The 72,089-nt window shown below is 47.0% G+C and overlaps 1 protein-coding gene across 1 annotated transcript; it reads right to left on the bottom strand.

Annotated features, from left to right (window-relative positions):
• Positions 1 to 10,603: 10,603 nt before the first annotated feature.
• Positions 10,604 to 43,223, bottom strand: LOC147710588 (lysophosphatidic acid receptor 6-like). The gene is made up of 2 exons (XM_086921267.1): positions 43,145 to 43,223; positions 10,604 to 11,982 (listed from the first exon to the last, which is right to left on the bottom strand). The coding sequence occupies exon 2, from the start codon at positions 11,926 to 11,928 to the stop codon at positions 10,813 to 10,815; it is 1,116 nt and encodes a 371-aa protein (XP_086777393.1). The 5' UTR covers positions 11,929 to 11,982; positions 43,145 to 43,223; the 3' UTR covers positions 10,604 to 10,812.
• Between the last annotated feature and the right edge of the window lie 28,866 nt (positions 43,224 to 72,089).

Raw genomic sequence — 72,089 nt, forward strand, 5'->3', positions numbered from 1 at the left:
CTCTTGTAGGCAGGGAGCACAGGTTTACTTCTGCCCGAATGATGCTGAGAAAAGCTGCTCCTGCCAGGCCCGAGCAAACAGAAGGAGCCAGCTTTCATTGCACTGGAAAGGGTGCAGGCTGAGGGGAAGTGGGGGCCCTGTGGCTCCACACACTGCCTCATGGTCCAGAATTGCTGTGGGTCTCCCAGGTGGGCACTGGTGCATCCATGGTATTTATAGTGTTGCAGCCCCAGGGGATGGGGTCATCGGTGTCTGTTAATGGCTAGAGCGGGAGGGAAGTGTGCCTCCTCCCCTAATAATGAATTTGGCTTTTGAGGATGGGGTCCTCGGGCCTCTAAAAGCTAGGAGAGGGAGGCTGCACTCTACTGTCCCCTCAAAATGAATGCGATCCCAGGGGATGGGGTCCCCAGGGCCTCTTCAAGGCTTGGGGAGGGGTTGCACATGCCACTCCTCTAAAGATGAACATGGCCCACCCAGGGCGTTTTCTTTTTAAAAAAGGAGCTGGAGCTCCTTTTTAAAAAATTCTTTTTTTACCATGAATCTGCGGACCTGGCATGAATTTGCAGTCATGTATTTTTTTTAAATAGGTTTTTAGCCTGGAAGGTGGAGGTCTTTTTTGGTCCCTACGCCACACCTAAGGGGGCCGAGTACCCTGCCCTCCTATGTTTCTTACATTTATTTTCCGCACAAAAGACTGAGTCCTCGGTTCCTAAATGGCTGTCGCCACATCTTTGTTGATGTGGTGGCACGCAATCAGATCTTATGTCTAGATCTGTCACCTCCGTAGCTCCTCCACAGTGTGAAATATGCAAAAATTATAACCTAATTTCTCTAAAACTACTGAATGGATTTGCACCAAATTACAAAAGACAAGCATTCTCGAGCAAGATCTACATTTCTGCTAAATTTCTTGTAATGCAGTTTAGGGGTTTTTGCGGTATCGCTGTTCAATTGCCTAGGGAAAACAGATTTTTGGACTCCCCCCCCCCCCCCCTTTTTCTTAGCCCCTGCTTAAAACTTTTTATGAAGGAGCTAAGGTGGATGAACCTTTTTGGAAATTTTTATGACGATTTGTCAAATGGCGCCAAAGTTATAGGCTGAAATTGGGTGTTATTGAACTATCTTAGAGTCCCCTGGGCAAGCCCAGTTGTTTTAGTCCCCAAACCTCGCACTCTCAAGGTGGAAAAAAAGATGAGGTTTTGTGTGGATTATAGGGGCCTCAATGCAGCGACTGATGCACATCCAATTCCAAGGGCTGATGAATTAATTGACAAGCTAGGGGCAGCCACATATCTCAGAACTTTTGATCTCACATAAGGGTATTGGCAAATATGTCTGACCCCTGGAGCAAAAGAGAAATCAGCATTCTCAACCCCCAAATCTGCATTATTAATTTACTGTGATGCCCTTTGGATTAAAGAATGCCCATGCCACCTTTCAAAGGTTGGTGAATAAAGTCCTGGCTGGGCTGGAATACATTAGTGCAGCTTATCTTGATGATATTGTTGTCTGTAGCTCCACTTGGCAGGATCCCCTATTCCACTTTGGCGAGGTCCTCAAAGTTTTGAGAAGTACAGGCCTCACTATCAAGGCAAGTAAGTGCTAGATAAGGCAGGGCACAGTTGTGTACTTGGGCCACCTTGTAGGTGGAGGCCACGTCAAGCCATTACAACCCAAAATCCAGATAATTCTGGACTGAGTAGCTCCAAAAACCCAGTGAATAGTACCCCTGGTACCTAGGGCATTGCGACTGAGACCAAGACAATGCTGTGTGTCTTAGTGCAGAGAAAACTAAAGTTTTAACATCACTGTGTGCCATGCCCCCAGCCACTGCATGAGCTGTAGGTAAGACACCCCTACTGTAGGACTTACAGACCTAAGTCAGGGTGTACACTATCCTTTGTGTGGACATATCTGCATGAGCAGATATGGCCCTACAATATCTAAGTTCATTCTTGGATATTGCAAGTGCACAGGAAAGCCATAGAGGGTACATGGGCTGGACAACTTTCATTACAGGTTTCCCAGCACCATGATGGCTTCACAGTGCCCAGGAATGTTTGGTTCCAAACATCTCTTCTTAATAAATCCACATTATTAATAAATGCACATAGGGGACACCTTAAAGGGTCCCCTGAAAACCTACCAAACACTGGTGTGGTCTTGGACTAGTCTTATCCAGCATACCACAATCAGACATGTTTCTGACCTCATGAGGTGAGAGTCTGTGCTCTGAGAGGTCAGGAACAAAGCCTGTTCTAGGTGGAGGTGCCTCACACCTCCTCCAGACCAGAATGGCATTCCAAGACGGGAAGTTTCAAAAGCGATGCCACCTTTGAAATAAAACCAAGGTATTTCAAGATAAGATAGTTGGGGATGCCAACCCCTGTCCTGTTTCACATTTGGCGGTAGGACAGGCAGGAAAATAATTATATTAGGAGGTGGGTCCACATTCAGCCAGCCCAACTCCTAAGGTGGGGCAGGTGATGAGGGCCCCACTTTTCAGTTTCATCCATATTGTTTGAGAGGGAATTAGCCAATTGCGGTCAGGGTTGTGCCCACTCCCCAAAAAGTGGTCATATAGAGGTTGTAGACACCATAAAGGTAGGTACCCCACTGGCAAATACCTGTCTTCCACTGTAACACCCATAAATGTAGTCTTTAGGTGCCACCCCTGGACCCTGAACTGTAGATTTGATGGACCTAAGACGATGGAAAAAGAAGAGCTGCTGACTTGAAAGAGAACAGAGTACCTGCTTCTGAAATTGTGGAGCGAAACCTGGCCTGCTCCTTCAAGGACTCGATCATTGTGGTGTGCTGTCTCGTCCTGCTGCTGAGGCCTCCAAGAACCCCAAAACACTTCCATTCCCTCATCAATTGCCAGAGAACTCCCTTGGAGTAGAGGAACTTCTCTGCAGCCTGCAGGCACCGAAACTGCTGAGTTTTCTGACTTGCTGCTCCCGGCAACTCCGAAGCAGTGCCCAAGCAAGAATAGGTAGATCAGTTCCAGAGGGTCAGATCTGCCCCCCTACCAAGCGAGAGGCCACCAGAACTTACCAGAGCCATGCCATAGCGATACCCGAGGTACCGGACCACCTACAACTGACACCAAGATGAAGAGTCCAACCCGGCCTCAAACTACCCAGGAAGCAAGAACCCAACGAACGACATCGAGGCCCCTGAGACCCACTTTGTGAGTGGCCCAGCTGTCCGGAAATCATCCCTGCAGCCTACCTGCTGCTGACTACAAAGGTGCAAAGGTAGCAGTAATGTACACAGCAACTTTGTGCAAATGACAATGAAGTCATATGCTTTTCTGTTGAGTGTAAATGCAATGTTACTGTGCAAATAAAAACACCTAGAGACGTGCAGATGCTGTTAAAAGGTAATTTATCAATTAATACAATGACACTTTGACTTTAAGTATTTCTTCTGTGCATAAAACCAATGAGTGTAGCTGAAAATGTCATTAATTTTCATTTAGCTCCTTTCTGCTAGAGACTTTCACTGTTCTCTTTCATTTTGCTCCTTTTTGCTAGAGCCTTTCACTGTTACTTATACTTAAGTTTGCAGCTCTTGCCCTCATATGTGTAAAAAGAGTAACAAACTCAGCTGATGCAGAGCGCAACTTTAGTGTACACAAACCAATTTACTATGAGAGACGGGAGGGCTTTCTGAGGACATAATTAAACAATTAGTATTCCCGTGATTCAATGCCAGACAAATATATTCAATAAATATTGATGAATAACGTTATGGACTGTATTTATTTTATATATTAAAATTTCAGTCTTAATCATTTGTGTCAAAATTATTGCATTATTTTTCTATCACTATTTAAGTGTTAGCATGCAATAAATAACAGGCAATTAATGAAGCTATAAATGGTGTCAAATAATAAAGCTTTAGAAACATAATCTGACGCATAAATTTCTTTTCGCAACAAACTGCCACATCATTTGGATTTTCTTGCCGTATATTTTTGCCAATCCTGCCGCATAATTTGGTCTTGCACTGCTCCATAATTCCAGTGGCCCTGTCTAAAACCTATCTATCATATCGTAGCTTATCATCAGACTAAACTGTTCTATATCGTTATGGCTGAACCTCCATTCAAAGGTTGGTCCAAGGAATACAAAACTTGAACCATAAGAAGATTTAGCTTCAAATCACTCCAGGAAACCTGTAGGTGAGTGATCTTGTTTACTTAAGATGAAAGGGGGAGGGCAGGGGTGTGCGTGCGTGCGTCCGTGTGTGTGTATATCTTTGGCATAAGAAAATATGCTCCCCAACCCAGTATTACAAAGGCAACAGCAATAAATGTCTATGTGCAGATGTTCAAATCCCTTCAACATCTGCACATACACTTAGATATGGAGCTCGGTTGAAAGTTTAAGAACTAGTACACATGAGACTGAATCCCAGCTTTCAAACTTTATGAATTATGTGACACTTGGCAAATTACTTGGCGATTTAAACGATTTTGCTCACTTACGTATTTTTCAATGCTCCAGTATGAGCATTCATGGGGGAAAATCACTCTGAAATTTCACAGAATGAGGAATGCTGCTTTATTGCACATATTAGGGATTTGCTCACACAGAAATGTAATCATTATGAAGCAATTCAGTTTGGTCAAATCTGCTTTTATGGGCGGGTGTGTGGACATTCTTGAGTGGTACTTTTTATCCTCTTGGGTGACAGGTTTTAACTCAGAACGTTGTCGCTTATGTGGATTCAAAAAGGAAACCTTGGCCCATTTGTTGTGCGCCTGTCCAGCCATGTTAACCCAAAGGAGACAATACCTAAAGGCGATCTTTATCAATCTGAACATTCGCTCTAGCAGACAAGCAGTGATAAGCTGGCTGGAGGGCTCGTCATGCATCTTGTCTTGCCGAGGAGTTAAGTTTATGAGATTAGTCAACAGCTGTCTATTGCAAGCGGATGATCTTTAACCATAATTGCATGTAACATATCCCCAAACTTTTTTTCTGGTTGGTATATAATTTTAAATTTTCGGCTGTAACCTGATCTAAACATAGTTTTAGAATGATTTTATAATAACAGAATTTTATACACTTGAAATGTATGGGAGACAGAGTACAGATGTAATATGATCGCTTGCACAATGATACTTCTTGCTGTTTCAGTATATGAATCTCACATATTTTATGTAGGGGGGGATTGTGATGATTTTAATTAATCAAGCAATAAACATTAAACTTGAAACTCTTGAGTGGTACTACATGATCAGGGGCTGCACATTTGCTAGCTTTTTGATAGTCGCAAACCTTTTGCTGGTAGTTATTTTTATTTAAAAACAGTTGAAGATTTACTCCTGTCAATAACTGGTGAAATGTGGTGTGGAAACAGCATATTATTATCAGAATATCGTATTGCATACGCATTATATGCTACATATTATATATATTAGCACACTGAAGTTAATAACGATAATACAAAATGTGCGCCCCATAGGACGATATTTTGGTAAGCGCTATTAACGACATTATACTTATCTAAGAAGATCTTTCTGTAGACACTATTCAAACATCAACTCTAAGTCCGTCTCAAACTAGAAATGGTGATGGAAGGCCCCAAGCAGTGATGGATGTGTTGAAAGAAGGCTCTTCACATTGAAACTATTTTACCATAGAGATTTTGGTCACTCGGGCAACCAATCTATGTATGCCTCATGCCACTTTTCAGAGCTGATTTTGCTTAAGATAGTAAACAGCTACAGCACCAGGCTGACATTTTGCCCAAAGCGCTCGTGTTGCCTGATTATTTCTTGCGAGGCAGCCATCTTTGATAGGTCGCCGGTCTAGTCTCCCCACACCTCCTAACCCTTATAGACAGCTACCCCCAGCGCAGCGGTGACGCGCAGCGGGAGCGCCTTTGACGCGCCGAAGAGGCGCCTAAGAGAAGCCAGTCTGCGCCAGTCCGCGTTCAGACGCTTCGGGCTTCGTGGTCCGGAACCATGGTAGGGCGCCGCATTGTATACAGTGCTCCTACGCTGCATGCCCTGCGACCCACTAGCGTTTCTTCCTGCCCTATTATTGCCCCTCCCTATCCCACCAATTTGCGTTGCAAAGGCTGTAATTGGGGCCTTTCTCCACCCACTATAGTGGACCGACAGCCCTTGTATACCTTGAAGCTGCTCCTCCTCAACTGCCGCTCTCTCTCAAAGCATCATACTGAGTTGGCGCTGTTGATTCAGGAGCACAACCCAGAGGCTCTCTTCTTAACAGAGACATGGCTCCAGTTCCACAATAATCCCACAGTAGTGTGGGCCATTCCTCAAGGCTATACCATAAAATGTCATAATCGTCAGACAGGCAGGGGTGGAGGACTAGCTATTATTTATAAAGATACTTATAGCTGTCGCATCACCCCCTCCACCTCTTCATCGTGTGAAAATCTATATTTCTCACTATGTCTGTCTCCGACTACTACCTTCTCTGGAATCTTGGCATATCGACCACCAGGCGCTTCTGGTGATTTTATTGCCAACATAACAGATTTAGCCGCCTACTCTGTACTTACCTCTGCCAACTTCACTTTGCTGGGCGATCTAAATCTGCATCTAGACGATCCCCTTAATGCCGCTGCTAACGACCTCCGCTCTAGCCTCCAAGCCATTGGTCTTACCCAAAAGGGGTTTCAGCCGACACATAATAGGGGCCATCTGCTGGACCATGTTTTCAGCAATTTGGACACGCTCTCGGTGGAAGCACCAGTACCACTGCCATGGTCTGACCATTGTCTAATTCCCATTACATGGTCCATTAATATTCCCATTACCTCTGCACCCCATACTAGGCATTGGGGTAGGAAATGGAGCGCGCTTCCAATTCACACCTGGGAACAGGCCCTCTCCGAACAACTGCCCCAAAAAACGGAGAATCCTGACCTAGCAGTCCATAATTTTCATAACTGGATCTCCAACTCTCTAGATCGAGTCCTTCCAAAACGTTCCCTGCAAACAATCAGAAGGCCCAAAGTCGCTCCCTGGTACTCTCTCGCCCTTAGGGCCCTGAAACAAACGTGCCGGAAAGCGGAGAGAGCCTGGAGGAAAGACCGCTCTCAATCTAAAAGATTGGAGTACAGGGCAGTTATAATGCACTACAAGAGGGAGATAAAACTTGCTCAAGCCAAGTTTTATGAAAATAAAATTAATATGGCAGCTAATTCACCGAGGGAAATTTTTAAGATCGCTAAATCTCTGATATCTCTTCCTGTTGAGAGACCTATATCAGAGGGGGCGCAGGCCCGCTGTGAGGATCTTGCCACTTTCTTCTCACAGAAGATTCAGGCCATCTATTCCCAATTAGCAGCAAATGATGGGGGCACTAATCCACTGCCCATCTCAGATTCAGATTTGCCCCCATCCTGCTCCTTGGCTACCTTTCCACTCCTGGACTCTAATATTTTAGATTCTCTTGCTCGGAAGGTTACTTCAGGATCCCCAAATGACCCTGCTCCACCCCAGACCTTAGTGAAAGCAATGGACACCATCCGCCCCTGTTTGCTGGAGGCTCTTAATACCTCCATTACCTCCAACTCTGTACCAGCCGCCTGGAAGTGTGCAATGGTAAGGGCCCTGTTAAAAAAACCGAATTTGGATCCTAACAATCTATCCAATTTTCGCCCTATCTCGCTGCTTCCATGGATGAGTAAGCTGCTGGAGAGGCATATCAACAAAGCATTAGGGGATTATTTGGAATCCAACAAATTGCTTCAGGTCTCCCAAACAGGGTTTCGCCCACAACATGGCACTGAGACCGCTCTTTTAGCGGTCACGGAGGCAGCGAGAGCCATAATGGACCAAGGTGGCAAAACAGCCATCATACTCTTGGACCTCAGTGCCGCGTTCGACACTGTGAACCATGCCACATTATTACATCGCTTGAGTGGCTTGGGAGTGTCGGGCGCGGCCCTGTTGTGGCTGACCTCCTTTCTGGAGGAACGCTTCTTCCAGGTATTTGAGGGCGAGGTGACATCATCAAAACATCTTCTCAGCTGTGGGGTTCCTCAGGGCTCCTCCCTGAGCCCCACGCTGTTTAATGTTTATATGCAGCCTCTGGAGAAGATCGTTCTCCCCTTTGGTGTGCGGATTGTCACCTACGCTGACGACACTCAACTCGTGGTCTCTTTGGACCACGAGGGGGGTTCGTCGAACACCTTGGGTCCATGTCTGGAGGCTGTAGCTGGGTGGATGCAACTCTCCCACCTCAAGCTCAATGGGGAGAAGACCGAGATCATGGTGCTTGGTAATTCCTCCCCTACCTCTTTCCTGGACGATTGGCCTCTGTGTCTCGGTACTCCCCCCCCTCCTAAAGAGCAGATAAAGAGTCTGGGAGTTTGGTTGGACAGAGCGCTAGACTTCTCGTCCCAAGCTACTATCACTGCCTCGGTATGTATAGGGCTAATGAAAATGCTCCGGAAAGTGCTCCCTCTGCTCCCATTCCAGGCGAGGAGGGTCATGGTCCAGGCCCTGATTCTCTCCCGCCTGGATTACGGAAATGTTTTATACCTTGGGGCCCCGGCAACAGTGACAAAAAAACTTCAGGTCACTCAAAACTGCGCCGCCCGCCTACTGTTTAATATCCCTCGCTGGCAGTCAGCGAGAACCGCCCTAAAGGAGCTTCACTGGCTTCCAATAGCCTCAAGATCACTATTCAAGGCCATGTGCATCCTGCATAAATCCCTTCATCAAACTGGCCCGGCAGTACTGTACCCTCTAATACCGCCGTATGTGCCGCTTAGAACCCTACGTTCAGCTTCACTGCACCTGGCAACCAAAGTAAAAATCAAGAGAGCCCGATGGGGCGGCCGCTCTTTCACCTATTCAGCGGCGAAGGCATGGAACTCCCTACCCCTGTCCCTCAGGAAAAACAGCAACCTGATGTCATTTAGGAGAGAATTGAAAACCCATCTGTTCTCAAAAGCGCATTAATCCTCCCTGCAGTCGCACACAGAATTCAGTCCCTAGCGCTGCGAGGCCTTCGGGTGGTTATGCGCTATATAAATGGAATTTTCAATTCAATTCAATTCAAATGAAAATATAGAGGTGAAATTGATTACAAAAGAGCCACTGCCCTTATGCAACAAGGCACACCTAAATCCTGTAGAATGGTTGAGTGAACGCTGCTGTTTAGGAGAGAAATATTCTGAAGTTATTATGCATTTTAAAATGCTTAGGTGTAATTAAAAAATTGGTCCACTTGCTTATTAAAATATTGTTTTATCATAAGAAAATTTTTTATACATTCATTAAACACCATGCAACTGTTATTACAACCATGAAATCATTTTGTATTTGAATTGAACAACAACAATAATAATATTTTAAATGGTTCGTGCAATTACTCTAAACCTCCCAGACTAAATGAGTTTCTGTAGAAAATAAGCTTACGTTTACCCACCAATTAAAGAAATACCATTTATGTATTAACACTTATGATCCAGTACGGACTATGGGCAGCACTACATTTCATCCTTTATGAAAAGGAAAAGGGCAGGAACAATCCAACAGATTAGACCAGTTAAAAGGTCTTGCATTGGGATGCTGTGGAAATAAAGGCAATTGTTGACATTCTAACCAGATATTCAATAATTAAAGTCTAGATGCAGAGTTTAGGAAAATGATACCTTAAGAACTTTGTGAAGAAAACATGAATTGGCCTCACCCCTGAAACTAAATTGTTTAGGAATGACGAAAAATATCATTTCAAAACTTGGACAGATGGGTATGTATGTATTATCAAAATATATATATGTATATATATATATATACACACAAATAAACACACATATGTATATATATGTATATATATATGTACACACACACATATATAAGTGTGCGTACATATATATAAAAATATATCCCACATTCCAAAGCGCTGACCTCCCCCGCCTATTATAACAGCGTGCTTGCAGTGGTGGCCCATATTATATATATATATATATATATATATATATATATATATATATATATATATATATATATATATATATATATATATATATATATATATATATATATATATATGCTTCATGTCAGTTATGTGTTGTTTCTTACCATGTATTGTACACTGAGGCCAATCTAAATATAATGAAACCAAATGAAATATATTGGGATCATCAATCACTAGCAAATGTAGGTGAAAGACATGAGAATGGGTTCTCCGCTGTGACAAAGGTGCTTTCAGCATTGTCAGAATAGCCATTAAAATCAAAAGATGCTAGTGGGGACAGTGGGATGGAAGATTCTCCCAAAATATAGAGAAATGGAAATGACAGCTATGACCATGCTACTTTTCAATCACCTTTCATATTGCTCTGATATTTGCCCAGTTTGTAATATGCATTCATCTCACTATATTAAGGATATCTTTGGCGAGACCACTACAGTGGCTGTAATCGTGATGGAATCAAAACGGCTATTCGTGTGGACTTGTTATCATACTGTAAACTTTGGAATGAGTTTAAATGATTCATTTTCACCTGTAGAGAGTGCTGCAAAATAGATCAATTCTAGACTGCTTAAGAAAAGGGATGTATCTGTTAATGAAAAAGATGTTCATTATTCTTTGAGAAGCTACCACAAGTTATGCTCCTCTTACAAATGACAGATTTACTTTATTACATAATAGCTGTGTATCTATATTATTGCCATATATTAGTCAATAGCATGAATAAGTCCATTTATTTACAATGAAGAAAATCGCCAGTGACTAGAATTGGATGGAAGACTGTCAGACAGTGGTCTTCATGTTGACAACCCAATGTCCTTAGATGGGCTCTCCATCAGTTCATCAATGAGTTTTCAATTTGCGGTGCCTCGCCATTCCCAGAGCCTGACGTTGACACGTCTGTAACAGTAGTTCCTACTGTGATGGGTCCAAGCTGGGAGTCCCCAGACGCGGCTCCAGAACCTGTTTCTCCTGGTTGGAAGTGGTGTCTCTGATTCCTGGTCCCTTTGGAAAAAAACCATCTCAGGCATGGCAAGAAATAAAATGAGTCCTTAAAGAGGGAATAAAACTTGTCCGAAGCAAAACAGTACAAAATGGGATCCAGACAGCAATTGGTTCCTGATAACATCCAGGTTATGTAATAAGCAACTTCCACCCGCTCTAATAGTCCACAATGTGTTGGAAAAAACAGCTTAATTGTGACTCCTATTGTCCTTGTAATATGCACCGGTACATAACAAATGATAAATATAACTAAAGATACACTTATGGTTTGGATGGATTTTGATTTCATTACTTTGGTCACTGTATTCATTGGGTTCATTTTTAATATGAATCTGCCCAATAATGTGTAACAAATGATGGTGATCCCAAAGGGAATAAGGAGTCCAGAAAATATGATGACCCAGTTCCACATAAAGTATAACACAGCCATCTCAGTTTGGTGGAAGCTCAAACATTTAGTAGTATCTTGTATTTCCGTTGTTTTCAATATAATAAAAAATGGTAATCCTTGGAAAAGGAGGCATCCCCATACTACAAGTGAAACTTTTTTAATGAATGAGTTTCTGGTTAAGACTGATCGCTTCACATTGTGGACAACCGTGAAGTATCGGTGTAGGCTGATGAGGGTAAGAAAGTATATGCTTCCATACATGTGAGTACTCAGGAGGAAAACCTTGAACTGGCAGAGGAATGTACCAAAGGTCCAGTCGTCAGTCAAGGAGTAGATAATGATAAGAGGTGCGGCCGGTGTTATGATGGCATCGGAGATGGCCAAGTTGAACTGGAGGATAGTGGTTGAGTTCCATTGCTTTATGCGAAACCAAAATATCCACACACTGATGCAGTTTAGTATAAAACCACAGAAAAAAACAAAGCTTAGGAAAACTGGGATGAAAATGTGTATCTTCTGTGGCTGGCACTCAGTGTTATTGTCTGAAGCGTTCATTGCCAAAGCAGGGATTGGATACTACTTGAATAAAGTCCAGCTTCTAAGGTAGACCTAAAAGCAAAACAAATAACAGAGTTTAAGACAAACTTTCTGTGTAATTTGCATAACAAATAAAAGGACAACAATCCAAAAACCAGTCACACGTTTGCTTCTTGTTATGGTTTCATTATTTTCACAAGGCAAAGGTCAGTTAAAATCTGAATCATCATCATCATCACTGAAAATGCAGATTTGGAAGGAGCCTGGTCGGTTTGTCCAGGTTCCCACTCTATCATAAAAGTAAACAAGCATTTGCAATGCAATAGGTCTCGCATTATTAAAGTTTGAGCTATTGGTGTTGCATTATTTAAAATGCCAATAGCTCAAACTTTAATAATGCGAGACCTATTGTATTGCAAATGCTTTTTTCATTAAGCCAAGGAAAAAGGAAAGCACACAGTTTTAGTCCTTTATTGGAAGCGCTGGAACATTTCAATATCCCCATATTGTATTTTTGTCAGCTGGACAATCACAATGCATAAATGAGTATGGAATCACCATGTGTCTTATCCCAGGTCTCTCAATTGAAGCCTTTAAATCAAGACAGCCTTGAGCGACTATCAACCGCTCTGATCCTGCTTGACCTCTATGCAGCCTTCAACACTTTCACACAATCTACGGCAGACTATGCCAGATTGGAATCACAGACCATGCGCTCAGCTGGATGGCTTCCTTTCTCACGGGGCACACGCAGAATGTTCGCCTCCCTTCACCTCACAGCCCAAGCACATCATCTGAGGAGTACATACCCCAAGGCTCATCCCTATCCTCTTCAACATCTAAGTGACACCACTCGCAAACATAGTCCGATCTCACTACAACAACATCTCCTACGCCGACCACATCCGGCTTGTCCTTTCACTCTCAGCAGAGCCCCCTGGATGAAGGCCAACTTCCACCACTGCATGAAGAACGTCTGAGCCTGGATGAAGGACAACTGTCTGAAGCTCTACGCAGACAAAACTGAGGTTCTGATCTTCTGAAGACACGCTGCCCACTGGAAGGGCTCCTGGTGGCAGGCGGACCTCGGTCAAAACGCCACCAGCGCCACGTCAAAAGATCATGCACGCAACCAGCCTCTGCATCCTCCTGGACAGGAAACTCTACGAAACATCAGGTCAATGGTGTCTCCTCAGCCTCCTTCCAGTGACCCCCATCAACACAGGAAAACTGATGCAGGCCCTCAACACCAGCCGACTGGACTATGGCAACGCACTCTATGCAGGCACCACCACCAAACTCCTGCAAACACTCCAGACTATCCAGAATGTTGCTACGAGACTGATTCTCAACCTTCCGAAGAGGACCCACATCACCCAGTACCTGAAGGACGTCCACTGGCTCCCTGTCCAGAAGAGATGCTCATTCAAGCTTCTGACCCCTGCCTACAAAGCCCTCCACAAACAAGGACCCATCTACTTGAACCACTGCCGGTATTTCCACCGACCTCCCAGGAATCTCTGCTCACCTCACCCACATACCACGCATCACTGCTGTCGTTCCGAAGGACAATCCTCCCACCTCGCCACCAAAGCATGGAACATCCACCACCTCCGCACCCTAGCTGACCCACTTCAGGAACTAACTCAAGACCAGGCTTTTCGACTAACTACAGCATAGCGCCTGGATACTCTCTTGGGTGATTAACTGCGCTCTACAAGCACAACTTGATTGTTTCGGATCACTTTAATACTCAACTCGGTCTCTGGATTGATGGCCATCCTGAATTTTTGGCTGCTGACTCTTGTAATTCTCAATCTTTTTCATGGAACCTTACAATATTTAATAAGACGGAACGGTACCAATAAGTGTTCAGCTATGGGCACTTGCTACTTCTTATCTGTGCCTCGACATTAGTCTGTAGATTCTACCATAAACATATTGGCCCCACTGACCTTGTGTAGGAAGTATACTGTTGGGAGCAAAGTCGTTTTATTTTACAGGATGAGAAGGGACTGCAAACTTCTGACAGTGTCGGGTACCTTGCAAGGCTTTTGCTGTGAGTGATTCCAGTCATTGCTCCGGGCCAAGGCAGCTCAGAAGACCATTCGATACTGTTAGAAATGGGTGTCCCTAGTCGGCAGTGGTACACGCCCTGTCAGAGTAGGGGCCCTGCCTTCTAGTCAGGATTAATAAAGTACACACATACGTTTTCCTGTGCTCAACATCTGGTAGCTGGGCACAGAGCAGTCAAGCTAAACTGCAGAGGCAATGTGTAAAGCATTTGTATCTAACCAACAGTAACACAGTAAAAACACCACGAATGGACACCACACAAGTTTAGAAAAATACATTTTTACCTACACAAAACACGACCAAAACGCCAAAAATCCAAACATACACTACTAAATATGGTTTTCTAAAGGCAAAAACAGTTCTGGCCATAGAGAACTGTGGACGCGTCACTTTTTATGCAAAGTACCTGGGGCCTTATTTATGAAGGCTTTGCGCCGCCGGTGCGTTACTTTTAAAATGGGAAAAAGTGACGCAGTGGCGGCGCAAGGCCTTCATAAATAAGGCCCCTGGAATGTGTCAAAACTTGCAAGCAAAACAGGCGCAGGGAAGGTTATGCGTCAGTTCTTTACGCACAAATGCATCCGGTCTTTGCTCCAAGGGAGGTGATGCGTCGGTTCCTTACTGCCAAGCAGATTTGGCGCACAGGTGTGGTGAATGAGAAAATCAAGGAAATGCGTCGTTCTCTGCAGCCGCAGACAGGTAAGGTCCCGTTTTTTTCCAGCTGCAGAGCAGGGCCTGCGCCGGAGAGTCAGGGTGGTGGTCTTAGAATTTGGAGACAGGTGCACTAACTTGGCATGCAGTGTCTCTTCGGCCCAAGGACATGCTGTGCGTCAATTTCTTCAGCCACACAGGGGCAGTGCACAGACACTTCTCCCGCACTGTGGTGCGGTGTCTAAAACATGCGCTGGAAGGGCGATGCGTGGATTCTTACCAACACCTGTATCTCGAATGTTGATGTTTTGCCCTACTTGTCTCCCTTTCTTTTGTCCCTGATTATTTGTAAAGCGCTCCGATACTCTCTGGGACTGGGTCATGTTTGCGCTATATAAGACTTTATAAATAAATACAGCTGAAAATGAAGTTATGCTGTATAATTCCAGTTTTTCCTGTGCGTCAATGTAAGTAAATGGGTCTCCTGCCTTGACACGGTGGATCCCATTTTTTCGGATTCATTTTTACCAGCAGGATAGTCTCCTTTGAGTACTATTTTCTATGAATTTTGTCCCTTTGTAGGTATAGGCAGTACTTTCAGCTGTTGTCAAAAGGGCCAGTTGCTGTTTAGCCATTTGGATGAATTAGGCGCAACCACATTTAAAGATGATCATACTGGTTCTCAATGCTTTGCCCCGAGCAAAAACTAAATACCAGGACAAAACAGATTCACAGGTTTGGTAGCAATGACAGCAGGGAGGATTTTGTGACAGGCATTGGGAAGGTGATCATGTGGTCCCACCTCACATTTTAGCTTACAGTAGACAAAAGCCTCTTGTGGGCCAAACTAAAAACGTATTGCTCATTACTCATCACTGGTTATCTTCCTTCTCACTCATTTGCTTGCTTATTACTCAATAGCTTTCCTTCTTTTTAGGTTGAGCCTAAAAAGGCAGCAAACCTGGTTAAAAAAAAAAACTATTGTGGGCTTAGAGCTCAGAGAGGCATACAGCTCACCCATTGCTAAGTATGGATTGCCTATCCCATCACTCATGTGCTTGCTTCTTATTGCATGGCTTTTTTTGTCACACCAGGACCCTCGTGTTTGTCTACCCCTGTAGCATACTTTCTTCATTGTCTCTGGCTGGCTGGCTGGCTTTTATCCTATCACTGCTAGGAACTGATTGAAGGCTTGTATTTTCCAGCTCTCTCTATTTTGTACCCCTTCCGCCCCCTGCCTAGCCAAGTGTTGCTCACTCGCCTGTATACTTTTCCATAGCCTCCTCAGGGTTATGGTCGCTCATGTGCGCTTCTCCCTCGAGTAATGCTTTTTCCCCATACCCTCTCCCTGTTGCTCCCACTCACACACAGTGCTTAAAAAAAGATAACTCCTTTTGGAGCTATGCATGCGAATAACAGCATTTGCTCACTCCAATAAAAAAAATGATAGCTTCGGTACCACTTATCATTTTTGCCATACTGCACAGCATCTGCAGTTCTGCCCATCCTCTCCCACCCCTACCTGTACCCGCAGCCCTCGCACGCTGTGCTGCTTCCTCCTCAACCAGTTCCCCCGTTTCTCCCACCCGAGACTCATGCTACCATCATTCCTCCTCGACTTGCTCTGTCCATCTCTTCTGATGCATCACCCCACCCAACAGTGTGCCACCTGTCATTTGCTGCTAGCTATTCAGTTTTCCAATTAAAAAGCTTTCACTCAAAAATGTACAGCTTCAATGAGCGTTCACGATCTCGAAACGATAAATAAAAGAAAACCGCCTGGGTCATTTTGTATGCACAAGCGTACATTTTCACACGTGTGAACTTGAATGGTAGGACTGCCAGCAGTACCACGACACGTTCATGCCATTACCTCAATTTTTTTGTTTAAGCAATAAAAGTATCTCCCTAAAAGTGAACAGTGGAAGGGTACGAAATGAGGCTATACTCCAGGGAGAGACAAACAAGTTGTACAAGGCAAGCCATTGAAAAAAAGAGCAAGCAAATGAGTGACAAAGCCAACCAATGGGTGGGATTTAAGTCCAATGTAATTTCTTGGTTAGTTTACAACTGGTCATTTGCAACCAGACAGCTTCGGCTTTGCTTGCCCTGAAAATAGGGATAAACATGTCACTCCACAGAGAGACTAGTAAAGGCAATAAAAGAACACAAACCATAACAATCAATTATCAAGTTAAATTAAAATTCAAATCAAATTCAAGGAACATAGCCTGCATATGCCTTTCGATACTAGGTAAGCTAGGCAAAACTAAGCAACCACCAGTGGAGCCACGGATCGGTGAAGAAATTATATGGACTTTTCAGGGGCAACCTGAGAAACAATTCTGCCTGAGTTCATACACAAAGCTCATTCTGCTTAACTAGACTGGATAGCAATTGACATCAGTGTGCTTACTGCCACGCAGCGCTGTGAAGCGTCTCCAAGATAAACCATCGATATTATTATAACGCACTGAGAAGCGAGTACGCTTTCAATCCACATCAAAGATTAGATATTTTGTTCAATCTGAAGGGTGAAGGGACTACGGAGTCTGGCAGCCCGACAGAGAAGGCAGTGCCACCGAGCCTGATATTCCTTAGTGTCATAATTCGGCAAAGTAGACGGGAGGTGCAGAAACCAGTGCAACGAAATCAGTGGACTGGGGTAGTCGGCAAAGGGTGAACTAAAGGGAGGGGAGCATATTCATGTTAGGTGCGTGGACCAGACAGCGAGATTAGTCGAGAGGAGAATGGTACTACTTACTAAATCAAGAAACAACTACCATGTTATGGTTCTATACACGTCAGTTTTCTTCATATCCCCCAAATTGCACAATTAACTTATATTTAATCACAAGGCCATGTTATAATCCGAAAAGGTATCATGGAGTCCACGCAAATACCTCCAAACCCTTTCAGATCTCGCATACATAAAAGTGCACACGCTCGGCGGGTTTGCCGCCTGGCATTTTTCGTGCCATTTCTCGCCAGCCTACCACACTCAAAACAGCACCCTGCCCTTTAGAGGTACTCAAGGGGCTATAGAGTGAGCATTTATTTGGAGCTCCGGAACATGCTGCAGTGTGACGACGTCATAACGGGTTAGGAGTGCTCCGGACCCGGTGTGCTATGACGTCACAGTACAGGCCGCTGTGTTCTTCCCAAACCCCGAGGTTGCGTGGCGCTTACTTTCTTTACTCGCCATCTTCTCGGGGTCCTCTTCTTCGCCCGCGTACCCCAGGCACCGAAGGCGTTCACTGGTTTTCCGCCCGATTCTAGGAGACAGCCACCCCCACAAATATCAGGCGGGGCTGGCGTTCACACTAATTCTAGGGGCGAGAGTAGACTGAGCGGGCGCGCTACTCTCTGACGGGATTCAGAAGTGCCTCGAGCTCAGCCACCTCCACTCGCGCCGAGGCCGCGCAAAAGTTAGATTCTCACTTTCAACCCGCGCCGACGATCATTTCACAGCTTTCAGCGCGCATGCGTGATCTCCAGGGAGAAGACGCGTGACTGTCCAGCCTTCTTTCAAGTATTGACCAATCACAGAAGAGGAGGAAGTGAGTTAAACACTAGAGCGAAGCCCAGGCGGGAGCCTACCCAGCACTGGGACGGAGGAGAAGGGCGGCTGGCGCTAGCGGAGCTCCCGTGAGGTGAGAGAGCCCCGCACCGAAGGAAGAGACCGCCGCCGCCTGCAACGAGCCCTCGCATGGAGACTAGTACCGGTGAGTGGGGGCCTTTGCTGAGCTGCGAGGGCGGGGGGCATATGTGTGTGTGCGCGTGCGGTGGCGGGGGGCTCTGTATGTGTGTGAGCGTGCGTGTGTGTATGTGTCTTGGAGTCTGTGTGTATGCGTGTGTGTGTGTTTAAAAGAGGCCGATGACTGTGGGGGGGGGGGGGTGTGAGCGAGCGAGTGTCTGTGTGTGTGTGTATGCGCACGCATGTTGCTGAGAATGTGGACGGAGCAGACGTGCGCGTTCATGCAGGCAAATCCAGCAGCAGAAGCGTGTGCCACCCTCCTGTCCCTAATTCCCCTGAGACGGACGGCTATACGTCTCTAGCTGGACGCATCCTTCGGATGCTACTCCAGCGGGACCTAAAAACAGATTAATATTGCAATGGGGAAAGTATGTGTCTACTAAATGCCAAAACCAATATCCCCAGTCCACCTGCCAGAAATAAAATATATTGTACAGTTCAGCAACCAAGAGGGAACAGATTCTGATCGTGCATGCATTTAACCTGATTTAGAAAAGGGGGGTGGTGATGAACAGAGTGTCTGAGTTAAACAGACCACTCTTACCCAGTCCAAAGATCAGGGCTTGATCCATCACCGTTATTTATCTCACTGCCCCATCCCAGCTCAGAACCTGGCTATATGCAAATCAGTCTGTCCCTGGCCCAGTGCATCATGGGAACAGGGCAGACTAAACTACCAAGCCAATTCTTCACCAGAAAGGAGACAAGCTACCGGGGACCGGTTTCTGGCATTTCAGCCTTCTTCGGCCCGGCTTGCTTGAATCCTGATGGAGCAGTGAGAAAGGGACTCATGTCTGAGTATACCCTGCCACACCTATAGTGGCCAAAAACGATTTAGAAAAGGGGGTGGTGATGAACAGAGTGTCTGAGTTAAACAGACCACTCTTACCCAGTCCAAAGATCAGGGCTTGATCCATCACCGTTATTTATCTCACTGCCCCATCCCAGCTCAGAACCTGGCTATATGCAAATCAGTCTGTCCCTGGCCCAGTGCATCATGGGAACAGGGCAGACTAAACTACCAAGCCAATTCTTCACCAGAAAGGAGACAAGCTACCGGGGACCGGTTTCTGGCATTTCAGCCTTCTTCGGCCCGGCTTGCTTGAATCCTGATGGAGCAGTGAGAAAGGGACTCATGTCTGAGTATACCCTGCCACACCTATAGTGGCCAAAAACGATTTAGAAAAGGGGGTGGTGATGAACAGAGTGTCTGAGTTAAACAGACCACTCTTACCCAGTCCAAAGATCAGGGCTTGATCCATCACCGTTATTTATCTCACTGCCCCATCCCAGCTCAGAACCTGGCTATATGCAAATCAGTCTGTCCCTGGCCCAGTGCATCATGGGAACAGCGCAGACTAAACTACCAAGCCAATTCTTCACCAGAAAGGAGACAAGCTACCGGGGACCGGTTTCTGGCATTTCAGCCTTCTTCGGCCCGGCTTGCTTGAATCCTGATGGAGCAGTGAGAAAGGGACTCATGTCTGAGTATACCCTGCCACACCTATAGTGGCCAAAAACGATTTAGAAAAGGGGGTGGTGATGAACAGAGTGTCTGAGTTAAACAGACCACTCTTACCCAGTCCAAAGATCAGGGCTTGATCCATCACCGTTATTTATCTCACTGCCCCATCCCAGCTCAGAACCTGGCTATATGCAAATCAGTCTGTCCCTGGCCCAGTGCATCATGGGAACAGGGCAGACTAAACTACCAAGCCAATTCTTCACCAGAAAGGAGACAAGCTACCGGGGACCGGTTTCTGGCATTTCAGCCTTCTTCGGCCCGGCTTGCTTGAATCCTGATGGAGCAGTGAGAAAGGGACTCATGTCTGAGTATACCCTGCCACACCTATAGTGGCCAAAAACGATTTAGAAAAGGGGGTGGTGATGAACAGAGTGTCTGAGTTAAACAGACCACTCTTACCCAGTCCAAAGATCAGGGCTTGATCCATCACCGTTATTTATCTCACTGCCCCATCCCAGCTCAGAACCTGGCTATATGCAAATCAGTCTGTCCCTGGCCCAGTGCATCATGGGAACAGGGCAGACTAAACTACCAAGCCAATTCTTCACCAGAAAGGAGACAAGCTACCGGGGACCGGTTTCTGGCATTTCAGCCTTCTTCGGCCCGGCTTGCTTGAATCCTGATGGAGCAGTGAGAAAGGGACTCATGTCTGAGTATACCCTGCCACACCTATAGTGGCCAAAAACGATTTAGAAAAGGGGGTGGTGATGAACAGAGTGTCTGAGTTAAACAGACCACTCTTACCCAGTCCAAAGATCAGGGCTTGATCCATCACCGTTATTTATCTCACTGCCCCATCCCAGCTCAGAACCTGGCTATATGCAAATCAGTCTGTCCCTGGCCCAGTGCATCATGGGAACAGGGCAGACTAAACTACCAAGCCAATTCTTCACCAGAAAGGAGACAAGCTACCGGGGACCGGTTTCTGGCATTTCAGCCTTCTTCGGCCCGGCTTGCTTGAATCCTGATGGAGCAGTGAGAAAGGGACTCATGTCTGAGTATACCCTGCCACACCTATAGTGGCCAAAAACGATTTAGAAAAGGGGGGTGGTGATGAACAGAGTGTCTGAGTTAAACAGACCACTCTTACCCAGTCCAAAGATCAGGGCTTGATCCATCACCGTTATTTATCTCACTGCCCCATCCCAGCTCAGAACCTGGCTATATGCAAATCAGTCTGTCCCTGGCCCAGTGCATCATGGGAACAGGGCAGACTAAACTACCAAGCCAATTCTTCACCAGAAAGGAGACAAGCTACCGGGGACCGGTTTCTGGCATTTCAGCCTTTTTCGGCCCGGCTTGCTTGAATCCTGATGGAGCAGTGAGAAAGGGACTCATGTCTGAGTATACCCTGCCACACCTATAGTGGCCAAAAACGATTTAGAAAAGGGGGGTGGTGATGAACAGAGTGTCTGAGTTAAACAGACCACTCTTACCCAGTCCAAAGATCAGGGCTTGATCCATCACCGTTATTTATCTCACTGCCCCATCCCAGCTCAGAACCTGGCTATATGCAAATCAGTCTGTCCCTGGCCCAGTGCATCATGGGAACAGGGCAGACTAAACTACCAAGCCAATTCTTCACCAGAAAGGAGACAAGCTACCGGGGACCGGTTTCTGGCATTTCAGCCTTCTTCGGCCCGGCTTGCTTGAATCCTGATGGAGCAGTGAGAAAGGGACTCATGTCTGAGTATACCCTGCCACACCTATAGTGGCCAAAAACGATTTAGAAAAGGGGGTGGTGATGAACAGAGTGTCTGAGTTAAACAGACCACTCTTACCCAGTCCAAAGATCAGGGCTTGATCCATCACCGTTATTTATCTCACTGCCCCATCCCAGCTCAGAACCTGGCTATATGCAAATCAGTCTGTCCCTGGCCCAGTGCATCATGGGAACAGGGCAGACTAAACTACCAAGCCAATTCTTCACCAGAAAGGAGACAAGCTACCGGGGACCGGTTTCTGGCATTTCAGCCTTCTTCGGCCCGGCTTGCTTGAATCCTGATGGAGCAGTGAGAAAGGGACTCATGTCTGAGTATACCCTGCCACACCTATAGTGGCCAAAAACGATTTAGAAAAGGGGGTGGTGATGAACAGAGTGTCTGAGTTAAACAGACCACTCTTACCCAGTCCAAAGATCAGGGCTTGATCCATCACCGTTATTTATCTCACTGCCCCATCCCAGCTCAGAACCTGGCTATATGCAAATCAGTCTGTCCCTGGCCCAGTGCATCATGGGAACAGGGCAGACTAAACTACCAAGCCAATTCTTCACCAGAAAGGAGACAAGCTACCGGGGACCGGTTTCTGGCATTTCAGCCTTCTTCGGCCCGGCTTGCTTGAATCCTGATGGAGCAGTGAGAAAGGGACTCATGTCTGAGTATACCCTGCCACACCTATAGTGGCCAAAAACGATTTAGAAAAGGGGGTGGTGATGAACAGAGTGTCTGAGTTAAACAGACCACTCTTACCCAGTCCAAAGATCAGGGCTTGATCCATCACCGTTATTTATCTCACTGCCCCATCCCAGCTCAGAACCTGGCTATATGCAAATCAGTCTGTCCCTGGCCCAGTGCATCATGGGAACAGGGCAGACTAAACTACCAAGCCAATTCTTCACCAGAAAGGAGACAAGCTACCGGGGACCGGTTTCTGGCATTTCAGCCTTCTTCGGCCCGGCTTGCTTGAATCCTGATGGAGCAGTGAGAAAGGGACTCATGTCTGAGTATACCCTGCCACACCTATAGTGGCCAAAAACGATTTAGAAAAGGGGGTGGTGATGAACAGAGTGTCTGAGTTAAACAGACCACTCTTACCCAGTCCAAAGATCAGGGCTTGATCCATCACCGTTATTTATCTCACTGCCCCATCCCAGCTCAGAACCTGGCTATATGCAAATCAGTCTGTCCCTGGCCCAGTGCATCATGGGAACAGGGCAGACTAAACTACCAAGCCAATTCTTCACCAGAAAGGAGACAAGCTACCGGGGACCGGTTTCTGGCATTTCAGCCTTCTTCGGCCCGGCTTGCTTGAATCCTGATGGAGCAGTGAGAAAGGGACTCATGTCTGAGTATACCCTGCCACACCTATAGTGGCCAAAAACGATTTAGAAAAGGGGGTGGTGATGAACAGAGTGTCTGAGTTAAACAGACCACTCTTACCCAGTCCAAAGATCAGGGCTTGATCCATCACCGTTATTTATCTCACTGCCCCATCCCAGCTCAGAACCTGGCTATATGCAAATCAGTCTGTCCCTGGCCCAGTGCATCATGGGAACAGGGCAGACTAAACTACCAAGCCAATTCTTCACCAGAAAGGAGACAAGCTACCGGGGACCGGTTTCTGGCATTTCAGCCTTCTTCGGCCCGGCTTGCTTGAATCCTGATGGAGCAGTGAGAAAGGGACTCATGTCTGAGTATACCCTGCCACACCTATAGTGGCCAAAAACGATTTAGAAAAGGGGGTGGTGATGAACAGAGTGTCTGAGTTAAACAGACCACTCTTACCCAGTCCAAAGATCAGGGCTTGATCCATCACTGTTATTTATCTCACTGCCCCATCCCAGCTCAGAACCTGGCTATATGCAAATCAGTCTGTCCCTGGCCCAGTGCATCATGGGAACAGGGCAGACTAAACTACCAAGCCAATTCTTCACCAGAAAGGAGACAAGCTACCGGGGACCGGTTTCTGGCATTTCAGCCTTCTTCGGCCCGGCTTGCTTGAATCCTGATGGAGCAGTGAGAAAGGGACTCATGTCTGAGTATACCCTGCCACACCTATAGTGGCCAAAAACGATTTAGAAAAGGGGGTGGTGATGAACAGAGTGTCTGAGTTAAACAGACCACTCTTACCCAGTCCAAAGATCAGGGCTTGATCCATCACCGTTATTTATCTCACTGCCCCATCCCAGCTCAGAACCTGGCTATATGCAAATCAGTCTGTCCCTGGCCCAGTGCATCATGGGAACAGGGCAGACTAAACTACCAAGCCAATTCTTCACCAGAAAGGAGACAAGCTACCGGGGACCGGTTTCTGGCATTTCAGCCTTCTTCGGCCCGGCTTGCTTGAATCCTGATGGAGCAGTGAGAAAGGGACTCATGTCTGAGTATACCCTGCCACACCTATAGTGGCCAAAAACGATTTAGAAAAGGGGGTGGTGATGAACAGAGTGTCTGAGTTAAACAGACCACTCTTACCCAGTCCAAAGATCAGGGCTTGATCCATCACCGTTATTTATCTCACTGCCCCATCCCAGCTCAGAACCTGGCTATATGCAAATCAGTCTGTCCCTGGCCCAGTGCATCATGGGAACAGGGCAGACTAAACTACCAAGCCAATTCTTCACCAGAAAGGAGACAAGCTACCGGGGACCGGTTTCTGGCATTTCAGCCTTCTTCGGCCCGGCTTGCTTGAATCCTGATGGAGCAGTGAGAAAGGGACTCATGTCTGAGTATACCCTGCCACACCTATAGTGGCCAAAAACGATTTAGAAAAGGGGGTGGTGATGAACAGAGTGTCTGAGTTAAACAGACCACTCTTACCCAGTCCAAAGATCAGGGCTTGATCCATCACCGTTATTTATCTCACTGCCCCATCCCAGCTCAGAACCTGGCTATATGCAAATCAGTCTGTCCCTGGCCCAGTGCATCATGGGAACAGGGCAGACTAAACTACCAAGCCAATTCTTCACCAGAAAGGAGACAAGCTACCGGGGACCGGTTTCTGGCATTTCAGCCTTCTTCGGCCCGGCTTGCTTGAATCCTGATGGAGCAGTGAGAAAGGGACTCATGTCTGAGTATACCCTGCCACACCTATAGTGGCCAAAAACGATTTAGAAAAGGGGGTGGTGATGAACAGAGTGTCTGAGTTAAACAGACCACTCTTACCCAGTCCAAAGATCAGGGCTTGATCCATCACCGTTATTTATCTCACTGCCCCATCCCAGCTCAGAACCTGGCTATATGCAAATCAGTCTGTCCCTGGCCCAGTGCATCATGGGAACAGGGCAGACTAAACTACCAAGCCAATTCTTCACCAGAAAGGAGACAAGCTACCGGGGACCGGTTTCTGGCATTTCAGCCTTCTTCGGCCCGGCTTGCTTGAATCCTGATGGAGCAGTGAGAAAGGGACTCATGTCTGAGTATACCCTGCCACACCTATAGTGGCCAAAAACGATTTAGAAAAGGGGGTGGTGATGAACAGAGTGTCTGAGTTAAACAGACCACTCTTACCCAGTCCAAAGATCAGGGCTTGATCCATCACCGTTATTTATCTCACTGCCCCATCCCAGCTCAGAACCTGGCTATATGCAAATCAGTCTGTCCCTGGCCCAGTGCATCATGGGAACAGGGCAGACTAAACTACCAAGCCAATTCTTCACCAGAAAGGAGACAAGCTACCGGGGACCGGTTTCTGGCATTTCAGCCTTCTTCGGCCCGGCTTGCTTGAATCCTGATGGAGCAGTGAGAAAGGGACTCATGTCTGAGTATACCCTGCCACACCTATAGTGGCCAAAAACGATTTAGAAAAGGGGGTGGTGATGAACAGAGTGTCTGAGTTAAACAGACCACTCTTACCCAGTCCAAAGATCAGGGCTTGATCCATCACCGTTATTTATCTCACTGCCCCATCCCAGCTCAGAACCTGGCTATATGCAAATCAGTCTGTCCCTGGCCCAGTGCATCATGGGAACAGGGCAGACTAAACTACCAAGCCAATTCTTCACCAGAAAGGAGACAAGCTACCGGGGACCGGTTTCTGGCATTTCAGCCTTCTTCGGCCCGGCTTGCTTGAATCCTGATGGAGCAGTGAGAAAGGGACTCATGTCTGAGTATACCCTGCCACACCTATAGTGGCCAAAAACGATTTAGAAAAGGGGGTGGTGATGAACAGAGTGTCTGAGTTAAACAGACCACTCTTACCCAGTCCAAAGATCAGGGCTTGATCCATCACCGTTATTTATCTCACTGCCCCATCCCAGCTCAGAACCTGGCTATATGCAAATCAGTCTGTCCCTGGCCCAGTGCATCATGGGAACAGGGCAGACTAAACTACCAAGCCAATTCTTCACCAGAAAGGAGACAAGCTACCGGGGACCGGTTTCTGGCATTTCAGCCTTCTTCGGCCCGGCTTGCTTGAATCCTGATGGAGCAGTGAGAAAGGGACTCATGTCTGAGTATACCCTGCCACACCTATAGTGGCCTTAGACGGCTGTAATGCCAGAAACCGGTCCCCGGGAGCTTGTTTCCTTCCCAGTGTAAGAATTGGCTTTTGTAGTTTGGTTTGCCCTGTTCCCATCATGCACTGGGACAGGAACAGACTAATTTGCATACAGCCAGGTTCTGAAACTGGGATGGTGCAGTGAGCTAAAAAACGGTGTTGGATCTAGCCCTGATCTCTTGACTGGGTGAGAGCTTTCTGCTTAATTCAGAGACTCTGTCCCTCACCACCCCTTATTGTAAATATGCATTTAACCTGAGCCAGGAAAAAGGAACCCAAAATTCACTGCATAAAAAGCGGAAAGAGGAAGAGTCACCAATCCTGAATTCGGACGGGTCTAACAGAGAAAGTATCTCAGTGTGTGGCCTAGCAATGTTCAGGGCTTATTAACACACCTTCTTCCTTCCTTGATGACTAACCACTCACGAAGAATCCCATACAAGGAATTGAATAGGATAACTGCTGAGTAGTCTTTCATCACTGGAAGTATCCAGTTGTTGAAGGAACAATCTACCCAACAAGTCCTAAAGTGGCTGGTTGGCATCCTGTTTAGAGGAGGAGGAACCAGACATGGATGAATGTATAAAGGATCTGGGAAATGCAAATATGCTAAATGATAGCTATAGAAACTACAGGAGAAACTTGTAGACCTAGCAAGGACAGGATATTTTAAAATTAGAACAAGTCTCCCTCTATGTATCATTAACAAAATGTTTTAAGAATCAATTGTAGCTTGTCAAACAAATCCAATTAGATAACACATGAATGGCAACAACTGGAGACCTAAATTCTGTGTTATAATTTTTTATAGATGGATGTCATATAAGCTTCTACAATAAACAAATATTGGTGGCCTGTGAAATAAAGTGATCACACAGTGCAAATAGGTGCAGGTATAGAAACATTCAAGTGATCAAAGATCAGGCAACAAACAATTATTAGGTCAGTAACAGGGCTAATAGATAAAATGTATAATTTTGGTAACGTTGGATTCATTATTGTATATCAAAGGCTCCAAACTGATCAACTTATGAATTGGTTTGTCTTTATACCAATTGTTGTCAACGAAGTTTCAACCTAAGACGTGATTAAGGAGTCATCATCAGGACAAAACCCACATTTATGCAGAGCTAACGGATAAATATATAGGCACTGCTGGAATCGGCAACTATAATATATCATGGTGAAAAGAAGAACCCTCCAAATGCTTCGATGCGGCAATGATGAGTATTGCAGCTTTGAATAGAGCGAGTCAGGCTCCTAGAGCGTATGCCTGAGTTTTGCTGACCCATTACAAATAATGGTGTAACCCACAAAGCCAAAGGGCCTGGGCACAATATGATACATACAACAAAAACGGTCTTAACGGACACCTAGGCTAAATTGAATTAATTAACAAATAATATTTCAACACGGATAATCCTAGATAACCAATCCAGAGGAAAGGGTTAAATATTGCTTCTAGAAAGGTAAGCGTACACAGAAATTACATCACACAAAGAAATACAATTAAATGCAAGAAATTCAGATTGCATTGAAAATCAACATCACATGTACATTATTTATGTACAAAGTGCTTGTGCGTAAGATACAGAAGAAAAACGGGGAAAACCCACAGCATAACAAATTCCATTTGAACCACAGCCTGTCTGTATATCATATCAAGCAGCTAAATGTTCTTCCACTATATAATCAATCAATCAATCAGTGACACTTATAAAGCGCGCTACATACCCGTAGGGTCTCAAGGCGCTGGGGGGGGGGGTGGGGGGGGGGGTGGGGGGGGGGGGGGGGAGCCGCTACTGCTCGAACAGCCAGGTCTTCAGCTTCTTCCTGAAGGAGAGGTGGCCTTGGGTCAGGCGCAGGTCGGTCGGGAGGGAGTTCCAGGTCTTGGCGGCCAGGTAGGAGAAGGACCTTCCTCCTGTAGTTGCTCTTCGGATGCGGGGGACGGCGGCGAGGGCGTGGTTGGCTGATCGGAGGTGGCGTTTGGGAGCGTAGAAGTTGACTCGGCTGTTGAGGTAGCTCGGGCCTTGGTCGTGTAGGGCTTTGTGTGCGTGGGTGAGGAGGCGGAAGGAGATTCTTTTGTTGACGGGGAGCCAGTGAAGGTCTCTCAGATGTCCGGAGATGTGGCTGGTTCGTGGGATGTCGAGGATGAGTCTGGCTGAGGCGTTCTGGATCCGCTGGAGTCTCTTCTGGAGCTTGGCGGTGGTACCGGCGTAGAGGGCGTTGCCGTAGTCCAGTCGGCTGGTGACGAGGGCCTGGGTGACGGTCTTCCTGGTCTTGGTGGGGATCCACCAGAAGATCTTCCGTAGCATGCGTAGGATGTTGAAGCATGCCGAGGAGACGTTGTTGACTTGCCTGGTCATGGAGAGGGAGGAGTCCAGGATGAAGCCCAGGTTGCGTGCATGGTCTGTCTGTATATAGAAGTAATTGCTTGAATTAATAGTGCCTCTCTGTGGATAGTCTTATTCAAATCAGGCTGAAGAAAGAGAAAATTGTCAATGTTTCTACCTTAAACCGGGGAGGGGCCAATTAGGACCTTAGGTGCGGGTCTTCATCAGGACAGGGTGATCGATAAGAAGGGAGCAACCTATGAATGAGAGGAAACATACATCTCATTGAAACCATAGAAATAAAGGTGTGTGTAGAGTGATACAGACTCTTTTCATAATGTGCAAAATCTCACCTGGAGTCATGCACAGCCCAGTGAGAAGACTGACAGATGGATCCTGATGAGAGTGAAGGCCAACCTGCTCCTCATCTGTGGGGGAAACACCCTCCTTTCGCTATAAATTCAACATGAGACTAGCAATATTTGTGGAATCACAAAGAGGCGGCTCTACCTCTGCAGAAGTTATTGTGAAAAAAAGAGTGCACCGTGAATTGTAAATGTAGAGACTGGGAGAAAGCGGCCTTATGGTAAAAATCAAATCATGGTCCGTTCTGTAAAGAGAAGCGCAAACATATGTGTAACTATGTGCTTGCACTAAATTTCATCATGCGTGAGCGTGTTCACAAAAGGGGAGCAAGCAATCTAATCTGTATGGATAAGGGTGGGAGAGCCCCTTGCGAGTATATAAACAAGCCAAAATGATGAATTAATTACTGGCATGTAAGGAGCTTTGAATGAAAATGTGAGAAAGAAAAAGTGTGCAACGGCAAAACCAGGCAGCTTATCTCATGTGATACAAAGTATCACTGACTCTGCCCGAGAGAAAGAAGATAAAGATTACATGGTGTCAGCATGCATGTAGGTGGTGGCGCGTCTGATGAAAGCAGCATCGACATGTCACTTCCACCTGAGCTGTGTTCCTGACTGTTTTGAGTTGTAATCTTAGTTATTTAAAGTAAACCTCATTAATTCTGAGATCTAAACCATCGCTATAACAGCAGAGCGAGCAAAGACATTCCTATTGCAACCTGGTGACTGGCAATATTACATAACTGTGCTTAGTCCAGCGTAAACTTATAAGCAATCGGATCATACAAACTTAAATAAAGTAAATATCAAGGTCAGACAACCTTCCATTTACAATTCAGTACCATTATCAGTAGTTAAATTTACATATTGTATAATGCAATTTTCCCCTTAGGAAATGTAGTCACCAACCTAACCATGTTAACCATTACTCATTCGGCGGCAGTGCGGTAGAATGCAATTTCTTTCCTTGTACTGGGTTTGGCCAACATATAAAAACCCACAGGGACATTTGATCACATTGATTACATCTCCTTTGGGGAGTGGACACCACCCTGCCCCTAAATTGGCAAATTTAATCACAAACAAGATGGAGGAAACTGAAAAGTGGGGTGGTGCTGGCTGAATGTGGGCCCACCTCCTAATCTAACTAATTTTACTGTATGTTCTCCCACCGAATGTGTAGCAGGGGTGGTTGGCATCATCCACTCTCTGTAGATGGCTGGGTTAAATGAACTTCAAAGGCGGCATCGCTTCATGACTTGGAATGCTATTCTGGCCTGGAGGATGTGTGAAGCACCTCCGTCCAGAGCAGGCATTGTTCCTGGCCTCTGAGAGCGAAGGCTCTCACCCCAGGAGGTCAGAACCATGTCGGGTGGTGGCAGGCTAGCTAAGGCTAGTCAGAGACCACACCAGTGCTTGCTAGGTTGTGTGCACTTAATAATAACAATGGTATCAGTGTGGATTTATTAAGAAGAGATGTTTGGTACCAAAAATCCCTAGGTACAGTGAAGCCATCATGGTGCAGGGGAACCCGTAATGATGGGTGTCCATCCCGTGTACTCTATATGGCTTCCTTGCTCACTTACAAGAACTAAGAATGGACTAAGATATTGTAAGGTCATATCTGCTCAGGCAGATATGACCACACGCATGTGGTATAGTGCACCCTGCCTTAGGGCAATACGGCTTGCAGTAGGGGTGGCCTCCATTATCTGTGGGCATGGCACAGAGGGATGTCTGAAACAAACTAACTGTCCGTGGGTCTGAAATGTTACACGGTGCTCATCGACATCCTAGACCTGTGAAGCATATCTGATCACGCCTAAGGGAAGCTCTAATATAGGGACGGAGTCCCATCACTCACCGAGGTGACATACTACATCATATAGGATCTCCTCCCGGCTGTAAAACCGAGTACAGCCACGAACTACAACCCCCTCACTGTGAGGGAGGAGCTCAGGGATGTTTTTAAGGATTTCCTAGGATGTACTAAAAACCACCAGGTAATGAGCTAAGATGTATTGCTAAGTGATGGGCGCAGTGCTAAAGAAAAACGACAAAAAGTGTCAAAACTAACCACCAAGAGAAAAAAAGTTTAATATGTATCCCTTGGTGTCAGGATTAAAGGCAGTTTTGAAAAAATAAACTGCCACTATCTAGTCAGAGGGTCGGTCTACCTGTTTCAGATATCATGACCTACAGAGTGTCTAGCCTGCCTCAGGACCTAAAAAGTGTAAGCTACTGCATAATTTGTGAAAAATAATGTCAAACAGTAAGTGTAACTGAAAAGGAAACAGATATTACTTATCACACCACTTGTTTCAGTTCTGGGGTCGTGGTGTATTAGAACCCGTAGTGTGCGGGTAAAGAACCTCACCTCACCTGGCCACTGCTCAGGACGTGAGGCACCGCTCTCTCCGTCGGTACCCCAGGCTTCCGCTGAGTAGGGATGTGTGCCATGTTGACTCTCTGCACCTAGACACTTAGCTTGCAATGGCAGTTGGCATGGTCTTGGTGAGGGGTCCCTAGGGTGGCACCATACAAGCTGCAGCCCTAGTGGACCCTTTTCAGTTCCAATGCCCTAGGTACTAGGGGTAACTTTACTAAGGACTTACAAGGGGGCTGAAGTGGTGCCAATTGTGGAACAATTTTAGGGAAATAACACTGCTACTGGGAAGCTGGTTAGCAGAGACCCAGTACACCTCGGTCAAAGTTGCATCAAAAATCAGGCAAAAAGTGTGTGGGGGGGTACTGCAACAAAAGTCCAGCTTCCCACAGCACCAAGCAGAAAAGCAGTCCTTCTGAAAAAGCAGTTCAGAAGTGTCTAAAGATATGGGGTCAGTGCCCAAGTACTTAGACTAAAAAATGCCTTTGATGTAGCGGGTTACTTCAAAAGAGCCCTCAGAAGTGCACAAAGACCCCTTTAAGCCCAGCCGTGGCTCCATACTATCAGTAGAGGTAAATCATCCTTTGCGTGAGGGCAAGACACAACCAATGCAGATGTAGGTGTGAACCACCTCTCACTCTTCCTATCCAGAAAAATGATCAGTATGCAGATAAATGCAGATGTTTCTCCTGTAACACCCAGCACTTCCTGTGTTGTGGCTGTCTGGAGAGAATACACAAAGTGTAACTATCGCCCAACCCAGACATATATTTGAGACAGGCTGCAAAGCACAAAGAGTTATAGGCACATGGAAAGGCCCACTTTCAAAAAGTGGCATTTCTAAAATAGTAATGTGAACTTCAACGTCACCAGTAAGGAGGACTTATCCCTACCGTTCTAAACATTCCAAACATGGCAATACCTCTCCTCTCTGATCGGGAATTAACACTTACAAGTATATATGGGAATTCCGAATCCTAGCCCACTAGTGGAAGAGTAGGCCTTACAGTAGTGAAAAACCAATGGGATGTTGCATTTAATTTATGGGCCCTGGGTATAGGGCAGTGGTTTTCAAACTGTTTCAACCAATGGCTCCCTTGACCTACTGGTCGCTGGCCATGGCTCCCCATTATGTTACTTTATTTTTTGGGTGGGGGGAATGCAAGATCGGCTTCGGGAGCACTACCAATTTTTTTACCTGAAAATAATTGGGATGAAGCAGATGAAGGAATTATATTCATATATCGCCTGAAAGCATGGAAACACGCCCATTACCCCAGAATTACGCCCACAAACCAAAGACCACGCCCACAGGTAACTAGCGTCTAGTTGTGTGCAGGTCCAGCCCTCATGCCAAAGAAATAGAAGCCAACAGTGCCCCATTCCGTGGCTTTTCGGATAGCCATCCACATAGAAATGAAATGAAATTAAATTAAATGAAAAGGAGATTAATAGAGCGCGAGCATTCATCCGAGGGTGTCAAGGGGCTACACCTCCTCTTAAACGTGCCGTCTTCTCAAAGTCATGGAGCGTTCTAGATTTGTTTGTGTTGCCTGCATTTCTATGACCAAGCATGCCAGAAGTATTTCTGTGGGAGAACCTGTAAATCTAGAATTGATGGAATGAGGTGGTGCGTGCAGTTTAACATGCACAGATGTTATTGCAACCAAAGTAGCCATGGTCATTTTCTCTTTAGTCTGCCAAAGCCCAGATTAAATACATGCATTTATTCAACATCTGGCCTATCGTCCATGTCATGTCGGTCACATTGTGAGGCTCATTAACGAAGCCCTGGCAATAATTTCTCCATCTTCGATCACATCAGTTTTAGGAATGGCAAGTACCAAATATAAAGAATATATGACTTACAAGAAAGCCAGTGTTATGTGTATGGTACATACAGTTTGCCTTTTGGAGCTTTCTGTTCCCTCCAAATAAAGGCAAGTGTATTTAGAATTACTATAATTGAATTCCTATTACATGTATGATTGAAATTGTGAATTTGCGTGTCAATCATTTTTAAAGGCCTCGAGGCAGATTAACACACATAGTGTAGTTTTCGTTTCCTTTAATATTTATTTTAAATGTTAAAACCGTTTCCATTGTTTCTGTCTGCCTTAGTGGTTGTTGTCTATTGTCCCAGTGAATAGAGCAGGTAGCTTTTGTCCCCACTACAAGAGGCAGATTTCTAGAAAAAGGTATTTTAGGTCCAGCAGCGGATTCAATAATCATGCCTGCTGTACATCGATTTCAGCTGCTTGCACTCACAGCAGGATGGGCCCACCAATTTGGGAGAAGCCCAGCTGATCTGTGTGCTCAAATAGCTAGAAAGTGAGCAGTATCTAGTCTGCACGCATGACAATTGACGGAGCCTTGCATGTACTTCATTTTCTGCCTTTAGAAAACGTAACTGCAGAAGTTACACACAGGAACTAGACAACTAGAGCAATGTGTAAATAATGAGCCGCAAAAGATATCAGAACGAACCCCCCAACGCAACTTTATCTTTTGCTTTGGGAAACAAACGGCACAGAACAAAATGCTCTATTTTCTTTTCTGTTTACAAGAACAGCGATATTGTTTGTGTAGAATTAAAGGCTTCTTAGAAATTGTCAGACATTAAACTGTTCCCAGTATTAGTGGCAACACTCTTGAACACCTTAGCCGCGGCCGTTATTTCGCTGCAGTGCGGCGGTTCCGCGGAGTCGCGTAGCCCGTTGAATGTTCGCAGCACCAGGGAGGTAGTGCTCGCGACGGCCAACGGCCGACGGCAGCAGGGAAGAGGTTAAACACTGTAAAAAGCCACTATGTGGTATTCTCATGCAGTTGTTTCACAGTTTTTCAGCCTGGGTAAAAGGCTGAGCTGGCTCCCTGTACCCTTAGATTTCTCAGCTAACGCTGTTAACAGCTGTAGTAGGCCAGAGCAAAACAAGCCTAACATTTGGCACCCTAATTATAGGGTGACCAGGCGTCCCCGTTTTGCCAGGACGGTCCCAGTTTTTAACCAGCTGTCCCAGGAAATTTAAAAAATGTAGCTCATGTCCCCGTTTTTAAAAAGGGTTGACTGAAAACGGCGAGTGGTGTTTTTTATGTTTTATAAAGCAGGGATAGTTGGCAGTTGTTTCAAGAAAGCAATTTAATTAACAGCAAGCTACTGGGCTTAAAAATTGCATTTTATGTATGTTCTTACTGCCTGTTCTGTAATTCTCTGCTGAGGAGCGCTCTCGTTGTTTGAAGTAAAATTGTAGTCCTTCGTCTATTTTTGTGAAATGTCCAGGTTTTTGGCTTTAAAATTCTGGTCACCCTACCTAATTAGCTACCGGTGGTTCCCAAACTCTGTGCACGGCGCCCCTGGCTAGTTTTGATGGCGCACCAAGGTGTCGCAGCGCACAGATTGGGAACCACTGGTATAGGGTATACCACTTTACAAGGGACTTGCAAATAAATCAAATATGACAAACAGGTGTGAAGCACTCATACCATGTTTAGGGGAGAGAGCACATACACGTTAGCACTGGTTAGCAGTGGTAAAGGGCCCAGAGTCCTAAAGTCAACAAAAAGATCAGAGGAAGGCAACAAGTTTGGGGATAACCCCGCAGAAAAGGCCATTTCCAACACAATGCAAGTAGCATCTTTGAAGCCTTATGCCCTCTCTGGTTTGCAATTGCTGATCTGAATACATCTCTTGTTGCAGGCTGTCCTTGGGTTGCTCTCTACTGAGTGTCATTTCAAGCCAATGTGACTTTGTCCCTGCCTGGAAACATGCTGAGACTGACCTTTTCTCTATGCAATAGAAATACTTATTCTAAAACCCCTACTCCTTAGCTGTAGGAATCTCAGTTAATCTTACTACAGCAGCATCATTCCATTTAGTAATGGCTACACCACTTAAAAATAAGTATTAACTGGCTTTGTTGGAGCAAGAAGTGGCTACAGTGTGGTGTATAGTTGTTTTTGGGACGTCAAATGCCATAAGGAAGCAGAAGTGAAAACAGACGAAGAAGGTCCTTTGGCAATAACAGAAAACATTTGAAAGGCAATTGAGGAAGTAAACATGTCCCCCACTCCAAACCTCAGCCTGTTGGGCAACCATTCGTCAAATCTTTAAAAGACTGCTGGGTCCATCCTCGGTCTCCTTGGTACACTTTGAATATAATCAGATGCATGAAACTGTCTTTTGATGGTGTCAGCACTCTGATGAAATGAGGCCCTGATGAAATGAGTGCCAATTGTCTTGCTTGCTTCTTTAGTATTGAGGTATACGTGCATCTGCCATTCATAACAAATTAATGGAGGGGCTGGAGGCTTGGTCTGTAGAAGTGCTTTGTCATTGGTTAGACAGAGAGGTATGTACTCGTCAAGGCTTAGGAATGGAGCCTGCATCTCTTGCCTACGACTTCATTATCATTTGAATTTGTAGCTCCCAGGCCCTAGAAGAGGCAAATGGTTTTGTAAAAACAGCACTTTCGGGCCGTCAATTCTTGTCATGGCTAAGGGAATAATATCAGAAGGGAGTACCATGGGTGAGCCTGGTAAACGTAAGAAAAAGAACCATGGGAGGTTGAAAATGGCAAAATCATTTATCTTGTGTGAACGCGAAGTATAAAAATAAGACATCGTAAACACCATTTGCATATATGCTCAGGAAAAGAATTCAGATGCATTTGTATGCATTTCTTGTATTTTTTTCACCTTACGAACTACCAGGGCTTATTCATTTTGAAATTAGGAATCCAAAAACACACGTGTTTTAGCCAGCTCGACAAAGGTGTGTTGTTCCTCTGTTTTCATTTAACAAATCCGTTTAGTCTGAGAGTTGCAGTCTTTCTTACCTTAACCTAAACAATATCAATGTACATGGAGAGGCCAGGACTGGAGTCCCAATGTCTGATGTAGATGGACCCACCTGGTAAACCAGATATTGGAAGTAACTGCAGGGCTGGATATGCATGATTGTTGCAAAGAGGCAAAGGATGCTATAGGCAGAGAGTGAGCCCCTTAGAGCTACCACCGTCAACAGACTCCTCTATGAGGCGAACTACAGTTCTCTACACACAACCTCTCGATCTGGGTCTGGTCTATTCCTGTCCTCAGACCTCCCTCCATGTGTGTGGAACTTCCACAGACCACGTTCCACGTCTCTATCCTGATCAGCTTCCCTCAGTGCTATCCCAGAGATCAGGCACCCATCGAGCGCTCACAAAGTGTCTCTGTTCAAAGCTGCATCAGGCACTCCAATCCAAATACTGAGACATCTGCTGAGCTCTTCCTATGCATCTCTATCCTGAACTACACTCTGCGTTGTGTTCCTTATGCTAAAACTCCTTACAATGAACTCCCTGAAGTGCTGCCCCAGAACAGGGAGATCCACCAAGCCCCGCAAGAGATCTCTACGAGGGATCTGTATTCTAACAACTATCCCAGTTCTTATCCCCCCCCCCCACACACACACACCGAGCTCTTGCAATACGCCCAAGGCGTGGTATACAACTATCCTATTGCAGGGACTTCTATCCTAAGCTTCTTCTTGCATGTGTGCAGTGACAAATGTAAGACCTTTCATAAAGCATATCTTTCCTGGATGCAGACTGGTGTTGCTGGAATATGTATAGCTCACACTCAGTCATTTGTGTGGTCTTGTAGGACTGACTGCCATATTGCAATCCTAGCTCAGGATTCACAAAGCTCTTTCAATGTTTTCTTCTGAGATTTCCAATCCCATTCTACGCACAATACTGTGGTTTCCAGACATTAACAAAGCTCCCCACACGCGTCTATTCTAACGTGCATCATGCAGTACCATTGAAACATATACAAATCTCGCAGGACGCATCTGTTGCTTGAATTGAGGTATACACTGATGAGCACTGGTACCTCCAAATGGACGGACCAAATACGCTCGTGCAAACGACCTTTATTCTGACAACAATGCTATGGATCTGGGATTTCAGCTTGTAATTTCTTACCGCAATGAACATAGAGACCCACATTGAAGGTGTTGGGCTCATGCTGGTTCAAAACGTTTCCATTCTGAATTATCAACAACTTCCCACTGGCATTTGCATTTTTTGGGATGCAAAAGTAATGCAGTATTGCAAAATTAATACAGTATTCTAAGGCTGTCCCTAGTCCCATAATGCCTAAAGAACCAGCAACTACCCCATTCCTGACAGTAGTGTGGCAAGTGTGTCATGGGCCCTAGTGCAAGGAAGGAAATGGGCCCCTTGGCTGCTGCTTGAATGATAAAACACAGCAGAAATCAGGTATCTGTGGGTGCCCTAGTGCCATACCAAGGAAAGCTACGCCCTTGATCCCTCAGAACGTGTGAAAACACAAACATCTTTTTCCTTGTGTCCTAATCTCAGTCTTAAAGGAGAGCCTGCAGAAGTTGTAAGTCTTTGCCACCACATACTGCCAGATATACATAGAGGCCCTCTTTCTGGCTAGCACTGTAGGATGTTGGTCGGAAGTAGTAAAGCTGCTTCTCTCTGATCATCACCCCTGTCTTCCTTTAGATGATCTCCACAGTATGTTGTCCCTCCAGTCTGCAGATTGAATCACCACCTGCATTGTACCACCAATCTCATCAGTAAATTTCTGAGGCCCGGAGTAAAGTCTGTAGGTTTTCCTTAACCCTCGATTTATGTCCCTCAGCTGCAACAATTCGGCCAGCACTTACTCCTTAAGACCTGGGAGGGTCTCTGTAGAAATTTCTCCTGGAACATCCAACACCCTTAAATTGATGTTCCTCTGCAAATTATCAAGCATCCCAAGCTTCTCATGAAGTTTCAATATGGCTTCCACCGCACTCAGTTTGAAAATGGTCATCTGGCCGACACCCTATGGAGACACCAATAAAGTTAGCCCACACACAGCAGATAGCAGTCAGGTGGACAGGGAGCGCGCAGATAACAAGAGCAAAAGTACATGACACGTACAACTGGAGTCCGGGATCATTCATAAGGGTAAGAGGAGTACAAATGAAATACTTTAAGGGTCTGATACATAGGGTAAAAAGTCAGAGATGGTCGTCACAGTGAAAAGCATGATGGCCAAACTTGACAACAAATTGTTATGTGAGAGGGGTTGTGGCCTTGCAGGGGGCAAAGCCCTGAGTCTGCCAGTCCCTGAGAAACAAGCATTCGCAAAGCCAATAGGTCTCGCCTTGTTGACCTATTGGTTTTGCCAATGGTTTTCAACCATGCTGCAGAACATTACTGTAACCTCAGTGGGTGTTGTAGCTTCAGATGGAGTCTTGTGCACTTTAGAACGCTGGGGTTCGTCAATCGATGTCTCTTGAACACCATGAGGGGTTGGTTTTGTAGTAATTGAGGTCTCTGGAACATCAAATGGGGTGTATTTTGTGGCGATCGACATCTCGTGACCTCATGAAAGGTGGGTGCTGTGGTATTGAAGTCTCATGAAAATTACGGGTGAGTTTTGTTGTAATTGAGGTCCTTTGAACGCCGTGGGGGGTGAGGGTTATGGTAATGGTGGTCTCATAAAAATCATAAAAGGAGGTTTTGTGGTAATCGAGGTCTCATGGACACCACAAGGGGTAGGTGTGGTCAGACGGCTACCGGAGCCTGCCCCTAGCAGTGTACAAGGGTGCAGATATCGTTAAGGCAGCAAGGGCAGTGTCAATGTGTGCAGTGAGGAGCCCACTGCAGGCTGCTCCCAGCATCACAGAATAGTAACTATCATTTTTTTAAATTCTTGTGACGTTTTACATAGCGCAGACTTTACCCGGAAGTATTGGAATGCTTTACAAGAGCGCCAGTTACATTACCCAAGATCAAGTTAATTGTTTTTCCTTTTTTTAAGGCACTAGGAGATTTGCCCAGACTCAAAGGATGGTGAGCTGACGCCGAGACTCGAACATGGATGTATCAAAGTAGACGTCTCTGACCATAACGCCACATCCTCTTTCATTAGTCATTAGTGCAGCAGGTGCAGTGGCACCTTGACAAGGTAGAACAGTTATCATTAGTACAGAAGGTGCAGCGGCACGGTGTCGCAGTAGAGGTAAGAGGCCCACTGCAGCCTGCTCCCAGCAAGGAGCCCAGGGGCGCCGCTGTCATTAGCGCTGCAGTTGCAACGGCACTGGGCTGTAAGGATGAGAGGAGCCCGCTTCAGCTTGCTGCACCTATCATTAGTGAGGCAGATGGAGGGCACAGGGGAGTGAGGAGCACACTGCAGCCTGCATCCAGCATAGAATGCAGGGGTGCAGCTATCTTGAATTCATCAAGTGCAGTTTCAAAAGTGCGGGGGTGAGGAGCTCGCTACTGCCTGCTTCTATTTCGTTTTGGTTAACAATTGTAAGGACTGGCATATATGTTAAATGTGTTTATACTTCAATTTACTTGTGTACAGTACATTTTTTGGTGTTTCTGAATTTTGAGTACTTATTGTGTACAGTTTCTACACTTGTATATATTGCGCACATACTTTTTCTGAATGTTCACTTGATTGTTTTGACAAATGTGCCCTTGAAAACATGCTGAAAAGATAACTAAATTTTGACAAAAAATAAAAAAAAGTTTTTCTAACTAACCTTGTATATCACTCAGTACAGGCAGGCTGGGTGGTTTTCCAAATCACTAGATAAGTAATCCTGACTGGCCATTTTGTTCTGTTGTTGTATGCTTCTAGCATGGAGCACCGGGTGCAGCTATCTTTAGTGTAGCAGGTAGTGCTTAATTTGAGCCAGTGGTTTATGGTGCTCAGCACCAGCACTTAATTGTCAACACCGGTGCTTGTGACAAGAGATGACCACAATAGGTAATCATGAAGTCTATATATACATAAAAAATCACTATTAACTGCCATTCTTATAGCTTTGGAGGCCTGAAATAGTCCGAATTGTCACCCTTATAGGAGTGTGATGGTTAGTAGTTGTTTTGTTACTATCATTGGCAGCATGGCAGGGGCATGTGGTGCAGGCTGCAGAGGCCTCCTGACGAGAACCCTGGCAATTAATGTATTTACAAATTATAACTGGCAGCAAGTGCAGTTGTAGCAGGGTCTAGGGGTGTGAGGTACCCACTGCATCCTACTCCCAGTCCAGGGACAGGGCTATCATGAGTGCAGCAGGTGCAGCGTCGCTGGGGTCCAAGGGTGTGAAGAGCCCTTTGCATCCTCTGCTTCCAGCACAGGGGTGCTTCTATCATCAGTGGAGCAGTGCCAAGGGTGCAGGGGTGGGTGAAACCCGCTGCAGTCTGTTCCCAGCATAGGAGCACAGCACTCATTAATGCAGCAGATGCAGTAGCACCTGGGCCCGGGGATGTAGAGTTCACTGCAGTCTTCTCCCAGCATAGGGGTTCAACATAAGGGCAGCAGGTACAGTAGCACCGGGCCCACAGGGGCAAAGAGCCCACTCCAACCTGCTCCCAACTCAGTGACACAGCCATCATTCGTGCAGCAGGGGTAGTGGCACCTGGGCCCAGCGGTTTAAAGTGATCACTCCAGCTCGTTCCCAACACAGAGGTGTAAATATTAGTGCAGGAGGGTCAGTGACACTGGTGTCCAATGTTCTGAGGAGGCCACTGCTTCGAGCGCAGAGTACAGGTGCACAACTGTCATTAGTGCAGCAGGTTAGTGGCACCAGGGCCTACATGTTTGAGACGCTCACTGCCTCATGTTTCCAAGTCAGGGGCTTATTTAAGTATAGTGCAGCAGGTGCAGTGGCACTAGGGTCTATGGAGCCAGCTGCAGCAGCCCACAGGCATGGATGTCATTAGTGCAGCAGGTGGAGTGATACCAGGGCACAAAGTGGAAGGACCACATTGCAGCCTGCCCCATCCCAGAGCACTGAGGTTCAGCTATTGTTAATGCATCTACTTCAGTCATACCGGGGCCCTGGAGCGTGAAGAGCCAACTGAAGCCTGCACCCTGCACAGAGCAAAGGGTCACAGCTATCAATAGTGCAGTAATTAAACAGCACCAGTGCCTTGTGGCGTGGGGAGCCTCTGTAGCCTGCTAACAGAGAAGCTCCACTGTCATCAGTGAAACACGTCCAGTGGCACCAGTGTCAAGAGCCCACTGCAGTCTGCTCCTAGCACAGGGGCACCACTATCATTAGTGCAGCAGGTGTAGTGGCACCGCACACAAATGCTGATAACCACACATACGAAATGACAAAAGAGCATTTGCAAAGCCAACATGTCTAGCATTGATTGCCAACCTTTTGGTTTCGCCAATGAGTTTTTGTTTTGTAATGGTTTTTGTAAAAACTTATTACAAAATCTATTTTTGTTTCATCAAAAAGCACAAACAGGGCCAGTAGGACCTGGCACTAAAGAGGCCTAATATTCCTGTGTACGTGCACGTTGTGCAAGAGCAGGATGCCATCACTCACAGTGAAGTCAGCCAATGGCTGAAGTGGGCTGACTCATTGCTGCATGCTATGTGCTGTAGTGGGCCGAAGGAAAATGTGAATGGCATAACAACATAAGGATGAAGAGAGAGCTGGGGCGCCATCAGTCACAGTGAACTTATCCAGTGGCTGAAGTGGGCTGGCTCGTTGCCCCATTCTGCATGCTTGTAAAGGGAGGAAGAAAAATATGAAGGACACAACAGACCAATAAAGGATGAGGGCGGTTGAGAGCCTGTATACGTTTTACACATTTCAAAAAGTCTTGACTAACACAAGACACACAGTCACACTTACAGGTACATTGACTGACAGCACATCAATAGAGTCAATCAATCAAGAGGGAGGGACCAGGAGCTATTAAAGGTCCAGCCACCCATGCTCCTAACTCCAAATATTCATAGGAAAGGTTGGAATATCAATTGGTTCTGGGGAGACCTCCTCTTGGATGCTAAAGTCCTATTTCAGGGTCATGCATCTAATTGTTATTCGAACACCTCAATATAAAAGAAGAGCCTGGTTTCTAATTTCTTCTTATTACCCCTGGGTTTCTGTGCCCATTTGCAACTAACGGAAGTAACCTGATCACCCTCGTGGGACAAGTTATTATGAATATTCCATGCTGATAAAAGAGCAAAATACAATGCTTGTGACTTCTAATTGGAAGAATGGATTTATTGGTTACAATTAGAAGAACTCATGAAGGGTGATGTTATTTCCTAGTAAACAGAAGTGTTAATCAATGACGTACTCAATACTTTATCAAAGTATGTAAGGATTGCAAACCCTTTGAGTGCCCCTATCCTACAGTCCTATAACCAGGACACCCATTTAACACCCAGGTACCAGCAAACACTGCCTGAAGGCACTAACATCCTCTCCTAAGATAGGACAAACAAACACCACCAAACTATCAGGAAGGGAGAGCAAACGCCACCAGAATGTTTGTATATTTGTTGGATTTGTACAGTACAACGTCAGAGGCAAAGATTCAGTCAATACGTGATTGGCTGGGAACTTGGATCCTCAAAGTGGAGGTGGAAAGTTACTGCATTGAGATTTATTGTTCTTTGAGGAGGTGCGTTGTCTGCTTTTTCCAAAACTGGAGTTTGGCTGGGCCGAAATCGAGCAGAACGGGCTAATGAACACTACCAACAGCAAACAGGAGCACCATAAAAAAAGAAACCTAATCAACCTCAGCAAAGGTCAGGTACACCAATCAGGAACGGCGAGCAACCAACACAGGTAGGATGGGCTAGCAGAATGAACCAGATAAAAATGGGTCCGCAAACCCCACCAGGAGAGACGAGTAACCACCCCAGGCAGCAACAAACAGCAGGAGTGGGACCAAAGGATTTCATCATTTGAAGTTTTAGTTCCTCAAATATCTAAAAATAATGACAGTAATTATGATAACAAAAACATCAACAATAATAATAGTACATGGGCTGGGTGTTTCCATAGTTTTTGGTATTTTAAAATATAATTCTTCCTCTGTGTTTATGAACATTTAAAAAAAACGTTATTTGAATTCTAAACAGAAGTACCTGAATAAGTCTTAGTCAAGCGGTTTCTTCGCGGACAGCGGCGCTCCTCAGACAGCCTCCCGTAGACTGCTTCGGTCAGACCACGGGGGCTCTGTAATATTCCCCTCCATGGGAGTTCCTCTTTCACACCCTCAGTCTTTCCAAGGAGACATCACATCCTGGAGCCTTCTGAACTCCCTGACGCAATCATGTAATTTCACCCAGCAAGTAGTGGTGCTGCCCTGATAGGAAGTGAAAGTGGTGGCAGAAGACACAGGAAGCGTTGGCACGTAGAGGACAGGTTCACCTAGAGTACGCTGCCTTTTCCCCGAAGGACAATTGCAGTGGTGTAACGAAACTTGAGGGGGCCCCCCGTGCAAAGTACATGGAGAGGGCCCCCCATGCTCTGGACCCATTCAGTAGCTCTCAGGCCAGGGCCAGACTGGGAACCCAAAGCAGCCCTGGCATATTTTGTCGGACAAGTCTCTCTATGGTACGTAGCGAGCCAGCCTGACCTTTGCAAGTGGCCTTGGGGGGTGAGGGTGGTTCTCCCCCAATAATGTTTTTTTTAAATGGCAAAGGTGCTGCATTATACAACATATTTTTCATTCTATATTCACATGTATTAACTTTTAAAACATAGCAAATGATGACCTTACAGTGCATTGGGATACCCAGGCATACCAACATTCTTACAGAGAACATAGAAGATAGACCAGAGAAGCACCACTAAAAATGTATGACTTGCTTTTGCACGCTTTCCATCAAGGTCACTGCTTTGTCTGTAATGTTTGGCACCTGAGGGCAGACCGTGGGTGTCAGACAGAAGCCACATGTCAAGGATCCCACCAAGAAGAGCTGAGCCACAGCAATCATCTGCACAAGGGTCCGATCTAGCTGATGTTCCGGGGCTGGTCAAGGCCCATCACCGACTGGAAGCAGGATATCAGGAGAGAGGAAACAGGTCAGGCTGAGCCTACCTCACACCAAGCCTCATTTGGAAAGCAGCCTGCGCAACTGGGGGCTGCCAGACACTGTAAACATCACAATAGAAGCAACGCTTTCACACCACCTCTCCCATAGAAGAGAAATACAGAACCCCCAAAGAGAAAGAATGCAAAGAGGTTCTGAATTCACTTCCTGCTCAGGTGGAGACATGCCTCAGAGGAGCTGGTACTGCCCACAAATACTGAGGCGATGCAGCTGGAAAACTGCTGGATGGTGCCGTTCACCCATGCAAGGGAGCTGACTGTATAAACCTTCTTGTGCTCACCCCCTTCCCTCGTGTGTCTTAGTGCACTTAAGTAGACCTCTATCTCCCTGCAGCGCTCTTTCAATCGGCAATGGTACGCCGTATCACTGCCCAGTAACATAACACAATATAAAAGCATAACAACATAACACAGAAAAACATGGCACACCATACTATTTAACAACATAACATATCATGCAATTTCATTATACCATAAGCCAACATACATGACATAGCAGCTCTTTTAAGGTGGTCCGATTCTTACAATGTTGCTCACATAGTTTTATGTTTAAACCCTTCGATGCTGATGACGAGCTCAGCTCGTCATCAGCCACGGTGGTCGTGTGCTGATGACGAGCTGAGCTCGTCATGTAACGCGGCTTTTGGAAAAAAGCCGCGTAGCGCAAAAATAACCCCCGCACGCATGTGGTTAATATAACCTTTCATTTAAAACAGCAGGATCACAGATTTTTTACGTTTTCAAAATCATCTTTAGAGTTGCACTTTCATCAAACAATCTACTACACTCTGTCTCGTGTTAAAAACAATGGTGCAACCTCAAACAGGGCTAATCTGAGGCATGCACTTCAATATTGAGCCCTGTCCCTTATGGGGTCATCCAAGAAATCAGGCATCCGAAAGCCCAGCCAAGTTAACTAACACATAAGTCAACCTCACCCTTGCAACCCAGGGCATTACAGTCAGGATTTTGAAAAAACAGCTTTTCTGAAAAATGGTCACGTTTTTTAATTTTTTCAAATCAAATATGATGTCAATAAAATTCATCTTACTGACATGCTTCTTACTATTATGACCACATTATCAATACTTTCAGCCACTGTGAATCTATATCATAAATATGCCCACCCACACTTCCTGTCAATGGCATGGGCTGCACTGGAAATGTGGTGCCAAGAACACACACATGCTGGAGAAAGTATCTCTTTCTATTAAATATTACAGTCAATGGTGTACGGCGTATTTGAACTGACTTATTACTAACTTGGTAGCAAACCATAGCATCCTTAGACAGTTGTTCTCAAAATAGCTGCATTGTGTATTCTTTAATCCTTTGCACTTTAGGAATGACAAGCACCACTTTAAGACTGCGTTATGACGGAAAGGCAGACCATGCGCTGTAGAAAATACAGGGGCATCCAAGGTAGGTCCAGGAGGGCCGGACCCTTGCCAAATATTTAGGATATCCAAATAGAAGACATCCACATAAAATGACTCTAAATTGCATTTGTTTACATAGCGCATGGATAGCTGAATATCTTGCATGGATCTGGGTCTCCTTCTCCTAGACCTATGTTGGACACCCCTGAGAGACTCAACGTTTGCATTTCTTTCCGAGGAGGCACAGAAAGAAAAAGTAGCAAGAGTAGGTTTGTATTTCAAGTGGCTGCTGAATTTTAACAAGTGTAGATTTTAGAGCTGACAGCTCTAAAAGCAAATCGGCTACAGTGCCAAATGACCACCATGGACAGACGCACAGAAAACCCAGGCTAAAAAGAAGATTCATGGACATTTGAAAAACCAGTCTGCACCAGGGGAGTGCAGCTCAAGTCAATAAAAAAGTAATTAGTGGAGGTGGCAGCCTACACAAAAGTTAGTGGAAAGTGCTGGAGGCGCTTTTCTGCCTGCAGATACACTCTTTTTGTGTAATCTAAGTCTATTTGTTCATTTCAGAGTCAAAGAGGGGAGCGGGGATCTATCTTGAAAGATGTGCACACGTTTAAAAAAATGTTTTATTTCATCATAACAATGTACAGTTTTATTATAAAAAGAATTGTTCCTGCACTGATATGACGACCTTGAGTTTTCTCAAGTTGAAAGGAGATGGTCTCCTGCATTGTAAAGATTGGTTTAAATTGCTTTTTTAATTTTTTTATTTGAAGTGTGTGCACTACAGGGCAGTCTGACGGAGGCAGATAACAATTAGCAAAGGTGCTGAGGGCGTGTGGTGTGGAAAGGCAGGAGAGCAGTGTCGCAGAGACTTGTCATGGACAGGTAGACTGGTTCACAGGAGTCGGCTCCTTAACACTGGGCAGTCAACACTGGCGTGGTACTTGGTTATAGTGCGGCTGGGTCTCGGATTAAGGCTAATGGTCTCAGTGTACAGAAGAGCAGCAGAAGTGCAGAAGCAGGGGCCTCAGGTTCATCCTCCACTTTAGCTGTAGAAAATACAGGTAGATAATCCAGCCAGTGCCAGATCAGTAAAAGGACGTAGCAGACAGGCTCTCACCACTAATGGCACACATCAGTGGCTGAAATAGCAACTACATCCAACTCATAAAGTGCACGTTGCACTCATTGAATAGTGGTTTCATCTGAATCTGTATTCACCTTAATGTTATAGTCTATGACACAATAATGTTACTCAAAAAGTAAAACATACTAAGACGACTTTCTTCAAACTGCGGCCCTTTGAAGCAAGTCTCTTTTATTATCCTGAAGGCATGAAGTCTTTCTGGAAGAAGCGTGCATGCCAACTGCTGAAACATAAGATGCCGGCTGACTTTGTGTGGCCTCCAACAAACAATGATGTACATATTAGCATGTTTAATTTATATTTGAAGGAGGAAACTGCAGGTAATTAGGCTGCATGGGAGTTCTCTACTGGCCTTAAAATTGTGCTTGTAATGCTTAACCGGTCTAACTCGGTGCGGAGCGGATGCGCGCTAAACTCCTCCATATAAGCAACTGGGACTGCTGACCTTTTGCTGTTATGATGACACAGGGCCCGGCCGTCCTGGTGCACACCCTTGCCTTGCAGTGCATGCCCATTCACTAAGTCCGACTCAAGAACTTCTACTGAGCAGCCTACTAAACAACTTTCATCCTGCAAATCCAACAAGCGCAATGACCTTTTTCAGGATCAGACTGGCACTCCGCTTCGCTACAGGCTGTGCCATCTGCGGTCTTGTGAGTGAGCGCAGAGCGACGTTGTCTTTCTTTTATTTCCGTGATGACCGACTTGGAAATAAAAGAGGTACAACGGCGTTTAGTTTAACCCCAGTGCTGCATTTAGTCCGCGCCAAACACCTTGGATGGGCCAGGTGGCTTGATGCAATATAGAACCCCAATAAGAAAATCGCCTCCCATAACAAAACCGGGCCCAGGAAACCCCAGGTACTGCCAGTCTGGGCCTGTCTCAGAGCAGGGGCCCACTGCATGTGCACAGTTCCAGAGAGGGGGCCCCTGGAGCTCAGGGCCTCCTGCGCTGCAGGGGCTGCGGGGGTTACTCTTATGTCCCTGCCATTAAGCAGAGTGACCGTTAACTGGCACACTCATTTATTCCGCAACGCTCCAAACACCAATCAGATGAGCCAAGGAACTAATGCAAGGGAATAGTGCGGAGGGGGGAAACAAAAATTATCAATCAAGGTAACATAATGAAAGATGCATTGCCGAGCATGAGTTAGAATCATAGTTAGACCAAACACTTTCATAAAGAGGAGGCTGCTGTAAGAGAGGTGGAGACTGCCAGGAGAGAGTGACCGTCATTGACGAGAAACAATACAGGGGGAAAGAAGCAGCAAGAAAATAAGAGCGGTCAAATAGAGCGAGACAGCAGGCCATAATGGATGTATAAGAGAAAAGAGAGACTGAAAGAGGATGCAAGATGATACAGTCAAGGAAAGAGAATGAAAAGGAGATCGAGAAGGACAGTCATTACAAAAAGTGGGTATAGACAGTTAGTGAGTAATGAAGGAGCACTCTTAAATAATGTGTACGAGAGAGAGTAAGTGAAAGAGTTAGGGATAAAGAGAGAAAGATTACTTAGAAAGTCGAGATAGTTGGCAAAAAGATAAAGGAATGAGTGAGAGAAATAAGTCAGAGAGGTAAGAGTAAAAAGGAGGGACATTTATGGGAAAGAGAAGAAAACAAGAAATGGAAAAACAGAGAAAGAAACAAAAGAGCGAGAAAGAGAATGGGGGTATGGAGAGTCAAGAGTGACCACCTCTGAGCAGATGCTGTCTAGAGAGTAAGATTACCTGAAATTAGGGTCACTCACATTGCACGAAGGGGACTATATGGAAGAATCGCAGAAGAACAGTACATCATGGTAGCAGCTAGAGAGAGGGGAGGAAAGAAAGCAGGATGAAAACTACACGTTAGGAGATAACGAAGATTACGTAACCCACAGAATAAAAAGTGAGGCAACCAACAGGGAAAAAAAAGGGATGTTGTGTTGGGTATAGAGATTTGAAACGCGATTGGAAGACACAAGGAATAAATTACATTGAATGCAGTGTGACTGTTTGCTTTATTTCAAGTAGCAGAGCTCTGGGAGCTTTTACACAAGTTTTCAGTGCTTTCCTACAACACGAAAAACATACATTTTACGGAAGTGCAGTGCACTCATTTTAGTGCAGTTTGAAAAACAGAAAAGCTGTCCCATCTTTCTCACCCAGCTTTCAATATTCATGGAGGAAAAACATACATGTAAAAGGATCAATGTCCACTATTCAGACGATCATTGGGATTGAGGTGTAGGCCATGGCTGTGAGCCATAGGGCCACCTTGGTACAATACCTAGACACTGACAGTCTGAGCCGACAGCGCCACTGACAGAGTCATCGGATCTGAACCTGGCTTGGCTCTCGTCTCCATCCCAGAGCAACATGTGCAATCCACATCTGCGGTAAATTTTATTCTGCTTGAGGTTGTAAGTCCTAAAGCAAGTGCATTTACTTGGTCAGATCTCACTTTTTTGGGGGGTGGGGGGGCAGCAGAACCTACCTCTGAAAAGCCAGACCAAGCAATACAAGGAGTCCCTTATACCCAGATTCCATCCGCTGTCAGGCATTGTTAAAACAATTGCCTTTGTTCAGTACTTGCAGGGGCCCCAGTGGGGGCTTCTCTGGTGTGACCAGGTGGTGAGGCATAATGAATGCTATGGTATCGGCCCGGTATCTCCAGGGCCTGCCAGTTACTCCATGCCTCCCTTTATTACACATCAAGGTAGAAAGAAAAGGGCTGTTGCTGGACTCACCTGTTCGGGTGACCCCAGTTGGTCCAGAGCTAGCCTCACTACTTCTTTAATCCCGGGGAATCACAACCCTTCAGCAGCTGAAGGATGCCAGCATGGCCGGGAAACGGCTGATGCAGTACGCATGAGACCCTGTTGCTCTTTGCAGCTTGCCACCTTTGTAGTCTGACTCTGATAATGGACTCTTACTGAGTGTGCAGGCTGGATGTGGGAGGGTCCACAGAAAATCACTGAATCCTGCTTTAGTCATGCATCCAGGCCTTCTGCAAGAGCCCTTCACCCACTCCTGCAACTAACAAAACCCTGACCTGGCTTCCTGTAGAATCAGTGGCTTCCTAAAATGTAACAATAAAGTGTTACCTACATTTCTTCAGAGCAGTGTCAACCTATTGCACTTTTTCTGCACAAAGAACAGAGCAAGTTGCTAAATATCAGGACAAGCAAGGTGCATGACTGAGGGGTCCCGGGGGGCCTCCTGCACCAAGGGGGTTGGGGGGGGGGGGGAAGGGGGGCGTTAAGCATTCACATTCACACACAGAGTTCTAATATTTGTCTCTCCCTCACAGCATTTCTTCTTCCTTTGAACTTCCTTTTGGCTTTCTCCTTGTTGCTGCTCTGTAGACTGTTTCTTTCTACACTCCAGCACTCTGATTCACAGATACATCCTGGGGGGCCCTTCCTTACAAGCATCTGTACACAAGCAAGAAACACAAGCTATCAATTGCAAGGGTTTCTTTTTTGTGTGCAAGATCTTCAGGACTCTGCTACCTGCCTAAAGAAAGGCTGCAGCTTAATAGAACTGGTGTGTCTTGCTCAGGCCTGTGCTTCAGCACTCTCTTCAGTGTGGGTCAGAGGGGGTCCCAGGTCCCTTCGAGTGTACGGAAGCCTGGGGGCCCCCATGCACCACTTACAACCCTGCTTCCAATGCCTCCCAGCCAAGGACATCTTAAGCATTTTGGGGTCCTGGGCCAAACATATTTGGGGGCCCCTGTGAAGTACAGCTTTGAATTTATTTTCCATTTTCAGCTCTTTCTTGCCCTCTTCGGCCAGGTCACCGACAGTGCACAAGCATACGCCCAAATTCTCAACATTCCAATATATCAACTGCTTAGTAATATTACTGCAAATATTATATGGCACCCGTCTGTTTATTGCATATGAGATCCTGTTATGATGTAAAAGAAACTTTTTTATGAGTGTTGAATGAAACATAAACACAACATTTATCTGCAAAATGCCTGTAATATACTCTCGCTCATCACCATGGGCGTCCGCAGGAGGGGGAAAGGGGGGGCACTTGCCACCCACTGGATCGCTTGTGCGCCCGGTGTGGGCCCAGTCAGGGCCAGCCCTAATCCACCATGCTTTTGAAATGGTGCCATTGTTCCAGGTGGCAGCCCCCTCCATTGGGTGGGAATGCTGCAAGGGGGTGGCCGAGAAGGGTGCAAGGTAGAGAGGAGAAGGGTGCAAGGTAGAGAGGAGAAGGGTGCAAGGTAGAGAGGAGAAGGGTGCAAGGTAGAGAAGGGTGCAAGGCAGAGGGAAGAAGGGTGCAAGGCAGAGGGGAGAAGGGTGCAAGGCAGAGGGGAGAAGGGTGCAAGGCAGAGGGGAGAAGGGAAGGGTGCAAGGCAGAGGGGAGAAGGGAAGGGTGCAAGGCAGAGGGGAGAAGGGAAGGGTGCAAGGCAGAGGGCAGAAGGGTGCAAGGCAGAGGGCAGAAGCGTGCAAGGCAGAGGGCAGAAGGGTGCAAGGCAGAGGGCAGAAGGGTGCAAGGCAGAGGGGAGAAGGGGGGCAGAAGGGTGCAAGGCAGAGGGCAGAAGCGTGCAAGGCAGAGGGCAGAAGCGTGCAAGGCAGAGGGCAGAAGGGTGCAAGGCAGAGGGCAGAAAGGTGCAAGGCAGAGGGCAGAAGGGTGCAAGGCAGAGGGGAGAAGGGTGCAAGGCAAAGAGGGGAAGAGTGCAAGGCAGAGAGAAGGGTGCAAGGCAGAGAGAAGGGTGCAAGGCAGAGAGAAGGGTGCAAGGCGGAGGGGAGAAGGGTGTAAGGTAGAGAAGGGTGCAAGGCGGAGGGGAGAAGGGTGCAAGGTAAAGGGGAGAAGGGTGCAAGGCAGAGAGGAGAAGGGTGCAAGGCAGAGAGGAGAAGTTTGCAAGGTAGAGAAGGGTGCAAGGCGGAGGGCAAGAAGGGTGCAAGGCAGAGGGGAGAAGGGTGCAAGGTAAAGGGGAGAAGGGTGCAAGGCAGAGAGGAGAAGGGTGCAAGGCAGAGGGGAGAAGGGTGCAAGGCAGAGGGGAGAAGGGTGCATGGCAATGAGGAGAAGGGTGCAAGGCAGAGAGGAGAAGTTTGCAAGGTAGAGAAGGGTGCAAGGCGGAGGGCAAGAAGGGTGCAAGGCGGAGGGCGAGAAGGGTGCAAGGCAGAGGGGAGAAGGGTGCAAGGCAGAGGGGAGAAGTGGGCAAGGCAGAGGGGAGAAGGGTGCAAGGCAGAGGGGAGAAGGGTGCAAGGCAGAGAGGAGAAGGGTGCAAGGCAGAGAAGAGAAGGGTGCAAGGCAGAGAAGAGAAGGGTGCAAGGCAGAGAAGAGAAGGGTGCAAGGCAGTGAAGAGAAGGGTGCAAGGTAGAGAAGAGAAGGGTGCAAGGGGGAGGGCGAGAAGGGTGCAAGGCAGAGAGGAGAAGGGTGCAAGGCAGAGAGGAGAAGGGTGCAAGGTAGAGAAGGGTGCTAGGCGGAGGGGGAGAATGGTGCAAGGGGGAGGGGAGAATGGTTCACGGCAAAGGGGAGAAGGGTGCAAGGCAGAGGGGAGAAGGGTGCAAGGCAGAGGGGAGAAGGGTGCAAGGCAGAGGGGAGAAGGGTGCAAGGCAGAGGGGAGAAGGGTGCAAGGCAGAGGGAGAAGGGTGCAAGGCAGAGAGGGGAGAAGGGTGCAAGGCAGAGAGGGGAGAAGGGTGCAAGGCAGAGAGGGGAGAAGGGTGCAAGGCAGAGGGGAGAAGGGTGCAAGGGGGAGGGGGAGAAGGGTGCAAGGGGGAGGGGGAGAAGGGTGCAAGGGGGAGGACAGAAGGGGGCAGGGGAGGGCAGAAGGGGGCAAGGAGAGGGCAGAAGGGGGCAAGGAGAGGGGGAGACAGGTGCAAGGCAGAGAAGGGTGCAAGGGAAAGGGGCATATGGGTTTAAAGTGGAGAAGGGTGCAAGCTGGAGGGGGAGAAGGGTGCAAGGTTGAGGGAGAGAAGGGTGCAAGGCGAAGGGGGAGAAGGGTGCAAGGCAGAGGGAGAGAACGGTGCAAGGCGGAGAAGGGTGCAAGGTAGAAGGGGAGAAGGTTGAAAGGCGGAGGGGGAGAAGGGTGCAAGGCAGAGGGGGAGAAGGGTGCAAGGCAGAGGGGGAGAAGGGTGCAAGGCAGAGGGGGAGAAGGGTGCAAGGCAGAGGGGTGAAGGGTGCAAGACAGAGGGGGAGAAGGGTGCAAGGCAGAGGGGGAGAAGGGTGCAAGGCAGAGGGGGTGAAGGCTGCAAGGCAGAGGGGGGAAGGGTGCAAGGCAGAGTTGAGAAGGGTGCAATGCAGAGGGGAGAAGGGATCAATGCAGAGGGGAGAAGGGTGCAAGACAGGGGGGAGAAGGGTGCAAGGCAGAGGGGAGAAGGGTGCAAGGCAGAGGGGAGAAGGGTGCAAGGCAGAGGGGAAAAGGGTGCATGGCAAAGAGGAGAAGGGTGCAAGGCAGAGGGGAGAAGGGTGCAAGGTAGATGAGAGAAGATTGCAAGGCAGAGAAGGGTGCATGGCAGAGGGGAGAAGAGTGCAAGGCAGAGGGGAGAAGGGTTCAAGGTAGAAGGGGAGAAGGGTGCAGGGGAGAAGGGTGCAACTGGGAGGGGGAGAAGGGTGCAAGACAGAGGGGAGAAGAGTGCAAAGCAGAGAGGAGAAGGGTGCAAGGCAGAGAGGAGAAAGGTGCAAGGCAGAGGGGAGAAAGGTGCAAGGCAGAGGGGAGAAGGGTGCAAGGCAGAGGGGAGAAGGAGGGTGCAAGGCAGAGGGGAGAAGGGTGCAAGGCAGAGGGGAGAAGGGTGCAAGGCAGAGGGGAGAAGGGTGCAAGGCATAGGGGAGAATGGTGCAAGGCAAAAGGGGTAGAAAGGTGCAAGGGGGAGGGGAGAAGGGTTGAAGGCAGAGGGGAGAAGGGTGCAAGGCAGAGGGGAGAATGGTGCAAGGCAGAGGGGAGAATGGTGCAAGGCAGAGGGGAGAATGGTGCAAGGTAGAAAAGGGTGCAAGGTGGAGTTGGAGTAGGGTACAAGGGGGAGGGGGAGAAGAGTGCAAGGGGAGAGGGAGAACGGTGCTAGGTGGAGGGCCAGAAGGGTGCAAGGGGGATGGTGATGAAGTTAAAAATGTGCCCCCCCCCCACCACCCCCGGACACATTTCTGCGGACGCCCATGCTCATCACCCACATTAAAAATACATTTTAGAAAAACAATATTTAAAACAATCAGTTTAAGAATTAGTCAAGGTCATCTGGTCAAGAATCTCTGCAAACCGAGATTGCTCTATCAGCGCCCTCCCTCCCCCTCCCCCCCCCAGAAAGGCTGGGGCCCTGGGCCAGAGCCCACTTTGCCTATGCCTTAAAACCTCTCTGATCTCAGCAGATCTTGTTTTGCCTCAGAGGAGCAGAGCCCTGTGGAGCCCCCACCCCCACCATTATTCCAGGCCTGGCTCTGGCAGTGACTGAAGAGAAACAATGTATGTTGATACTTTGTTTCTCTTCAGTCAGCAGGAGGGGGCGAGGGTCTCAGAGCAGGCTGCAGACAGCCTGCACCTGCTTTAGAGGGAGAGAGACTTGCTTCAGGGCAAGCCTCGCGAAGTGCTGGGGGGGCCCCCTTTCTGAGCTCTCCCTGTGTGAGCACTAGGGCTGCGAGCTCCCTGAGACCAGTACCTTTCATTGCTGTTTTTAAATGTGACTGCACTCGTTTTTAATATCATTTTTAACTCGTGCGGAAAAATCTTTCTGGGGGCATTTTATTGTATTAGATTAACTGGGAATTAGTCAGAGGCACTCTAACACCCCTCTCCACGCTATCTCAGCTTTCCTTCGCCTAGCCGCTTTCATTGATTGCAGGCGGCGGCGGGCGCCATCTTGGGTGTGGGCTGGGGCTGCGCTCTAGTCGCGCTGGCCCCCGCCCTCCCAGACTACTTAGCTGGCCGTTTTTCAGTCGTTCGCTGCCTTTCTGAGCTCTCCCTGTGTGAGCACTAGGGCTGCGAGCTACCTGAGACCAGTACCTTTCATTGCTGTTTTTAAATGTGACTGCACTCGTTTTTAATATAATTTTTAACTCATGCTGAAAAATCTTTCTGGGGGTATTTTATTGTATTAGATTAACTGGGAATTAGTCAGAGGCACTCTAACACCCCTCTCCACGCTATCTCATCTTTCCTTCGCCTAGCCGCTTTCATTGATTGCAGGCGGCGGCGGGCGCCATCTTGGGTGTGGGCTGGGGCTGCGCTCTAGTCGCGCTGGCCTCCCGCACTCCCAGACTACTTAGCTGGCCGTTTTTCAGTCGTTCGCTGCCTTTCTGAGCTCTCCCTGTGTGAGCACTAGGGCTGCGAGCTACCTGAGACCAGTACCTTTCATTGCTGTTTTTAAATGTGACTGCACTCGTTTTTAATATCATTTTTAACTCGTGCTGAAAAATCTTTCGGGGGGCATTTTATTGTATTAGATTAACTGGGAATTAGTCAGAGGCACTCTAACACCCCTCTCCACGCTATCTCAGCTTTCCTTCGCCTAGCCGCTTTCATTGATTGCAGGCGGCGGCGGGCGCCATCTTGGGTGTGGGCTGGGGCTGCGCTCTAGTCGCGCTGGCCTCCCACCCTCCTCACAGCCTATAAATGAGCACTATTAACAGACGGGGCAGCGGGCTGGCGCAGTGGGCGCGCGCCGAAGCCGCGCCAAAGCCAAGCCCGTCTGCGCCCGTCCGCGGCCGGACACGGCCCAGGGCCATAACCCCTGGTCCCCGACTGCTGTACTCTCCCCTGTACTTAAGAGAGCTGAATCCTGGTAAAAGTCATCAGGATTGTACCCCCGTCTCTCTCACTGCTGTGATGGACACTAGCCCCCCCCCCCCTGTCCAGGCTGCTGCTACCAACTTCCTCATTCCCATCCTCTAGCCCATCTAGATCCTAATTATGTCTCGTCACACGTTCCAGACAATGCTCCTCCGCATGGCTGTCGAGCCGCGCTTATCAACACACGCTCACTTCCTTGCCACAGTTTTCAAATCAAGGAGTTTATCATCGCTCATAACCTAGATTTACTGTTCGCTACTGAGACATGGGCAGATGCCGGCTCAGGTCCGGATTTTTGCGACGCTATCCCGGATGGATATAGCGTTGCTAGACATGATAGGCCCATAGGAAGAGGTGGTGGCCTTGCAATTATCTACAAGGACAAAACCGTACCACACTCGACCCTATAAACTCTGCTAATTGTAAGTCAGCTGCCTTTGCTATTAGCATTAACCCCAAGCAAGCCCTAAAGGGTATAATATTATACAGACCCCCTGGCCCTCGTAGCGCCTTTCTCTCCACTCTCTCTGACCTAAATGACAACGTCATCGGCTCAGAAAATTACACGATACTTGGAGATTTTAATTTTCATCTGGAAGAGAAGGATAATTCTGATACAATGCAACTAACTACTGACCTCTCTAATTTAGGACTTCACCAATTAGTTAAGGGCATTACACATCAAGCTGGACATACCCTTGATGGTCTGTTCACCAATGATCCTGACATCTCTGTGCTGGACATCATTCCCATCACGTGGTCAGACCACAGGGCTATTATATTTCAGCAAAATATACGGGCCTTACATCCTTCACTTCCGAGACCCCGAACTAGGGTGGGGACGCGTGCTTGGAAAAACGCTGACATTCCTCAGATGCTAGATTCCCTTGCCTCCTCCCATCCTCAGGGAGGAAACTCTTCAGCATTATCAGCTATAGATTTCCAAGATTGGATCTGAAGTGCCGCCGATCTAGTGGCCCCAGAGAAACTCATGAGACCTAATAGAGCATCTCCTTCGGCTGCCTGGTATAATGAAGATTTAAGACTTCACCGCCAACACTGTAGGAATCTAGAAAGGCGCTGGAGGAAAGCTTACTGCCCCATAGCCAGACAAATTTATAAAGATGCCCTTATGACTTACAAAAAGGCAATTGTGGCCTGAAAAACTGTCTTTTTTTCAGCACAAATTGAAACCGCTGCCAACTCTGCCAGAGAGCTGTTCTCCGTTGTTACGACTCTGTCCACCCCCCCCTCTGGCCCTGGGGTTGAGCCCTCACAGACCTTTTGTAATGATCTATCCACCTTCTTTCCCACAAAGGTGGCAGATATATATGCTTCATTTGAAGGGGATATCAAAACTGAACACAGAGGCGGTATTGTGAAAGAAGTACCTTCTCATCATAATTATGACTCTTTTTTATGTTTTTCACCTGCCTCTTATGATGACGTTATCACTCTCATCTCATCCACTAAATCGGGTTCCCCTTTGGACCCTTGCCCTCCTTCTGTGATGCACAAACTCACAGAGGTGATCTCACGCCCCCTTATGGAGATCTGCAACACTGCATTTCAGACAGGCCAATTTCCTAGTATATGGAAGAAGGCTGTTATAAAACCCCTTCTGAAAAAACCCTCCCTAGACCCCACAGCCGTCGCCAGCTATAGACCCATTGCGTGTCTGCCCTTTGCCGCCAAAGTATGCGAATCCATGATGAATAGACAGCTTTCAGAGTTCGTTGAGACCCACCAACTTCTCGATGAAACGCAGTTTGGCTTTAGGAAAGGGCATGGGACAGAGACCGCCCTGATAAAGGCCTCTGACGAGATCAGGGCGATCATGGATCAGGGGGGGGGGCGGCTGTCCTCATCCTTTTTTTGGATCTGTCAGCGGCCTTTGACACGGTCGACCATGTCACCCTAGTCGACTGTGTCACAGCTCTGGGCATAAGCGGTCTGGCCAAGGATCTCATTTCATCTTTCCTGGCAGACCGTACCCAGACTGTAAGGCTGGGAGATTTCTACTCACCCACTTCTGCACTTCCTTGTGGAGTCCCACAAGGTTCCTCGCTAAGTCCCATGCTATTTAACATTTATGTAGCGGACTTAGCGAGGGTAATAAAGGCACATGGAGTACGGTTAACATCTTATGCAGATGATACCCAGCTGGTCCTGGGCATCCACAAGGACTGTGGCAGCCAACTTCCAGAGAGCTATGCTTGAGGTCAGTACCTGGATGGCCTCTAATTGTCTTAGGCTCAACTCGGACAAGACCGAGGTTATGACCTTTGGAAAACTCTCTCCAGAATGGTCTTCTAACTGGTGGCCGGAAAAGCTCGGCCATCCACCTGTCCCAGTGGAAAAAGCCAGAAACCTGGGAGTCATTTTTGACAGCAAGTTGGTTTTTGACCTTCATACAAACAAGGTTGTGTCGTCTTCATTCTTTATTCTGAAAAAGATTAAGAAGCTGCTGCCTTATCTCCCTCCCTCAGCTGGGAAGACTTTGGTCTCTACCTTAGTCTTCTCCAAAATGGATTATGGAAACGCTCTCTTTCTCCATACCCAGAAGCGTGTCATAACAAAGCTGCAATCCATCCAGAATGCGGCCGCCAGGATCCTCTTGAGCATTCCTCGCCGCAACTCCACCACTCTTGGCATTCGTCAACTCCACTGGCTGAGAGTTGAGAGCCGCATTAAATTCAAGGCCCTCTGCATTGCATATAAGGCAGTACACGGCATAGGACCCAGGTTCCTGACGGAAGCTTTTCAGCCATATACTCCTAGACGGCAATTAAGATCGGCCAATACCAACCTCCTCACTGTGCCACGTACAAGAACGGCCACCTGGGGAGATAGACGTTTCTTGGTGGCCACCCCAAAACTCTGGAATCTTTTGCCACATTCCATCAAAACTGCCCCGAACCTGATGAGCTTCCGCAGGCTCTTAAAAACGTGGTTATTTAACCAGTAAGAGGATGACTGACCCCAGTAGCTCCACAGCGCCGAGACACCCCAGGGTATTTGTTGCGCTATAAAAATTACGTAAATAAATAAATAAAATAAATATCTACTTTACAGTGGGCTCCCTACCCCCACACCGCGGGGGCTGCAGGGGTATTTCTTACGCCCCTGGGCAATTGGACACAAGACATACCATTCCATGTGTACCTACCACACATCGAATTTTGTACGTAATAGTGGTGAATTGCATTTGTGGGTGTTTTGATCGGGTATCTTGGTGTGCTTTGCGAAGAGTCAGAGAAAAGCGAGGTCAGCTTGATTAGATTCTCGAAAACGTGATGCCTTTTTTGGGTCAAGCTGACCTAGCTTTCAATGCGAAAGCACTGAAAGCTGTCAGCAAGACAACTAATGTTGCCCGTATTTGGGAATGTGGACACAAGAGGGTGCACGAGCGCAGAGCGCGGATTTCACTTCGTGGGCGCGCACGTCGCCGTGCCCCTCTTGTGCCTCATTCCCTTGCGCAAACACACTCCACACTCACGTATGCGCACATACACAGCCACACACACACTGCATACACACACGCAGACCCACGCGCACACACACAGACACATTCTAACACACACAGACACACGCGCGTACACCCCCCTCCCCTCCCACTCACCGGGCTCTTTCGGTGTGTTCCGTGTCTCCTCTGCAGCGCTGGTCGGGCACTCACCTGGCTGTTGCTGGGGATCGGGCTCCTCTCTACGGCAGTCTCGTCTCGTCGCAGCACCAGGGGGCAGGACTTCACTTCCGGGGCTCCCTCCAGCACCTGGGAGCCCCGCAACACTCTGGCTGTTTTGCTGTTGGCAGCCCCGGGACTCTCCTCAACTCATGGGAGCCCCAGGCTGCAGAGAGGCCATCAGTCGGCCGGCTTCACTTATTCCTCGGCAGCGGCGGCGGGCGGGACTTCCTGCCGGATTGCAGGCCCCGCCCCCGTCTCGGCCAAAAGTGCCTGACTTCCGGTATCTTAAACTCAGTTGGGCAATCGCGTGAATGGTATAAGAACTTTGATTAATTCCAAATGTTTCTAGTTTTCATTTATTGATGCGCATTTGACATTAACACTCTTTTTGACCATGGTTTGTTAGCTCGGATAAAGTTTTATTGCAAGAGGTAGTTTGGAGTCACCAGGGTGTCATAGCAACGAACGGAGAATGAACGCGGTTTCTGGAAGTCGGGCATTGATTGGTTAAAATCGCATTTGAACCGCCAATAGGATGGCTTATTAGTTTGGGTAGAACAGGAAGTTAAATAGAACGCGTTTCACGCTATTCGGCAACCGATTGTTTGGAGAGGAGCAGCTCGGGTGTTTTCTATGAGAATGTGGTGTAAACTTGAGGTGAGAAAAATAGGGAGTTTTATTCTTTTGTAACACAGTGAGTTTTTGGTGAACAACTTATAGTAATTCTATCTCTTCAACCCGGCAGGTTACAGTATAGCATAGCAGAGGAGGAAGGTTTTCTGGAGACATATCCGCATTAACATTAAATAGGTAAGCGCTTAAGGCTTGGTTTAGATATCGATTTTTTAATCTTGGTTGGGACAACAGACTATAGTATGTTCTTTTTACATACACAGAGCATATATGAACGGTTCAGCGATTTAATTCTCCAGCAGCGTCTTGTTGTTCGAGCATAAGGTATGGTTTAACCCTATGTCATCTTGATGTTCGAGGGATAATAGTTAAATTGTTTAGCCATAAGTTCATATATTTTACAGGAAAAAGGAGAAAGATATTGCTTTTGCACGACAAACTGATTTAAGTTGCAATTAGAGGGATTGGCCCTCTAACATTTGAGTGAGTTATCGATTTTATTTTCTCAAACACACTGCACTTGAGGTGTTTTATTTGGTGAAGGACTCCCTTTGAGTACAGATCTTACTTGAACATGTTGAATAAATTATCATTGTCAAACTAAAACTGATGTGCCTGTAAATTATACTTTAGTTTCTCTGTCCGCTCTGATTCTGTTTTTACCTGGTTGTGTTTAATCACACTGAGTCTTACTGTCCCAGTACTGTAGAATGTTGATACATTCACAAAGCTGGGTTGAAATATTGAGGGACGTTTTTCACGAATAAGCATCAGACCTAGGATCTTAAGCTGAATATCTTGTTAGCAGGTCAGAGCTGTTTCAACAATTCTTGTGGGATGTGATCTCATTTCTTCGGGTTAAAGGGCACCTTTAAAAATTGAGACAAAAATCATCACTGGGACGACTAATTAGGACAGTGCAAGGTGGTTTGTTGTTGGATTAGAACATTGTTGACAATTATTATCATTGAAACAAAAGCAAATTAAACGGGGATTAGTGTACTTCACTCAAGCAGAGGCGTCTTATTTTGACAAAAGGAGTACCTGGCAACCTCTACTCGCTCCATTATGCAGTAAGTATAAGGGGTCCAAATGGGTACCACTATTCATGTAGAATTTCTGACTGATACACACACCTCCATAAGTGCCCCATACTTCATAAGGACATAGGACTCAAGTTATAGGAATTGTGAACTCCCCACAGAGGTGGGTAAAAGAAGCTGTGTGCCCATCGACTATTAGTTTCTTACCAGCAGCAAACGGTTTCACTTTAATTTAAAAAAATTGGTTTCATTACCTCAACAACAATTTACAAATTACATTCAGTCACTTTGCATCTTGCCAATGCTAGTGCTCTTCACTCTCTAGCATATGCAGTATCCCTCAGCAAACAGTCAACTCAGTTAGGATATGCACATTATTAACGAACACAGAGGCTGTGGGACAACATAGATTAGTAACAATCCTATATATTTTTTAGGTCTCGCCTATTATACCTGCAGGGATAAATAGGCGAGATTATAGTAAGCGGAAAAGAAAAGTCTACTTAGTCTGCGGATCACGTACAGTTCATGTGAGCTATGCACGTGCACAGAGCCAGCCACATCACACACCACCATTTGTCTGTGCCTCTGCATTAGACTTCAACGGCTGCCGCTCCCCCGCCCCCTGCGTGCACATCGCACACCACCATTTGTCTGAGCCTTGGCATCAGACTTCAAAGGAATGCGCTCCCCCGCCCCCGTTACAGCAATGTCAAGAGCTTGTTTTTTTTTTCATCCATTTTGCGGGAAAGCCGTGATTTGTTCAGCATACTCTGCACCTTTCTTGGTTTTTTTTCTGGACGAAAGTTAAAGCCTACCGTGCTTGTTTACAGTAGCCTTGCTCCTCAAATGCTGTTGCTGTGTTGCCATCTCTCTAGGGACACTCAGCTTGAAAACACTCGACTTGCTAGCTGCAATGCTACATCTGCTATGCTTTGCCTCTCGACACGTTGATCCCTCGCAGACTGTGCTGACTCTGCCCCTCCTGATTCTGAAACTGACCAACGCAGTCACGACGCAGTCTCTTCTCTCGGTCTTATGATGTCTGCCCTGCCACAATTTACTTCGGACCCTCACCCTCACACATCCTTACCCTCACACACCCTCACTCACCCTCACACCCCTCTCACCCTCACTCCCACACACCCCCTCACCCTCACACCCCCTCACCCTCACACACCTCCTCACCCTCACACGCCCTCACTCTCACACCCCCTAACTCTCACACCCCCTCACCCTCACACCCCCTCATCCTCACACACCCTCTCACCCCCACACCCCCTCACCCTCACATCCCCTCACCCTCACTTCCCCTCACCCACCCTCACACCCTCACCCCCTCACCCTCACCTCCCCTCACCCTCTCTCACACCCTCACCCTCACTCACCCTCACACCACCTCACCCTCACTCCCCCTCACACCATCTCACCCTCACTCATTCTCTCACCCACCCTCTCACTCTCACACACCCTTTCACCCTCACACACCCTCTCACCCACCCTCACCCTCACACCCCCTCACCCTCACACCGCCTGCCCCTCACACACACCCTCACCACCTCACCCTCACACCCCCTCACCCTCACACCCCCTCACCCTCACACCCTCACACGCCCTCACACACCCTCATCCTCACTCGCCCTCTCACACCCTATCACCCTCACACAACCTCTCACCCTCACACACCCTCTCACTCTCACACCCCCGCACCCTCACCCTCACACACCCTCTCACACCCTCTCACCCTCACACCCTCACACCTACTCACCCTCACACCCCCTCACCCTCACACAGCCACTCACACACCCTCTCACCCTCACACACCTTCACAAATTCTCACCATCACACCCTCTCACCCTCGCACAACCTCACACACCCTCACCCCTTCACCCTCACACCCCCTCACACACCCTCACCCTCACACCCCCTAACACCCCCTCACTCACCCTCACACCCCCTCACACGCTCACCCTCAAACACCCTCACCCCCTCTCACCCTCACACCTCCTCACTCACCCATACACCCTCACACCCACACACCCTCACTGTCACTCCCTCACACCCCCTCACACACCCTCACTCACACACCCTCACACCCCCTCACCCTCACACCCTCTCACCCTCACACACCCTCACCCTCACACACCCTCACACACCCTCACCCTCACACACCCTCACACACTCGCACACCCTCACCCTCACACCCCTTCACCCTCACACCCCCTCACCCTCACACACCCTCACACACCTTCACACACCCTCACTCTACCTCACACACCCTCTCACCCTCACACACCCTCACTCACCCTCACACCCCCTCACTCACCCCTCTCACCCTCACACCCCCTCACCCCCTCTCACCCTCACACACCATCACTCACCCTCACACCCCCTCACACCCCCTCACCCCCTTAACCCCCTCACCCTCACACATCCTCACTCACACCCCCTCACACCCCCTCACCCTCACACCCTCTCACCCTCTCACCCTCACACACCCTCATCCTAACACACCCTCACCCTCACCCACCCTCACTCACCCTCAAACACACTCACACACCCTCACCAGCATAGCATAACAAAACAAAGCATAGGATAGCAAAACAAAACCATAGCATAACAAATCAAAACATAGCATAGCAAAACACAACAAAGCATAGCATAGCATAACAAAACACAACGAAACATAGCATAGCATAACAAAACAAAGCATAGCATAACATAAAAAATCAAAGCATAGGATAGAAAAACATAGCATAACGAAACAAAACATAGGATAGCAAAACAAAACATAGTATAGCGTACAGCATCACTCCGCACCACCACAGCATCACTCAGGGGCACCACATCACTATGTGCTACCACAGCATCACTTAACGCCACAGCATCACTCGTTCGCCATCACAACATCACTCAGCATCACCACAGCATCAATCTGTGCAACCATTCAACAACACCTGGTTCAAATATGTTCTCTCAGTGTTTCAAGCTTTATTACAAAACAAAAAGATGTTAATATTTCACTTCTGTTCTTGGATTTTCATCACAATAAAATACACTGAACATAATCTTCACAAAAGTTATTTACAAAACTTTAAGCTATTGCCATTATAAATTACAATAACTTTATTTAAGTAATAATTATTGAAAAAAATTAAAAGCCATTGTTATTTGTAATATCAATACATGTAAGTCACGTAAATACAACACATATTGCATTACAAATGTCATAGGTGACACGTTTGCGAAAGTTATAACTATTGGCATTGTAAATGACAAAGCTATTAATTTCGCTATTTTCCACCCAAAAAAAAATTGTCATTTACAATCCCATTGCTCAAACTTTCCTAATGCGAGACCTATTGCATTGCAAATGCTTGTTATTTTTACTTATTCTCAAGGCCGGCTGTAGGGCACTCTAAAGTAGATAAAGGGGGCCCCCTCAGCTCTTCGGTGAGAGAGGCTTGTGCTGAAGCAAGCCTCTCTCCCTCGAAAGCGGGTGCAGGCTGTCTGCATCCTGCTCTGAGCCCCTCGCCCCCTCCTGATGACTGAAGAGGAACAAAGTATCAACATACATTGTTTCTCTTCAGTCACTGCCAGAGCCAGGCCTTGAACAATGGTGGGGGTGTGGGCCGTGGGCCTTAGAGACAGCAGTCTCCACAGGGCTTTGCTCCTCTGAGGCAAACAGGGCCGGACTGGGAACTGAAAGCAGCCCTGGCAAATTTTGCCAGACCAGCCCCCGTCCGGCGCGTAGCGAACGAGCGCAGCGAGCGAGGCTGATCCCTACTAGGGTGGTTTGTGGGGGGTTCTCCCTGATAGAAAATTTTGGAAAACGACAGATCAAAATAGGGAATTTTAAAGCACATTTTTCATTACATATTCAACATGGTGTGAAACAGAATAGGATGGCAAATGAAGAAGAGAGTCAAGAGACTACTCCCTAGGACATGCTCAGAGATCGCACAGTACAGCCAGGGTGAAATCACAACCTACGGACTCCTTGGGTAGGTGTCAAAGAGTGTGAAATTGCATACAATGCTGCCCAGGACTCTTTAAGGGGCCGTAAAGTGATGATCACAACACCCTTCAGGCCACTTTTCAACAAAAAGTGCTATGCGTTTTAGGCTTCTTTTTTTCAAGACTGTTTCAACGTCATAACTTTACATCATAAAAACTACATTCTGATATTCTTTTTTGTATTTTCAATAAATTGTCACTCACATTGTCACATATTAAGCACTGAGATGTGATGTCACACATGCCAACGAGACCAGAAACTAGGGAAATGTCACTCATAAGCACCTAGGCACTGAGGGCAGAAACTGTGAAAATGTCACACATAAGCATCTGATAACTAGCACCTAGGGCACAGAGGCCAGAAGCTATGGAAACATCACACCCATGCAGTGTATCTCTTAATAATAATTATAATTATTCCTCTGAATTTAAGCAGTTTGTGCAAGATCAGGTGTTCCAGGTCCAGGTGTTCTGAATAGTGACAAGGCTCCCTGCCCCCTTTAGCCCAACCTCCAAGCGGATCCGCCAAGAGGTCTGAACACTCATGAAAAACAAATGAAGACGTCTGCATAATACATTAATTGACTAATAATATTATATAGAAACACTGGGAGCATGAACAAGCACTGACTGTGGCAATAGGTCTGGCTATGTTTTTACGTGGGGAGGAGAGAGGGGGAAAGGAAGGGGAGAGAGAGAGAAAGACAGAAGAGAAAGGGAGAAAAAGAGGAAGAGAATGACAGAGAGACCGGGAGAGAGGGGGGGAGGGGAAGATAGAGCGGGAGAGAGAGAGAGGAGAGATCGAGAGAGGTGGAGAGAGAGACAGGGAGGGGTAGAGAGAGAGAGAGAGAGGGAGAGAGAGAGAGGGAGAGAAATACAGGGATAGAAAAGAGAGAGAGGGAGGTATAGAAAGAGGGAGAGAGAGAAAAGGATATAGAGAAAAGGATAGAGTGACAGAGGAAGCGAGAGAGATATGGGGATAGAGAGGGGGAGAGCGAGAGAGGATAGGTATAGAGAGAGAGATTGAGAGGGATAAATAGAGAGCGCATGAGGAAGCGAGAGAGTGGATAGAGATAGAGAGAGAAGGAGCAAGAGAGGGAGAGAGAGAAAGGGAGAGATGGGGCGAGAGAAAGAAAGATTGGGAGGGAGAGAGAAAGAGGGTAAAAGAGAGGGGGCGCGAGAGAGAAAGAGGAGAGTAAAGGATTTAGAGAGAGAGAGAGAGAGAGAGAGTGAAGGAGAGAAGGAGAGAGAGAGAAAGAGAGAGAGATTTCCATCATTTCACTACAAAACATAGCACTAATTTACTTATAATTCTACCCTCTCTACACCAAAGCGCCATCGTTGTTCCACATAATGCAATATTCTTTCACTGCAGAATAAGGGAATAGTTGAACTAGATAATATAGATCTTATTGTATTATAACAAAACGGGTATCAACGTACTGAATAACATGTAATTACGGTACCGCAGTATATGCTCAATAATGTAGTACAGAATTTCCCCTTGACTATACTTCTGAATATAGCCATCTTTGTACCAAATATAACTCCTGGATCCCTGGCACTGAGGGATAGCTTGGCAGCCGAGCTCAGCAGAAAACTGGGCTCAATCAGATGCCAGCATGCAGACTCCCTGGTGTCCCGATGTGTGAGCATCCTACTGTGCGCTCCTTTTTTCCTGGGCTTGCTTAAGCTTCTGACATATTTACTACCACCCAAATCTCTGTAGACAGTGAGCACCCAGCCATGCCTCTGCAGACAGAGAGCCTGTGCCTGTTAACAACAGTATGATAATGACTCATTAATCAGGTTGTACAGTGGGCTACCTGCTAGTCAACAGTTTATTGTAATTTATAATGTCATAGGTATGGTACTTTATATATCAGTGGTCGAAGTGTGGTAAAAAAAAAAGTAGGGGAACTGTGGGCGGAGAATCAGAGGACGGGAATAACCCAAAGATTGGATCAGTGGGTGGAGCCAGAGGTGTGGCCAGAATGCGCAAACCTCCCAATTTTTAGTATTTGTTTGGTTTCACTGCCCAGTTTTATCAACCATGATTATTTAAGGTTATAATGAGTTATTGACAGTAAAATGTATTCACAAAGTGGGATAGGCTTCTAATCACAGAATGTCCCCAAATACGATAAAATGTGGAAGCACAAGCCATTTGTCTCCGAGTCATGGAGATTCTGTCATCAGCACTTTTCCCTTTTCCACATGAATGGCTAAATATCCTAGTTTGCAAATGTTTTCTAAATAATAATGGCTCTGCCATATTTGCATCATAATGCAAGATCTGCTGCATGATCTGACCATTTAAACTAATAAATTGTTTGTAGCTCAAACGTATCAAAAGTTAACAAAAATGTGACTTGTGTTGCTGCGGAGTAGATGACAGTGAATGACTCACTGTTCTATGTTAGGATTTTAACTTGTAAACTGCAAGTAACAAAATGATCTCTCTGACAAAAGCAGTAGCCCACTGGCCTATTTACATTATGTGCACTTTGTGATCTGCATGGTATATGTTCTTTGCAGCAGGTACATTAATCCTCTGAGCTACCTTTCCATGAGTCAAATCTTCCATTAGACAAAATTCAGATCTCTCTCTAGGAAGAACATTATTCACCAGAGTCATCATGACATTTTTATTGTTACTGAAAATTGCTGGAGACCAGGAAGGAGGCAGCAAGCGCTTTTAAAACCATAATATACTTGCAAAAATTATGCCTCCACCTAAAGTCAGCACCTGGTGCGGTCACACCGGTTGCACCGCCCTAGAGCTGGCCCTTCTCAAGGGACCTGTGATCTCAGTGACAGCGTCACTGTTGTTCTAGGGTGTGCTGCTTCATAGGCCTACCCGCAAGAGTGGAAGTGAACTTCAGTATGGATAGTGGTGGACAAGCCTTGAAGGTTAACCTACACTTGTCATGCTAGGGTCCACCTGCTGGTGCTATGACACCTAGGCTTCTAATGTCTTGCGAAGCGTTCTAAGGTCCAGCATGAGATAGTGCTCTCTCAGGAGAGTGGTCTGGCGGACTGGTTATTAAGGCTGAACCTGGTTCCCCATTTCCAAATTCAGCAGCTCTGGCCATAGTGCCACATCCTCTCCCCCACTGAACACCATACTGCCCCACTGAAAAAAACTCTGACTGGCTTCAACTACAACCCAATTGTTGCCAGCTATAAACACCTCGATGCGGCTCAATTTAAAGTATGCACTAGGCAAGAGCAATATGTGGCCTACAAAAAAAAATGACAGCATCCTGGAAAAAGCAACCAATCATAAGGAATGCTAAATTTTGCAAACCATGTGAAATGTAAGCAGGAACAACATGGCTACCTTAACGCTTTTACACTCACTGTTCAGAAATCAGTGAGTGCTTTTGCCTGAAAAGTTAAAGACATGACTACAGGGCCCTGATTGGACCCATTTCAATGGCCATTGCTTATATCCTTACAAAACGGAAGCAGTATGGTAAAAAAGACAACATCCCTGGACGCAGAGCAGCAGCAGTACAAATTTTATTTTTCAATCCTCACATTGCAGTACCTCCAGGATTGGTGCACTAGTTCCAAGCCCAGGGAAAACAAAGCCAAAACTACAAAAATAGCGCTTCACTGGCAAACTCTGTAAAAGTGGCGCTAATGTGTTTGGGTGTGAATAAAATCAATCAGGTCAGTTTGCTACCACTCTTTCTTACTTTATTTAGTTATTTATTTGTCATATTGTTAAACTTTTATTCCCGATGCTGCACTTTGGAATAAAATGACAGAAAAATACGACATTGATTTCCAGAAAAAGTGATTTTCTTTTTTGGATCCATTTCACAGGGGAGTAAATAAAAGAAAGGAGAGGAAAGAGAGTGAGAACCTCATCTTGAGGCAATATGAATTCTGGTATCATTACCAATATACGGTTCAATGCTTGGCACTGTTAATGCTTGCATTGTAATAGTGCTTTATGCGTCAGAGAAATTCGTTTGATCTTCTGAAAAAGTTGATGTGCCTAACTGGACAATGTGGATTTTGGGATGGGTTTGTGTTTTGTTTTACATTTAGGCAATATTGCTATTGCCATCACAGTGGTTCTTTACATACAGGGGGGCAATGTATAAACTTTCACATTACAAGTGAAGTATATCTGTAACCTATCCGTTACTCTAATGTCTGAGGCCTTAGTCTGCATTTTAGCCTAAACCAGTCCCTTCACCCTGAGCAACACCCTTGTCACCGTGACCAAAAGCCTGACACAGTGAGCTGTTGAATATCACGGTTTTCAGTAAGGTAATTCCCTTCTCTAAGCACTATTATTGTTAAGACTGTCCCATCCACCCAAATGTCAGCGAAAATTATCCAAGTGTGTTTGCTTTGCTTTTTGCGCCGTTGGGTGCTCCAGCAAAATATTGGACACAGGTCTTGACCCCCGGCCCGTGACAGCTGAAATTCATCTTTGCAGGCCTCCCCTCCCGACAGCTCAAAAGACGGCCCCACAGAGGTCTTCTACGAGCCCACATCTAGTAGAAGACGTCCTCAGTGACCAGAGGTAGGCCACTTCGTTCCGAACTGCCTCCCTCCACCCTCCGCCCGGCGCCCTGCTCAAGAAGTCTCAAGTCACTATAGGCAGCATAACTGCTTGACCACCCCCCATGATCATCATCAATCAGGGGAATCAATTGGTGCCGAACTCGGAGAAACTCACCTGCTGTGTTGGTGGGAGACAGGGGTCTACGTCGGCGGGCAGCGGGCTAGCCTAAGCCTAGGAATAACATTAAATTATGGCAGCCCACAAGTACATCCGGCGGTGCTCAAATCAATGCCTCTGCTCCTCGTCACTCATCTCATGATGCTTCTAGTCACACACACTTATTTTAGGGCCCAATCTGCGCTGTGGGGAAACGACATCGGCCGCCTGCATTCGGCCCGGACCTAGAGAGGCGCGCAGTCTACAGGGCGAAGGACGAGTCAGTGCGCACTGCGCACAGGCTGCTCTGCCTCCTGAAACGTTAGGTTAGGTTGCACAGTGTGCACACACTGCACGGCGTCGGGCCAGTCAATCTATGTCAATGTGTGTTGCTCGATTAAATTGCTTTGCTTGGTTTCCTGGCTGCAGCCTGCAGGCTGCTTGCGGTGACTCTCTGACTCACGTCACTCATCACCAGCCACACTCACTCAATACAACTCGGACTGAAAATCGGCCCCGGCGGCAGGCGGCAGCCACAAAACCGGCCCCCTGTCGCAAAACCGGCCCCCACCCCATCCAGCCTACCGGGGGATTGCCCGGTGCGCGAATTTACCAGTCCGGGGCAAAACAGGATCTGCTGGGAGGAGAGAGGTTAAGGCATAGGCAAAGTGGGCTTGGCCCAGGGCCCCAGCCTTTCTGGGGGGCCCCCTGATAGAGCAAGCTTGGTTCTGCAGATATTCTTGACCTGATGACCTTGACTAGCTCTTAAACTGATTGTTTTAAATATCTCTTTTTTAATTTATTTCTAATGTGGGTGATTAGCATGGGCATCTGCAGAAATGTGTCCGGGGTTTGGGGGGGGCACATTTTTTGCACCATTCTCCCCACTGCCTTGCACGCACCTTTATCCCTTCTACCTTGCACCCTTCTCCCCTTCTCCCCTCTGACTTGAACCCTTCTCCCCTCCCCCTTGCACCCTTCTCCCCTCTGCCTTCAACACTTCTCTCCTCCCCCTTGCACCCTTCTACCCCTTTTGCCTTGCACCCTTCTCCTCTCTGCCTCACACCCTTCCACCCCCTCTGCCTTGCACCCTTGTCCCCTCTGCCTTGCACTCTTCTCCCCTCTGCCTTGCACCCTTCTCCCCCTCCACCTTGCACCCTTCTCCCCCTCCACCTTGCACCCTCCCCCCCCTCCACCTTGCACCCTTCTCCCCCTCCACCTTGCACCCTTCCCCCCCTTCACCTTGCACCCTTCTCCCCCTCCAGCTCCATGCCTGGTTTATGAAAGAACACCAGGGGGCCTGTGATGATAGTGACATCTTGATGTCTTGGTGGTATTACACCGCTGGTCAAAGTTCACTAAACAGTGCTTTTACCATTTCTGGGAAGCTGACAGTTACGACGATGCAGTCCCCTTGGCATCATTTAAGGGATTTCCTTACCCAACTTACTCTTCTTACCATGTTAATACTCCGGAAGAGAGAGTTAGGGTTGTAATAGCATTTTGCAAGTAAACCAGTGCACAGCCTTGTTCTTCAGGTCCCCCATTGCTCTTCCATCCTATCTGGCCGCTCTGGCACATTTTTCAAGACAATTGTGTAGGGGGTTGACAAGGTGGTAGATGCAGGTGCCTCTGACATTTTCTTGGTAGCCGGGGGATTGAGGAAAGTTTATCCATATGTCTATTGTTAGTTATTGATGTGATGGCCTTATCAGAAAACGGCCAAGCAGAAGGCCATTTGCACAAGTCATTAGTTTCTTTTACTTGGCAGAGGGGTGCTGGGTCTGTATTAATGACATTGGCAGCTGTGTGTTGACTATGTTTCGCAAGTGTTCCACTGGTTCAGGCCTTTGGAAATGTTACACCAGAGTTTATCAGGCAATGGTTTCTCTGTAATCAATTTACGTCACTTTTCATCTTGGATATTTCGGACAATAGTTTCCTTTCAATAGTATTGATCTTCCCATATAATTCTTAAATAGGGTTCCCAAATGTTGTGGATGGTTGGAAATTGATGCGCCCTCCGTACCCATAGGCAATTTTTTAGTGTGTGACTTTATAGTAAGACCTTGACCTCTGGCCTGGGTAGACTCTCCCCAGCAGCTTCCCTGTGCCGTCGCCACTCCGCAATCCTCCAACCTCCTCCTGGTGAGGTTCTCAGCTGCTGCCCGCTCCACTCCCGGATCCTGCCTGCCTAGATGCTGCCTGCCTCAGCCCGCTACACATCATGCTCCTCGCCTGCAGACCCTAGCCATCGCCTGTTCTCCTGCATTATTTATCTATTTTAACTTTTGCTTTCCCCCGCTTTTAAATTCTTTTAACCTATTTTTCCTTTTGCGTGTCCCGCCGCTGCTGCCCCTATGCCCCCCCCCAGACAGTCACCGCTCCCGCCTCCCAGCTTCTCATCCCTCTCCCCATCCCTATTGGACGTGTGCATCAGGCGCATCACTGGCGTGCCAAAGGCGAGCTCATCTGTGCACGTCCGTGACCTGCCCGCGACCAGCGCCAGGGACCCTGGATCTCCCACCATCCACCCCTATAACCCAGCCACCCTCCTCGCACTCAACCCTGGAAGAAACAACAACTGCCAGCAGGCCCTGCCTAACACGGCCAGTTCTCCTGCCACCGCTGCCACCAGACCTTCCCCACCGCCCCGA

The sequence above is a fragment of the Lissotriton vulgaris genome, chromosome 5, assembly GCF_964263255.1.
Source record: "Lissotriton vulgaris chromosome 5, aLisVul1.2, whole genome shotgun sequence".
Lineage (NCBI taxonomy): Eukaryota > Metazoa > Chordata > Amphibia > Caudata > Salamandridae > Lissotriton > Lissotriton vulgaris.

Coding starts and splice junctions, on each gene's coding strand:
- LOC147710588 (XM_086921267.1), bottom strand. CDS start 11,928: ATGAACGCTTCAGACAATAACACTGAGTGCCAGCCACAGAAGATACAC.